The sequence below is a fragment of the Microtus pennsylvanicus genome, chromosome 3 (genome assembly GCF_037038515.1).
Source record: "Microtus pennsylvanicus isolate mMicPen1 chromosome 3, mMicPen1.hap1, whole genome shotgun sequence".
In the NCBI taxonomy this organism is placed as follows: domain Eukaryota; kingdom Metazoa; phylum Chordata; class Mammalia; order Rodentia; family Cricetidae; genus Microtus; species Microtus pennsylvanicus.
The window spans coordinates 362,244-424,451 of NC_134581.1; the positions used below are offsets into that span (position 1 = coordinate 362,244).

The window sequence follows — 62,208 nt, forward strand, 5'->3', positions numbered from 1 at the left end:
CATAATCTTTTTTTGTTTGTTTTTGTTTTTTTCAAGATAGTGTTTCTGTAGCTTTGGAGCCTCTCCTGAAACTAGCTGAAAGAAGTTGTTCCCAATTTGCCCTTTTATAAACAATACAGCAACAAACATCTCTGTCTGTTTTAAAACTTATTTTCCTAAGCTATATACCCAAGGCACATTTTCAAACTCTAATATTAGTGTCTCCAAAACTCTTGATGCATTTTGTCAAATTGCTTCCAGGAAACATGACAATTATAAATTCATAGCAGTGTAGATGGTGGTTCCAGTTTTTAAAAAGCATCTACTAACATGGAAAAGAACTAAAGTAAATTACTGAGCCAACCAAGTGGATATAGAGTTGTCTTATTGTTGTAATTACCATCTCATTAATTACTGAAGGATTTTTAAACTGTAATTATTAATAACTATATTTCCTTTCCTGTGCATTGACTGTTCTTAGTATATTCTACTGAGTATATTTTCTCCTTTCTCATTGAGTCATAGAGTGCCCACATTTCTTATGCCAGGAGAAATTACTCAGTGGCAGGTTTCAGTGTAACCATTATCATCTTCTGAAAGGGGTAAAATGATCCGCTAGCCCAGTGGTTCTCAACCTTGCTAATGCTGTCACCCTTTAATACAGTCCCTCATGTTGAGACCCGAACCATAGATTATTTTGTTGCTACTTCATAACTGTAATTTTCTACTGTTATGAATATAAATATCTTTAAATATCTACAAATACTATTGTAATATAAATATCTGATATGCAGGATGTCTGATACACAATTCCCAAAGGGGTTGCGACCCACAGGTTGAGAATCACTACTCTAGTCCCGATCTACTTACTGAAAGTCATTACCTTCTCTCAAAGCACCCACCAAAGCCATTTAACTTCTAACCTCAGCCAAATTAGGGTTTTTCAGAAGATTAAATGAGGTTGTTTTTGTCTCTACCCTCTTACAAAGATCTACAAACAACAGCCAGCCAACCTGATCCACACAGCAAGAAGACATTGAGGCAATCATCAACCAATCCATCTAGCAGCCTGACTTAGAGTGAATTTTCAATGAAAACTTTAACTATGAATTTAAATACAAAATTACTTTCTATACACACAAATACATGAATATATTACATGCTAATACACATGCATGCACACAATAGATTACATTTTTATGATGATCTTACAAGTCAGTATCGATAAACACTAACTACTAGGTGTAACAGTTTGGGAATGAGGCTATTCTCCATGGTTTATAATTTATAAGAAGTACAGGCTGGTAACAAATAATGTAGCATGAGTGGTCATAAAGTTCATGTTCAGATGAACACAACGGATAAGGGTGTCATATATAGGTGGGAGGTTGAAGGATAGGAAAGGGAGAAGCAAGAAGAAAATGGAAATATATTACAAAATCTTTTTTCACTCTACCTCACGTTACCTTTAAATCACTTTACACCACTCTCTTGGAAGCAAGAGGGCTTCTGGAATCCATTTCTTTCACCTACCTGGACTAATATATCCGTTTTTCCTTCTAGAGCTCTGACAACCTACATGAAAACATCTTCTAATAAAATGGTTATCGAATTTCAGTATTTCTCGTCCAGAAGAGAACAAAGAGCAGAAACGATACCTGATGATTTTCTGCTAAGCCTTTTATGAGTCCAGTAGTAGCTTAGGTCTCACTGATGGTAAGACGGAGATAACGTTCCATCACATACACGAGTCAGGTAGTAAATAACACAGCTTCCTGTTTTAAACAGGCTAGCTTCTCAGGTTTTGCAAGTTTTCAGAAAGATATCAACTTGTTACAGTTCTTCCTTTTTGTTATTTACTGAGCATACTCAGTTCTCAGTTGAGTTATCTGGGGATGGATATTGCTGACATTCAGCAGCTATCTTGCAGGCTCTTTACCCATTTGGCATTGCTCATTTTTGATGTGAGGTGGGGGTGACAACTTCTCATTAATTATTGCGTTGACCCATGGTCAGGCTGGCAGAAAAATGATATGGGAATTTCCCCTTAAGGAAAAGATGAGAACAGCAAATTTGCCCAACTGAAGATGATGAGGACAAAAACAGCAAAGGTTTTCACAATTCATGAAGACATGAGCTTACATTTCAGCTGTGGTTGCTTAGTTGCATGACCTCAGGACAATCACTGAGTCAGCCTTGCTGGACCCTAGTTTTCTCCTCTATAATTGCAACAGATATTTCTTTCCTAAAACTGCCATGAAGTCAATTAAGAAAAACTTAGTAGTTTCTATGTAAAGTGCAGAGTTCAAGCAATGTAAAGTTTAGGTTGAATTCCACTCTGACATAGCTTCCCAGGGCTGGGAATATATCTTCCCTATGTTTTGACATCCCCAGGGACCTAGTGAGATGCTGGACACCAGACACACTCATCTAATATTGATGGAAATAGTTCCAACTGTATGTTACAATCTCTGATACTTACTAATTGGACAGGTCAATGATTCACCAAGGGATTATTAGATATGCATAAGGGGAGGGGAAAGAAAGAGGAACAAAGAGGAAGAAAGAGACTAGAAATAAGAGAACTTAATTTTTACTATAAGGTACCTAGTGAGCTGTTGGATGTTTTAGACTTTTCTTATCTATGTGATAGAATACCTGACAGAAACCTCTTAAGAAATGAAGGATTTCTTCTGTCTCATAGTGGAGAAGTCACGGCAGAATTTACATTACCAATCAGGAGACAAAGCTGCAGCTGGAGCTAGAGGGAGATATGACCTTCCAGATCTACCTCTAGCCATCCACAGGTGCCACCTAGTCCCCAAAGTTCCACAACCTCCTAAAGCAGCATCACTAGCTAAAGACCGAGTGCTCAGAGAAATAAGCCTGTGAGTGACATTTTAGTGTTGCGGCGTAAACGAATGCAGACAGTTTGTAAAAATATATATGGTTTTAATGTAGAAATAGACTTACAGAACCACCGTTCCCGCGGAGACCAGGAAGTAGAAGAGACAGCTCGGAGCATGCTCGCCAAATTTATAGGCAGACATTAGCCCAAGGCGAATACGCCCCCTAAGGGGTGGGACTTATCCCTACATTTTAGATTCAAACTATAACTCAGGGACCAACATCTAATAAAATACCAAGAGATACAAGTAGTATTAAATAATAGCTAGACAGATATTTAACTATCTGTGATAGTTTCTTTTAACATAAACTTTTCAGAAACTAGAATCACTGAGTACGGTACATCAGTTGAAAAAAGTGTTCTTATTTCCTTAATTGATGTGGGAAGACCAACCCGAAGTGTGCTGAAACCTCCTGGTAGCAGCTCAGATATGTTAAAAGACCATGGAAGAAGCCATACTATTTGCCTTTGTTTTTTTGTTTTGTTTTGTTTTGTTTTTGTTTTTGTTTTTTTGGCTTTCCTTTCTTTCTGCTGAAGTAATTTACCCTGTTGCTGCTGCCCATATCAGGACCAGTTTTCCCAGGCTTCCCTCATGGACTAAGAGCCAATGGCTCTCCAGGACCCTTCCAGGTTTTGGTGCCAGAGTGAGACCTGTGGACTGAGCAGCTAACAGGTTGATGACGTCTCCAGCATTGAGACAGCACCGTTGAACTACTCTAACAGCTGCGGATTCTTTCACTGATATTAGAATCAGCATACATAGGCTTCCATTCTTGACTAAGGACCGGCAGCTCTCCAGGACCTGCTTATAGCCTCACGGACTGAGAAACTACAAGGTTCAAAGCACTCACAGTTGAGACAACTGATACTATTTTAACATAAACTGATTCAATCCTAAGGGTTTGCATCTCTAGAGAACCCTGACTAATAATACACTGTTTTCATCTGTAGTGTATTTGATTCAGCTTATTCACACTGGCTAAATGACTTTCCCTTTGTGCCTACTTCAATGTAAAACACAATTCTTATCTCTAAGGGACTTGTCTATAATTTATTCTGCAGACAAATATGAGTGACCGTGGCCCAAGTTCATGGGTTCATGTCTTCATAAATAACGTGTTTCAGAGAGCAAATGATTTAATGAGGCTTTTATAGTTAGAGAAAAAAATTAAGTCACAAGTGGAGGCTCTTTTGAAATATTTTGGTGGGAATGTCACAGAGACAGCTTAGAGTAAAGTAGGAAAAACTCTGCTATAAGGTCTCAGGTGCTTACAGGCTGGTGGATCTAGTGATCTGTGAATAAAGTCCAAAATGTTTCTCACCCGATAGTCACAAGAATATTATGTCAGACACAGAGATGGGCAATTAATTAATATTAAGGGGACTAAAGATGAGTCAAGGTGATATGACTCTAGATCTGAAACATTCTAACTCTCTACAAATATGAAATTCTAACCAATCAGTCTTGTAGATAAAACCTTTAATGTAAGTATGGCTTCTTTTCTGGGAACTTCAGTTTATAGCAATAAGAGCTTATACTTACTACTGGATGACTGGATTCAGAACCCATCGTGTGTGTGTGTGTGTGTGTGTGTGTGTGTGTGTGTGTACGCACACATGATGTAGGGGGTGATTATGCACATGCTTGTGTATGTGTATGAAGGGCAGAGACTGATGCCTTGTGTCTTCTTTAATTGATCTCCACTTTACTTTTTCTGACAGGGATTTTTTCTGGACCTGGAGTTCACATGTTTGACTAGACTGACTGTCCAGTGAGCTCAAGGGATCTGTCTATTTCTAGCTTCTCGATGCTGGGGTTATAGGTTTATGCCACCACACTTAGCTTTTTATGTTGGTGACGAAGATCCAAACTCAGGTCTTTACATTTACATGACAAACACTTTCCCAGCTGAGCCATCTCATCAGCTGCTGTGGGAACTCCTACATTCAATAGCCTTTAAGATACTGGCCCACTTTGGGTGTGGTCTCATGTACTATCATGTCTTATCATCATGTACTATATGTCTTATCATCATGCAGATGCTAAGTGTGCATGGACCTCTTGGCTGCTGGATTCAGTTCCAGGTCCCAGACATGGAGAGGACTATGGGTTGCTACTCTTTTGTGAGTTTATCCCCCAAGTAAATAAAACTCTGTTGTACTCCATTCTGGGATATTGTGGAACTCTTTTGTATGTCAATATCCAGCCTCTCAATCTCTCACTCCACCACTCAATGGCATGAACTCAGAACTATGAAACCTCTTTGTTAGAATGAAATGTATGTTTTGTACCTATGATTCATATTTCTCATTATTCATGAGAAATAAATGAGTTGGGACTATATGCTAACCTGTGTGTATCAAGTGACTCATGCTATATGTTAAATACTAGTATAGTGTACTTTGTTCCAAATGAACATATGGAACACCAAATGCAAGTTCTGAGGAATTCAGAAAACATGCCCATCTGGGCCAATAGAATGGAAAGTTTTCCCAACAAAGCAAGGGCCTCTAACATACATAGAACTTCATGTGGTAGAAGGAGGGAAAGTTTCCAAAAGAGGGTTAATTGATTTCCCAGTCAGGAGCTAATAGGGTTTATCCTTGTATGAGGTAGTCATGCAAATTACATTAGGGAGCAGATAAACATGGGTCCTGGTACAGGTACTCAAAAGTCAAACACAAATGTATTCATATATCTGTCTGTCTATGCATCATTAATCCAACCACTCATTTGTAAGATGTATATTCAGAAGCTCTATCTATCCAACAAATTCAGAACCACCAGAAGGTCTGTTCCATGGCAGATGGAATTATGTGTTCCAACAGTTACTACTTCACTCCTCATACTTCAGGGGAGTTTTTATCTCTAGATTCAGTGAGACATAAACACATGGTTGATGATATCTCAAGATAGCCCTGCTAGAAGTAGAAGGCCTTGAGATGGAGTACAGAGAGATAAAATTGAACATCGACCTTAACTGGATTATAAAGAGCTAAAGCAAGTGCAATACTTTTTATAGTGACTGAAAAGCTACTTGTTTGGTTATATCACCCCAGTCCCAGGCATCCATCTACCCAAAGAGTCTGGAATGTTTGAGTGGAAGTTCCATCACAAGCCCCCTCCCCTGTGAGTTGCCTCAGTCCAGACTCCACCTCTGAGAAAACCCACCAGAGGATGACCGCTCCCCAGAGATGCTCAAGACCACTCCCATAGGGTATTTAAATTATATCCCAGAGAACAAACACGTGGTTTTCCAGTCTTTCTTTCCCGGCTCCTCTCTTGGGGGCTGAAGGGCCACCCAGAAGCATTGGTATCCAGTAAACCTGTTTTTTTTTCTAATTTGGTTTGATTTGGTCTGATTTGGATTAATGTATCAGTGGAGAGGCTTATCGGGTTGCAGAAACTTTTTACTACTACAGGTTTTGAGTAACATAATTTTCATGTTACCTTAGTCACTTGATACACACATGTTGGACTATAGTCCCAACTCATTTATTTCTCATGAATAGTGAGAAATATGAATTATGGCTGCAAAGCACACAGGTATCATTCTAACAAAGAGAGCTGAGGCACAAAGAGGTTTCATAGTTCTGAGCTCATGCCATTCTTGAGTGGTAAACTTGCTGGGGAGATGACTCAGCTGGCATCTTATCTAGATCTGCGTAGAGAATTTTCAAAGCATTTCTACAGATGTTTTATGACTACAAAACCATACCAACTTTTGTCATACTGGGGTTATTATCTGCCCATGGGTGCCTCCATGGACCACACTATAGTGCACACAAACATTTCTTCCTAGAACTACACAGAACATCAAAAGGAGAAGCAAGGTCTGGTAATCTAACTGCAAGTAAAGGAACCCACTATCATACATGGCTAAATAGTGAGGACAAAACTCAGACTGCTTTCTCACCGTTGATATGACAAGATGCTACAGGCTTAAGACTAGTCAAACTAGACATGTGTGTTCACCGAAGCCTCACCAAAGCCACCAGCATGAGATACTCAGTGCAGTGGAAATTGGAGTTAAAACAAAGCACAGGGCAGAGACTTAACAAGAAACTCCAGCTACCAAATGACCACTCTGTGGAGAAGAAACTAAGAAAGTGAAATTATCAAACTGTAGTATCTCCTAGGAAGTTGTGGAGATTTTAGAAATATTGGGAGATTTTGGTAGAAACACTACTGAACAAGATTTTTGAAAGGTAATTTTAAAAACTGTTTTAAAAAGTGCCTTCACTTAGATTTCTAGACCCTGTAGAAAAACAAAGGGAGAAAAGAAGCATTTTCTGGCCCTTGAAAACAAAGTTGTTTGTTTTTAATACCCCTAGTTCCCAACAATTCTTCAGTTAGCCATGTTTCAATGTTTCTGTTTTTTTATTTGTACCCATTTTGGTGTATAATTCAATAAGTGTGATGACAGCTGCATACTCCCTTCAATACTGCCATAATTAAATATAGCACACTCTCAGCCCTTTGTACTCTAGGATCCCGCCATCCTCACTGGAACTCTCATGCTAGGCTAGCAAGAATGCAAAGTGTTGGAACTGATTTAAAAATAAGGCAGGTCCCTTCCTTCCCAGCCCATGAACACTTTTTTTAAAAGTTTAAATGGTCTTTTTTGTTTGTTTGTTTTTTAATTGATTCTGATTATAGTTTCTTCTCCTCAACTCTTCCCAGACTTTTACCACCTTCCCCTTTCCAAACAGGCAAACAAAACAGAATTGTTTTAAAATTAAAAACACAAGAAACACACATGGACAACAAAACCCAAAAAACATGAGATTGGAAGAAATAATACATAGACAAAAGACCAATAAAACTAAAAATGCCCAAACAAAGCAATATGAAATTTTTTTAAAAAAATCTCCAAAAATACCATTGAATTCATTTTATGTTGGCCATCTTCTGCTGAATTCTGACTCTGCCCTGAACTGTGACTATTATACCCAGTGAAACTCCTTTGGATAACACTAGGTTTTCCTTTGAAAACAGGTGTCAACTGCACATAACTTTTTAGTTAGGGGTGGGAGACTGTGTCCACTTTCCCTTCTCAGTGGTAGAACCCCATCTGGCTTGAACCTGTGAAGTCCTGTGGATACTACCACAGACTATAAGGTAATAGCTGCATCAATCCTGTTGTGTGAAAGAAATCGTTTCCTTGGAGTCATCTACCCCCTCTGGCTCTTAAAATCTTTCCCTTTCCTCTCCCAAATAGCTCCCTGGGCCCTGAGGAAAGGGGTTTGGTGAAGTTCCATTTAAGGCTGAATATTTTAAGATCTTTTTGTGCGTTGTCTAGTTGTGAGTCTTTTCCTTAGTTCTTATCTGCTGTAAGAAGCAGAGTCTCTGATGGCTGAGTGAGGCACTGATCTATGGGTACAGAAGAATGTCATTAGTTGTTTTATTGCTATGTTCCTTAAGGAGAACAATACTTTATTTTACCTTATGTCTATGGCATATCCAGTCCAAGGTTCATCGCCACCCGAACAATATCAGGTATGGGTTCCATCTCATGAAATGAGCCTTAAATCCAATCAGAGAGTGGTTAGTGACTCACATAATGTCTATGCCACCGTTGCACCAGTATAACAAATGATTTTTTTTTAACAAATGATTTTTAAATGTAATATCTTGAGGCAGGAAAATAGTTCAGTAAGTAAAGCGCTTTCTGCACAAACACAAGGACCTGTACTTAATCCCTTGAACCCACATAAAAAGTAACACATGACAGCATACACTTACAATCCAAGTGCTAGAGATGTAGAGAAATAAGGATTCCTGAGGCTTAGTGAGTCAGCCAGCATAGCCAAATTAGTAAGCTTCAGGTCAATGAGACATGCCATAAAAAATAATAAACATAGCAGGAGTGAAAACAATAAAAATACATTACATAAGTGTGTGAAAATGTTAAAATGAAACTCATTATGTGTAATTAATACATATGTCTTAGTTACTGCTCTAATGCTGTGAAGAGACACCATAACCAAAGCAGTTTATAAAAGAAAACATTTGATTGGGAACTTGCTAATCCTTCTCAAGTAGTGCTATCCCTGATGGCTAAGCATTCAAATATATAGGGGCCTTTCTTATGCAGATCTTTCTCTCTCTTCTGTCCTTTCTTTGCTTCCTTTCATCCTTCTTTGAATTTTTTTGTGATTTCTTTCAAACTGGGTCTCATTACAAATGCTAGGCTATCCTTGAGCTCCTGATCTTCTTTTATTTTTATTTAAAATTTTTGTTTTATAAATAAAAATAAAGAAAGAATGGCATCAGTAGTAACCCAGGAGTAGACCTACTGCCCACACATCAATATAAACAAGGAAAATTCAAATAAAACTCGGTCATTAAGCACAGTAAAGGCAATGGTTGACCATCAGCTGAAAGATTAAGTCTCTGAAAAAGTGGAAGTTGGGTTAGTTTGTATGAGGATAAGCATCCACACATGGTTCTTGATGAAAATGTGTCAAAGCTGGAGCCAGAATGTAATTCTGAGTAGTAGGTCATAGCCCTGGGAGATCTTGCATCAGTCTCACAAATGACAAGAAGTCTCTGCAGCTTTGAGAATGTAGCTTCTCCAATGATTAAGCCAAGAATCCATTCTCATGTTTACTCATTTAAGAAACAAGCATTACCTTAAAAGCCGGCACCAAGTCAAATAGTTTGTCCTCCATCCAAGAACCACAATATTGTCTAAGATGGTCTTTCTTAAAGTGTATACCATAGACCCATAAAATTTAGAGGAGATTTGTTTATATACTGTTGAGGGGGATTAAGCTTGTGGAGATACATGATGCACTAAAGTTCCTAAGGAGGCTTTTAGTAATAAACCTGTTTAAAAGTTGGAGGGAAAATACATTCACCTCAAATAGCTTCTAACACCCCTCAAGGCCAGGCTCCCTAGGAGCCCCCAAGAGGTAATGCTTTGATAATTAGTTGGATGGTTCCCATAGCCCATACAAAGTGCTTTGGTCTTATAACTTCACTTGGTTAGAAATCTCCCTAGAAGTTCCTGGGTTAATAGCAATGATCTTGCTGACTCTATAAAGATGAGGAAAATATCATGGAAAAAAAAAGAGCTGGCTCTTTTTCTGTGTTGTTTTATTATAGTCAGGTGGTGTCTGCCATCCTTCAGCTAAAGATAGCCTCAAACCCAAAGGGAAGTAGAACCCAACATTTTTCGAAACTGAGAGTGGTTTGTACTCTCTATGCTCTTTCTAAACTGGGCAAAGTATTTGGGGACACTTACTCTGGAGTTGTATGTTTAAGCTTAGATCACAGGGAAAACTGAGGCAACTGGGAAGTCCTGAACAAAATCTTTATACTCTCCAACCTCCCAATTGTCTGTGTTACTTTACACTGGAGAATAAAAATATCCCAAATCACAACACCATAAAAGGTAGATTACCTTAATAGGAGAATATAAAAAGAAAGCAAACCTTTACTGTGGCTCTAGTGGTGTATACATGTAACTCCAGCATTCACGATGGCTTTGCGGCTAACCTAGGCTATATTGAGACCCTTTCTCTAAACACCCTTCAGAACTCTGAAAAAGCCAGAACTTTCTTGCAGGAGAACCCAGTTCAAGCTGTAAACTTGAGCATTTGAAAGGTAAGGTAGCAGAAAGAGAAATAGAGAAGAGAGAAGTACAGTGTTTCTTTTGCTTACATCTGTTTTCTGTCACACAACCCCACAGTGGAGTGTCTTGTTCTACTTGAGACAGAAATGTTAAACTCCAGTCAAGATTTCTGCTTATTATCATATCCCCAAGAAAAACAGTGAAAACTTTATGCAGATACTCTTATGCTTCCCCAAGTGATAGAATATATTTCTGTGTTACCCCATGCAAAACTCTTCAGACTCTATGAAGCCTGAACAACAGCAACAAGTCTAAACAAAAAAACAAAAAACACAAACTTTCCCACAGTAGACCACTCTGTAAGAAAGACTAAGAATGCGGAAGTTATGTTATTATTTAGGGAAGCTGTGAACTGCTTATGAGCTTATGCGTTATGATAGCCCCATGCCTGTGCTTCCCAGTACCATAGCACGGAGGGGATACACAGTAGTATTGTTTGGACAGACAGTATTCATCAAACAAGTTACATATTAAAAACTGGATCTACAAAACAATGTTTAGAGGTAGGACTTTATAAGGAGGTAGAGAGGTGATTAGATCATGGGGGCACTGACATAATCAATGGTTTAATGTATTAATAGAAGGACCACAGGGTAGGGAGTTCGGGGAGTTCACTTTATGTTATGCACCCACCCCCAAGACTAGACTAGGAGCTTCAGAAACACATCAAAGCTTCTGCTCTGAGCAAATCGTGCCTGGATTTTAAAAGGTATGAAGGTGATTTCTCTGAAAAGACAAAGGAAAAGAGTCAGCGTGAAAGCTGATGGAAAGGGGTATCAGTTTTGAACCCCAGGGGTGTGAATGGTTTCAAGCTAAGGAACTACACAGCGACCAGAATAGATGAGGGCCTGAAGAAGGGACAAGTTTACTACCATCCTATAGCATATGCTACCCAGTAAGCCTGCACGGTAAGTGCTTTTGTTTTTTACAACTTATCAGAAGAGGAACTGAGGCAAGCTATTAAGTAAGAAGTCAGCAATTACACACCAAGAAAGGACTGGGGGGCTCAACTTGAAACAGTTCTATTTATCAGCTTTTAACTGCCATATCTGCCCCCTCAATGCAGCATGTGCCTACTATGCTATTTTTTTAAGTTATTAAAATACAATGAGTGCATACTAAATCATATCATTTAATCTTTATGATTCAAAAAAAACTTGACAGCTTCTCTTAGTTTGAGTTTCCACTGCTCTAAAAAAACACTTTGATCAAAAGCAACTTGGGGACAAAAAGTTTTATTTCATCAGGGCAAAAATGCAAGGCAGGATCTAATTCAAAGGTCATGGAAGAGTGGTGCTTGCTACTGGCTTGTTCTTTATCACTTGCTCAGCCTGTTTTTTGTCTTTTGTTTTCTGATTTGGTTTTGTTTTGTGTTTGTCTGTTTGCTCATTTTGTTTTTAAGACATGATCTTTTTGTATGGAGCTGGCTGTCCTGAAACTCATTAGGTAGACCAGGCTGACCTTGAACTCACGAGATCCACCTGCCTCTGGCTCCTAAATGCTAAGATTGAAGAAGATGTGTGCTACCATGCCAAGCTCAGCTTGCTTTCTTATAACATCTAGAACCACTCACTGCTGCCATGAGGAGCAGCCTTCAGCAGTCAGGGACTGGCAAGGATCCACGGATCTGGTGAAGTAAACACTCAACTTGGCTTTTTTATCTGAGGCTGATGGTATAAAAAAGAAACACACACACACAGAGAACCTCCAATATGTCAGGAATTTTCCTAAGATGCTGATAAATGGCAAGCCTCACTAGGTCAGAGAAACTGAAGAGGAGATGTAGAGCAGGCGAACTACTGGACAGACAAACAGACACGTGAGGAATTTCTGAGGGCCAAAGCTTAGTTCTTTATTTTATAATTTTTTCGGTTGCTTATTCTGCTCTCCTACCCTGATGTTTCCCTTCTGTTTATTCTTAATTTTTCCTTCTAATTAACTTTATTTATTTTTTAATTATTTATTATGTATACAGTGTTCTGCCTGCATGTGTCCTTGAAGGCCAGAGAGGGCGCCAGATCTTATTATTATAGGTGGTTGTGAGCCACCATGTGGTTGCTGGGAATTCAACTCAGGACCTTTGGAAGATCATTCAGTGCTCTTAAACTGTTGAGCCATCTCTCCAGCCCTAATAAACTTTATTTTTTTTCCCTTACAACTTATATACCCTGGAACAATCTTCCAATTAGTATAAAAATTACAGTGTGGTTACATTCTATTTTTAAGTGAATACAAGAAAAAAGCAACATGTTTTTCATATCTCTTACATGCTTAAACATTTTATATAATATAGGTGAAAAACAGATTTTCCCAAGAATCCACATATGTTCATGTTCAAGTAACTTCTTACAGATTAACAGAGAGTAAACAAGCAAGCAAGGTATTTTTCTCAGCAAGTTCTTTTACTGAAAGGCTGCATTTTGCTGTTACAAAGAAAGGACCAATTATTTTATCGTCTTAAAGAAATCACAAATTTAAAGTTTTATATATGAAGAACAATCAGTTCACTCTACTTTAAATTCTCAGGGTACATATCCACTCATAAACAGTTTTTATATCAGGAAGCCGGGGACAGAAATGGGTATAAGGATTTAATCATCACCCTTGATCACCAACCCACCCTAGCAAGAAAGGTACATCACTCAGCAATAGCCAGGCTACCATGGTCCTGCTCTCTGACTTCAAGAAGTCCTTCACTCAACTATTAAAAGTATGTCCTCCTAACTTTTAAATTTTCCAAAATTTTTCTACCTCAAAGCCATTAACAAAAACACCTTAACCTAATCTTAAGTCATTGTTTAAAGCTTTGTTTTAGCTATGATTCACACCAAAACCTGGGAATGTACCTCCCAACATTAAGATTAAAAGTACTTGAGCGAGTTGGGCTTCTGGGACTCAATTGTTTTTCCTTATCATTAACATAAGCCACATTCTACATAGCTCCTCAAGTGAAACTAGCTCTGTGACATGCCCTTGTTCTTATTTTTTATTTTTCTGCAGCCCCTGCTTTACCAAGGGAGGAAGCAACGCTCTATCCCCTTTTTCCTGTATTAATGTTCTCACTAAACTAACCTCTATTAATAATCCTTTACTATATTTGTTAGAAACCCTTAATCATTGAAATTCTATTTAAACTAACACTATTATTATACAAAATCATTGCTTCAATTAAACAGTACAGCTTAAGAAGAACTCATCTTCATACTATTCCACAGGCAAAAATGGCCAATAGAAAGAGATATTTCCATGAGATAATCATACCACATTAAAGGCAGTGGAGATTTCCCGCACACCTATTCACACCATGCCAGATACCAGAGGAAAAACAGCAGTGGCGCAGCAATAGCAAGGGACATTCTGGAGTCAAAGCCCTTGGGGCCTTGTCTATCCAAGATTGCTTCTTGGTGTGCTGACCTCCTGAACTTCAGTTACCAGCTGCTGCTCTTCCGACATGGCCACTGGCAGCCCACCTAGTGGCAGGATTGCCACCTGCGGGATTGGGCCCACCCACATTAATTATCAATCAAGAAAATGTTTCACAAATGATGTGGGATGTCCTTGTAAGCTGCCAATATATGTTACTTTTATTAGTTGATGAATAAAACTGCTTTGGCCTTTGGCAGGTCAGAATATAGTTAGGTGGGAAAGCCAAACTAAATGCAGGGAGAAAGAAGAAAGAGTTGAGAGAGATACCAGCAGCCTGTATACCACAGGCCATGTGGTGATACACAGATTAACAGAAATGGGTTAATTTATATATATGTAAGAGCTAGCCTGAGCCATCATCCAAACAATTATAGTTAATATTAAGCTTCTGAGTGTTTTTTTTTTAAAGCAACTATGTTCCTTCTACCCCTTGCCCCAATGTTTGCAATTTTGTCAGGTGATCTTGTCTGTTTCCAATTTCTAGGTGGGTCTATATATGTTTTTCTTTGGGTTCACCTTATTACTTATCTTCTCTAGGATCATGAACTATAGGCTCAATGTCCTTTGTTTATGGCTAGTATACACTTATGAGTGAGTACATACCATATTCATATTTTTGGGTCTGGGTTACCTCACTCAGGATAGTGTTTTCTAATTCCATTTATTTGCATGCAAAATTCATGCCATTGTTTTTTACTGCTGAGTAGTACTCTAATGCGTAAATGTGCCACACTTTCTTTATCCATTCTTCAGTTGAGGGACATCTAGGTTGTTTCCAGGTTCTGGCTATTACAAATAATGCTGCTATGAACATAGTTGAACAAATGCTTTTGTAGTATGATTGAGCATCCTTTGGGTATATTCCCAAGAGTGGTATTGCTAGGTCCTGAAGTAGGTTGATTCCCAATTTTCTGAGAAACCACCATACTGATTTCCAAAGTGGTTGCACAAGTTTGCATTCCCACCAGCAATGGATGAGCGCTCCCCTTACTCCACAGCCTCTCCAGCATAAGCTATCATTAGTGTTTTTGATCTTAGCCATTTTGACAGGTGTAAGATGGTGTCTCAGAGTTGTTTTGATTTGCATTTCCCTGATAGTTAAGGAAGTTGAGCATGTCCTTAATTATCTTTTGGCCATTTGGAGGGTTGAGGAAAACTTGAGGGAATGGGATAGTTGAGATGGAGGAAGGACAGGTATAAGAGCAAGAAAAGATATATCTTGATTGAGGGAGAGATTATGGAGTTAGCAAGAAATCTGGCTCTAGAAAATTTCCTAGGAATCCACAAGAATGACCCCATCTAATACCCTAAGCAATAGAGGAGAGGGTGCCTAAACTGGCCTTGCTCTGTAGTCAGATTGATGATTATCTTAAATATCACCATAGAACCTTTGTTCAACAGCAGATGGAAACAGAGGCAAAGACCCTCATTGGAGCTCTGGACTGAGCTCCCAAGATCCAGTTGAAGAGTGGAAGGAGTGAGAGTATGAGCAAGGAAGTCAAGACCATGAGGAGTTCACCCACTGAGACAGCTTGCCTGAGCTAATGGGAGCTCACCAACTCCAGCTCTCCAACTAGACTGGGAATGAATGAGTATGGGATCAAACTGGCCCCTCTGAATGTGGTTGACAGTTGGGGCAGACTGGGGGGCCACTGATATTGGCACTAGGATTTGTCTCTACTGCATATACTGGCTTTTTGGGATCCTATTCTCTTTGGATGTATACCTTGCTCAACCTAGATGTAGTAGGGAGGGCCTTGAACTTTTCACAGGGCAGGGTGCCTTGCCCTCTCTTAGAATTGGATGGGGTGGGGTACCAGGGTTTGTGGAAGGAGTGGAAGGAGGAGAGGGAGTGGGATTTTGGATTGGTATTTTCTTATAGCAATAAAATAAGATAATATAAATAAATAAATAAATGCAACTATGTGACTGGGCATGATGGAAAGCCTCTGTTTACATAAACGTTTGCCCACAGGCCAGTCTAATGGGGGCATTTCCTCAATTGTGGCTCCATTTCCCCAAATGACTCTATCTTGTATCAAGTTGACATAAAAACTAATAAGTACACAGATATTTACAACTGTAATGATCCCTACTATAAACAAATAATCTGTTTATCACACTAGGGTATCTCTTATGTTTCTTCATAGAATATTCTCTTTTCCACCTCAAACTCTAGATTAAATAACAGCTTCCGGTCCTGAATATAAGATTCCTTAACATCTAGTGAATGCTGCTTGTTTCAGTTTTACATGGCACCCTCCATCTCCAAAGTTCTAATTTTTGTATTAGTCAAGAAAATTCTAGGTACTATAGCAAATAAATTCCAAAATGTAAAATGGATTAAATGCATGAGTTTATTTATTGCTCATGTAACACTAATGAGGGTTTCTAATTGGTCAGCAACCTCCTCTAAACATTAATTCAGAGATCAAAACACCTTTCATGCTGCAATTCTGTTATCATATAAGTCAGCATGCAAGACCATGTTTTATATAGCTACCCTAAGAGAAAAGGAAGATGTAAAAGAATGTTAATGATAATGTTAATCAAGGAACTAATAAAATATATATTTAAAAATAATGTTCATAGAAGTGTTTTACAGACCATTCTATGTTATGGAATAATTCTTCTGTACACTGTGAAAATGTGTTGTTCTCATTGTTAATAACAAGCTGATTGGCCAATAGCTAGGCAGGACTTTGGGGGCAGAGAGAATGCTGGGAAAAATGATGGTGGAGTCTTGGGAGTTTCAAGCAGACACAAAGGGAAGCAAGATGAGCATGCTGTGCTGAATAAAGGTACTACCATGTGGTCAAGCATAGATAAGACATATGGATTAACTTAAGTTGTAAGAGCTAGTTCGTAACAAACCCAAGCTATTGGCCAAGCATTTATAATTAATAATAGGATTCTGTGTGATTATTTGTGAGTGACTGCCAGGACACAGAGAAACTCTACCTACAATGCTAGAAATTGCTCTTTCATTTTTTTATGTGTTCCATTGGCTCATTCAGTGAAACAGTCACATACCGAAGTTAGACAACCTAGAAATGTACCCACCTACAAGCCTAGACACCATGTACACATGCTCTCACTTAGCATATAGCTATATGGCCAACAAAGAAAAAGCTAGAAAAGAAAATAAGAAAGATTCTAACTTCACCATCATGGATAACACATCACAACAAGAAAACAATCAGATGCAGATAACAATAACTATCTTCAGTGCAAGTGTGGTGGCACACACTTGTAATCCTAGCGCCCAGCAGCCAAAGACAGGGATGTGAGTTAGATTCCACTTTGAGCTACATAGCCAGACCCTGTCATAAAACAGCAATAATAAAAGCAAACAAAAAGAAGAAATACTGTCTGTTGAACAATTATGTGTCAAATTTTTTATCATGCAATAATCACATTTATGCCTCAAACTCTATGACTTTCCTACTTGCAGATGAGGATTGAACCAGGATGGAATCATAAGGCTGCGATCTGCCATGTGTATAAAGCTATCAGCTGGGCAAGAATAGGTTTGTGCCTTGGTCTTTACTCCTTCCTCATTCTGTGATGATAACATCAAGCAAAACAAGTCCGTTGCAGAGAGATACAAAACACCAAAAACAGAGGTCACCAGAATATCAAGATTATGTCATGTTGTTCAAAAACTCTAGAAAGACTAGAGAAAATACTTCCATGACTTAATCCTCAGAACAGATGGCCAAGTAGACATCCATACCACAGATAAAAGAGAGGGTTTTCACGTGTCACAAATAAAGTCTTTTTTAAATGGTAGATGTAAATGCAAATTTTAAAATCAGAAAAAATCTATATGGAAAACAGGAATAGAGAGGTGGGATTAGGGTATGAACATTGTGTAAGACCTGAGGACAAAGACAAGACTGAAGCCAGCGATACTTGAAAAGCTGGGGTGGGGGGACTAAAAGAAGAAAGAGACTCAGAAACTGGGCAGCAAGTGAGAAAACATTTGGCCATCATCTTACAAACTAAAACTCTTTCAAAAAAATTGTTTTTGCTTTGTAATAAACTTTACTTAAAGCAGATAAAAATAGTGGTAGACCCAGAGAAAATACTTGAAAATAGTATATCTAAGAAAATGTTAGGACATAAAGCACTTTTAAGCCTTAAAAACTGAAGCAATAAAATCCATTTTTAAATGAGTTATAAAGATGCTATGTTAGAGACCTGAATTTGATCCCCAGGACCCAGATGGTAAAAGGAGAAACCAGACTCCCACAGGTTGTCCTCTGACCTCCGTGAGTACACCATGACACCATGGCTTATGTATGCAGAGATATTCACTATCATTAGCCATTTTAAAAATATCAATTAAAGCTACCAAGACATAGTACCACACCATCAAAGCTATTAAAATGACCGACCTAAAAAACAGGAAAAATAATATTCTGGCAAAGATGCCATGAAACTAATTTGTACAGAACCAAGAACATGCTTGCAGTGTGCACTGATTAGCTTTCATTGTCACCTTGACACAACTGACAATCACCTGAGAAGAAGAAACCTCAGTTGAAGAACTGCACAGATCAGATTGACCTATGACCAATGAGGAATTGTCTTGACTGTCAGTTGATTTGGGGGAGCACACTGAGGGCTATGCCATTGCTGAGCAGGTGGCTGCAAGTTGTATAAGGAAGCAGGCAGAGCGTGAGCCGGTGAGTGAGCCAGTAAGCAGTGTTTCTCTGTTATTTTTGCTTCAGACATTTGCCTTAGCACCTGCTCTTCCTTCAGTGATAGAGTGTAACCTGGAAGTATAAGCTGAAATAAACCTTTTCTTCCCTAGGTTGCTTTGGGTCATGGTTTTATCACAACAGAATGAAAACTAGGATACAATGTAGCCCAGAAATTTCATTCCTGGGAAATTGATTTTTTTATGTGTGTGTATGCTTGTGCCATAGGTAGATGGCATTTGACAGTCAGAGGTAGATATCAGATAGCTTCCTTGATAGCTCTCCATCTGTTAGTTTTGTTTCGCTTTGTTTGTTTGTTTGTTTTATTTTTAACATAATTCTTTGATTCTTTGGGGATTCCACATCATGCACCCTAATTATACTCACTTCCAAGTCCCTCCTCACCCTTGCAGGATCCCTCCGAAATTAATTAAAAACAAAATAAAACAAATAAACAAATAAAAAACCCACCACATTCCTCCATCTTTCCAGCACCTTTTTTTTTCATCCTAGTGGCTTTGGGAGGTACAGTGTGTCAAGCAGTATACCCTTTTGTCCAGTCAGTCCCACCTGCAAATATTCATTGCACTGAGTCATTGGTCTGGTTCAAAGGCGTCTGTCACATCGTCATCGTGGGGCCTTCATCCAAACTCCTCTTAGATATTCAGTTGTTGCCCTGAGTCATGGAGATCCTGCAGTTATTGTTCAGTAGAACCAGTTCCTTTTTGCACACTCCAGTAGGTCACAGATGGGCACACATTAGGGTGAGTCAACCCAAGGCCCAGGATGTGGGTCTAGGTGGTAGCTGAAGTGGTCAGTCTGGGCCACTGGGACCACCCCCTCAGGCAAGGGGCAGAGCCAGCTCTCCTAGACCCATCCCCTCCGTGGGCAAGCTCTCCCAGGCCTGTGTGGAGCAATGGGACCGTAGCTCCTGAGTCTCCGGGAGAGGTCAGCTCTCCCATGGGGGTGGGGGCAGGACCAGCTCTCCTGCTGCCGTGTCAGGGCCAGCTATCCCAGGGACAGTTAGAGCAGGGCTGGCTCAGCATGGCCCTTGGGTTTCAACACACACAGTTCCTATGCCCCCCTGTAGTAACATGAGCCATGTGCATCATCCCATACTCTGTCTGCTGTTGAACCACAGACATAAACATTACTCATGGCAGCAGCTCAGGCCTGCCTTCGTGTGGCTATGCAGGTCACTCATATTGGCAAGGACCTTGTAGCAGCAAGGTCCTCAGACACCAACACGGCCCGAGATGGCATCCCAGACCCCTAGTATCGGCATTGCCTTCAATGGTACCAAGAGCCAAGGACGTCAACAAAGACCCTGAGTTAGGGCCACGGACCTAGACATGGCTCTTGGCAGCAGCCCTGACCCAGACAACACTTGCTTTGTTTTTTGAAACAGCATCTCTAATGAACCTGGAGCTCACCAACTGAGCTAGGCCAGTGAGCTCCTGTCTCAAACTCCCCAACACTGGGACTACAGACATATGTTACTATGCCCCCCCCAAATTTTTATGTGGGTGATAGGGATCTGAACTCAGATAATCATGCTTGCTTGGCAAGTACTTACCCAAATGAACCATCTCCCCAGTCCTAAGATTTTTACATTGTAATGTAGCATTCCTATAGTAAAAGAACTAACATGCACTTTACTAATTTTAAAATTTTACATATGTTTATACCCATATAACCACTAGTCAGGATATTGCCAGAACCTCATAACATCCCTTAGTGTTTCTTCTCTGTCAGCACATATAGTACACTGCTATTCTATTTCTATCACCATACATAAGCTTTGGAAAATATAAGTAAGTTCATAGACTGTATGTGATGGCAGTGTTTTTTCCTACACAGTATTCCATCACATAAATAAAGCACAATCTATTTTATTATTAACAATCTTTTCGTGCTCAGGGAGTGCAAAGATGGTACAAGGCCTCACATTGCAAGAAGTTGAGAGCACTTTGGCATCTTTGTCTCTTCTGGACTCTCTTCCTCTTCCTAAGCTACCAGGATTCAATTATTAGGTCTTCTTAATTTTTTTAAACTATTCTTAATAACCACTCAATGACCCCACTACCATAAGACTGACTTGTAGACAAGTCTGTGGGGCATGGTCATGATTAATGATTGATGTGGGAAGGCCCATCTCACTGCGGGCTCTCACACTTCTGGGCAGATTATCTTGTGTTATATAAGAAAACAGATTGAGTGAGGCATGGGGAATAAACTAGTTAGCAGAATTCCCCCTTGACTTCTACCTCAGTTTCTGCCCTCTTCTCTCTCTCTCTCTCTCTCTCTCTCTCTCTCTCTCTCTCTCTCTCTCTCTCTCTCTCCCTCTCCCTCTTTCTATCTCTCTTGCCCTCTCTCTACCCCTCTCTCCTGCTTTATCTTCCTTTCTCTCTCTCTCTCATACATGCTAGGAATTACAGAAAACATTTTTATGTGATATTTTGTTTGAGTTCTGACAAATAAAGCTTGCCTGGAAATTAGAGGGTGGAGCTAACCACTAGTTAACCATAGAAGCAGGGTGGTGCTGGCTCACGCCTTTAATCCAAGCACTCAGGAGGTGGAGACAGGAAACGATAAGGTGGGGTGGAGACAGGATCTTGGCCGTTTTGGACAGAGGAAGGAAACAGGTAGGAAGCAACTGGTGGCTGCGCCCAGTTCTCTGATCTTCTGGCTTTTTACCCTGATATCTGACTTCAGGTTTTTATTGATTAAGATTAATTAGATTAACGCTTCACATATAAAGAATTAGAAACAAACCCAGCTGGAAAGAAGTTTACAATATATTGGGAAAGAAAGACATAATACATAAGACATGATATAATAAAACATGTCATATTGGCTAATATAAGTGAAGTGTGGAATCAAGAGTTTTAAAGTTTGACATGCAGCACTGATAAGTGTTAAATTGAGCTGAACCAAGAGGAGAAGTTTCTGGAACACTTCCTTGAGATACTGTCCTTCCTCTTTTCAGCATGGGGGTTTCTTGGCAGCTTTCTTGAACATAGAAGGCGTTTGACAGACACCTACAGGTTTGACTGAGACTTGTGGTGAGGAAACAAACAGATGCATAGTTCCCATTCAATGAGCACCTTTTAACTGTAAGACATACATATTAAACCACGTTTAACTTCTGCAACAACTCTGAGGAGGAACTATTGGGGCCCTGAGGCTCAAAAAAAAAAGTGGTAAAGGAGACTGCCCACAGTCATATGACTGGTAGCTGGGGAAACCATGTGTTAGCCACAGACTTGTACTCTGAGTGCATGCAGACTGCTGCAAGATACCACCTTTGCTCTTTGCTTTCACAAAGGGCCATGGAAGAGGCATGGATACTCACGATATAAGGTGATAGACAGCTAGTGCAAGACCCAAAAGGAGTAGGGGTCATGAAGATTTTTTTCCTGAACTTCCTGGAAGCTTCATGACACTTGTCAAGAGTCAATCTAAACCTGCCTGGTTTGCTTCAAAAGTCAAAGTGGCAATAATAGGGAGGCAAATCTAAGGAGATGGAGTGATATAACCAGGTTTTTGGTCAGCCCCAAGGTATAATACAGAATTTATCATATGCCCAGTGTAGCTGAATATTCATCTATTTCAGAAAATTCTCATCTGTCTATTTCCACAGTGCCCCCAGAAATGCTCTCAACAAGCCTAACTTTGAGCCCTGGCAGAGATGAGGTTATATGTTTATGTAAACTAGTGGTATTAGCATGGCCCCTTGTCCTTCTTCTGCTTCACTTACCTTTCAACTTAGAGAGTTCTAATCTCCATTATTCTATGGAGTCTACAGACTGGGAAGTCTGCTAGTGTGACCAAGAAGTCAAAGGGAATTTTCGATATTACACTATGTGTAGAAAGCCATTACTTTCTCTGGGTTGAGGAGAAGGGTTGTCATGATTGACACTGGTAATCATAGTCTTTTTAATAATCCTCTCATCTTTGTATCACAAGAGGACTGTCCACTGACTCTATCTCTCCTACAATATATGGTCATTATTTCAGTGATCAGAATCTCAGTGAGCTATTCTATCAGCTCTCCCACCTTAGGCCCCTGAATGAAAGACTTGTTCTCTTTGTCCCTTTTTCACTGCTCAAGAAGGAAGTACCCAGAGCAAGAATGTCCCAGCAATCTCAGAACTACCTAACTTGGGTTGAGGAGAAGGGTTGTCATGATTGACACTGGTAATCATAGTCTTTTTAATAATCCTCTCATCTTTGTATCACAAGAGGACTGTCCACTGACTCTATCTCTCCTACAATATATGGTCATTATTTCAGTGATCAGAATCTCAGTGAGCTGTTCTATCAGCTCTCCCACCTTAGGCCCCTGAATGAAAGACTTGTTCTCTTTGTCCCTTTTCCACTGCTCAAGAAGGAAGTACCCAGAGCAAGAATGTCCCAGCAATCTCAGAACTACCTAACTTGAGAAACACTTCTGCAACCAAAACCTCTGTAAAGACTCTGGGACCCTGTACAGAACACACAAAAGACATGTTCCTGAAAGCTCCTGGATGCAGGAAGGAAAAATCATGGGAATTAGTATAATAAAAAGAGGGGCATGAAAGAGATGGTTTGTTGCAGAATATTTGTTTACACTGTGTGAAGATGAGTCACTGTGATTAGTTTAATAAAAAGCTGAAGGGCAATAGCTAGGCAGGAGAGAATAGGTGGGACTTCCAAGAAAAGAGAGGAACTTGGGATGAATCTAGGCACACAAGAGACACCAGTGAGTCACTGAAGGAGTTGGACATATGACCTCTGTAGAGGAGAGGTAACTGAGCCATGTGACAAAACAGAGATTTTAAAATATGGGTTAATTTAAGTTATAAGAGCTAATTGAGAAAAAGTCTAAGCTCAGGCCAAGCTTTCATAATTAATAATAAGTCTCTGTGTTGTTTTATGTGAGCTGGTAGAACAAAGGAAAGTCGGACCATGAATGGTGTCCAATGTGGTGCATGTAAATCCACATAGGACTTGAAAAAGCTCTGGTGGGGGGGAGTTCTGAACACAGAGGATACAGCCTCCTGGTGCCATGGTCTCTTAAACAGGCTCCATGATGGCCACATGCAGAGGTACTGTGGGATGATGGTCTGTACCCTGTCACTTGTAATCTAAATAAATGCTGATTGGTCCATAGCCAGGCAGGAAGTATAGGTGGGGTTACTAGGCAGGAAGTAGAGGCGGGGCAAGGAGAACAGGAGAATTCTGAGAAGAGAAAAAAGCTCAGTCTTCAGTCATCACCCAGACACAGAGGAAGCCAGACACAGAGCATGTAGACACACAAGCCATGCAGCTAACATTGTCAAGAATAATGGGCTAATATAAGATGTAGGAAAGAATTAATAAGAAGCCTGGGCTAATAGGTCATTCAGTTTATAATTAATGTAGACCTTTGTGTGGTTCTTTGGGACTTAATGGCTTCAGCACTGGGCAGGACAGAAATTTCTGTCAACACAGAGGCACAGCTACTTTCTGGAACCAAAAGGGGCAGAGCCTGATGCCCATGCCTTATGCTAAGCAGAGTCGTGTGTTGGATAACCTAGCTGCCTCCTAGCAGTTTAAAGTTTGGCTCACACAGTCAGAGAAGGCTGCAGACATGCAAAAATTTAGGTCCAGACCTAGAAAATCTCTAAACAGGTGCAATATGTTTGAAAATATGCTTAGGTACTGAAAAAATAAAAGAAAATGAGTATAGATGATCCTAGAAAAATAGTTTAAAATAATAACGTGAACTCTTTAAAGAAAAATCAAAGTAATATAAAAAGAATAAGCCACAGAAGGATGTGAAATCCACAGGGCATCTGGATCCTGTATGATTCTTTGTTGACTTTAACTTTTTTGAATACTGATGAGCAAAGGGAAAATGCTGCTGAGAGACACTGAATTATAGAAAAATCTGCTAAATTAAACCAACTTATACATTTTACCTGCTCAAACATAGAGCAGAGACATTGTTAGCTTATTTATGTATACCACACATTCATACAGATATGCAGATAGATATGTTACCTTTAAAAGAAAAAAAGGACCAGACACCAATAAACACAGGTAGTCCGGGCTATCCAGCCTCATAGAATGTCTCTGTTGCTGTTTCCACAAAAACTGCATCCAGAACAACTTCAAAGTTGCTAGTTGAGATAAGCCAGCCTTGCGGGCTATTCCAGCCAGGACTTCATATAAGCCCTGCACTTTCCTATTACACAGAGACTGGACAATAAATGATAGAGATACTTCTCCCAGGACTTGATCATTATCTCAATTTTCCTAGGGTCTCCTAAAGATGCCATTGCCCCCAGACAACAGGAGGTAATTTTAAGAACATGATGTCCACATTTCCAAGAGATGAGGTGAATGGTTTTTAGTCATATGGTGGGTTATGGATGTTTGTCGTTGTTTAGAGTGGTTGGTTTCCAATTACTACTTAGGAAACTAAATAAGGGAGAATGGATTCAGGGATCTCTTTATGAAAAAAGAAAAGAGAGACACAGGAATGATAAGATAAAGGGTAGATTATTGAATCTACTTTTGAACAAAAAGTCTGGGGAGCCCACAGAGACTGCTGACCTGAGCTCATGGGAACTCATGGACTGAGGACCAAGAGTTAGGGAGTCTCCATCGGACTGGCCTAGGCCATCTTCATGTGGTGTTACAGTCTTTTAGCCTGATCTCTTTGTAGGACTCCTAGCAGTGAGATTAGGATCTGTCCCTGGAATTTAGCTGTCTTTTGGGAATCTGTTCTGCATGCTGGATTACCTTACCTTGCCTTGTCACAAGATGAAGAGTTCGGTCCTGCCTCAATCTGATGTGCCATGGTTGGCTCAAGCCCATGGAAAGTCTGTCCCTTTCTCAGTGCAGACAGAAGTGGAAGGGAGGGGTGTAGATGAGAAATGGGGTAGGAGTAGGGACTAGGAGGAAAGGAGGGAGGGGAAACTGCAGTCAGTATGCAAAATAAATTTTTAAATGTTATTTAAATAAAAGAAAATTCAAAAGAAAATTAAAATGTGGCAATAATTATATTTTCCAAAATGAACATAATGGCATTGTTCTCCATTTTTGCAAAGTACCCACTGCCTGGCATAGTAGAAGTCACGTGACTTCTCGCTGCTCTTCTTCAGATCTGGTCAAAGTTTATGAAGAAAAGCCAACTTTATACAGATAAATAATTGGAGCAGTAAGATAATTGGGACCCCTTGCATTGATTTTTGAGAACCCACAGAGCTCTTTTGAACACATTTTGAGAACAGTAGTTTAATAATAGTTATACCTGATTCCAAAGTCAAATAGTACAAAATAATGAATAAGTCTTTATCTCTCTCTTTCCCAGGTTCCACGAGTGTTAGCACTTTATTGGGTTTTCTTCCAGAGATACCAGAGACATCTCAAAATGGAAACCTGAACAGGAACCACTGAATAATCACAGTATACTTGCTCATTTTTCTGGTCTTCTATCTTCTTTTAAGTCTGAATATAAGGTTGTATAGGGTTACAAGTATAACTAGTCAACACTTACAACCCCCAGTAAATCCTTTCCTATTAACCTGTAATTTGTAAGATAAATTCCTAAAAATGCAATTTTTGGAACAAAATATATACCCACTGCATCATAGTTATAACCAAACAATTCCTATGGCAGGAAACTTGATTTCCACTTTCACCAGCAAAAGGAAGACATGCCATTTCCTGTACACATGTGCATACTCCACACTCATGCACACACACACACACACATACACACACACACACACACACACACACACACACACACACCACTGCAAAGTCAAAGTCAGAACTGACTCCAGAACTCCAGTGGCCCTCAATAAACCTCAGAATCAGAATAGGACCTAGATGTAGTTTTCTATCTATACAGCTTAGTGGATCTGTCCTTAGGTCCCGCACCCAATAATAAATTATTAATAAAAATCCACATCTGGCTATACCTGACTCTCTATTCAGATTCTGTGGCCATCTCCTAGCCCAGGTCATCTGGCTCACCCCAATGTGTCTTACTAGACCCTGAGCCAGTGCTTCTTCACAATGTGCTTTTTCACTCCAACCATCTCTCTTCTAGGTGTCTCTTGAACTCTGTGCAGACTTATATCTCACTAGACATGATACAGTCACATAGCAACGTGTAAACAGTTCCCCCAAGGGATCAGGTGGAAGTTCAGGCTTCCATTCAGTAGTCTGTGGAACAGTCTGTGTTTCTGATTGGCCCTCAAGCCTTGCCATCACTGAACAGCAAAGGTCTGAGAAGGATTCTCAAAGTCTAGCATAAATAAGAAGCACTCAGTGAGCTTATTAAGACAGCTCCTCCCCCTGAGAGGGGCTGGACCCAGAAGCTTGGTGTCCAGCTAGATCCTAATGATACTGTTGCACCACGTCACCTGGAGTGACACTGGTTCCTGGCTTTGTCTGATTCAGACTCCCGAGGACTCCAGGGAAGACACATGAACTTTAGAAACATGATGTGCTTGTCATAAAGGGGAGCAGACATCAGGTACAGCGGGATCCGGCTAAATCGCAGCTTTCAGGTATGTACACTAGATTGTCTGAGGCTTGAGCTTGGGGTACAAAAGACTTTTTATCATTTTTCAGGCTCTTCTTTCCTGACTACCCCCTCCCTAGGCTCAGAACACAATGTGCTGCTGTTCTGGGAAGCATCCTGCTTGCAGCTTTGTGGTCCTACTCTGTGGCCGTTATCAGCAGAAACAGTGACCCTCAGTAAGCTTCAGAATCAGAATAGGACCTAGAAGTAGGTATCTACACAAAACATGTAGGACATAGAAAGGATAGAAGCAGGAAGCCAGTTCTTCCTGTATTCATAAGCTCTCAAATTCTGCCCCCCTGTGTCTGATTTGTGCATCTTGCTGTGACTGAAGGCTTGAAAGGAGGAATTGTCTCATACTTCACACTGCCATGCAGTGGGTGTGACCAGAGCAGATGCAGCTTAACATATGTCTACATTGGAGGGGGGTCTACTAGATGAGAGAGAAACCTGTAATGAGCAATGCTTGCTCGCCTATTTTCTTTGTTAGGGAGCAATTGTAGAGCTCAGGCTTCACCCTGGCCTAAGTTATTCTGAGGGGCTAAAAGCCAGAAAAATCATTGACAGGTAAACACTAAGGAAAAGACTCACAGAGAGATAACAAACATGGCAAAGTCCCAGGTTCTTCCTAACCCTCTTATTCCAATCTAATTCCCTTCTTTCATTTTGTGCAGGTCCCCAGACTATTTCATCCACTCAACACCACAGTCTAACTGTTTTTTCTATCTTGGCTATTCTTTAAAATGCTCTAATGCAGTGGTTCTCAACCTTCCTAATGCTGCAACCCTTTAATACAGTTCCTCGTGATTTAGTGATTCCCCAAGCATAAAATTACTTTTGTTGCTACTTTGTAACTGTAATTTTGCTACTGTTGTGATGTAAATATCTGATATGCAAGATATTTAATATGCAAAATGATCATTCGACCCTCAAAGGAGTCACAACCCACAGATTGAGAACTGCTGTTCTAACGGATTATTCCTGTGAGCATTCACACATATACTTCTGTCTTACTTACATCCTAGGAAATTCCCTTCAAAGTGACTGTTTTTGCACAGTGTCTGTCCATGATTCCTCGCCTCTGCCCACTAATAATAGAAATCCTTTCTCTGATGAGTTTCATCACACTTGGGTGTGAATGACACCAACAGTCATATGGTTACCCCAAGTGAAGCTGCTCTGAACAGGACAAGGCAGAAAGACTGTATAGGGCGAATATGAGTCTCAGGAGGAGCTGCACAGCTGCTCAGTTAATCAGCCACCTTGTAGCCAAACCTCCAACTTGGGGTTTTCAATCATTTAAATGTGTTTATTAAACACATATCATCTGAGTTATAGCTATGAACACAAGAGACCATTCCAGCTTCTCACAGTAAGAATGTAACTTATTGAAGAACAGTAAGCAAGTAACTAAATTATATTTTTTGTATGTTAGGTGGTGATAAATAAAGCAAGGAAAGGACCACAAATTCTACTTTAAGTGAGATGGTTAAAGACGACCTTACTGAGACAATGACATAGAAATAAAGGAAGTAAAAGAGTGTAGGCTCAAGGACTGTGCCTGGAGCACACAAAGCCTCAAGGTAAGACATTAAACAGGAACCAGTAGCAGAAACTCAGTTCCAGAAAGAAAGGAAATGAACAAAATTAAAGACAACCCTTTCAAGTAACTATTGTAACGAAGAGGGAAGGAATGGAGTACCTGAGATGGAAGTAGCATCAAGAATTTCTTTCTTTGATGCTTGCTTGCTTGCTTGCTTGTTTGCTTTCTTGCTTAATACAGAAATGTGTGTGTGTGTGTGTGTGTGTGTGTGTGTTTTCAGAGAAATAATACATTAGGGCATTGTGAAAAACTAACAAGACAAAAAACTGTTAGGTTGTGGTCATGAATAGGGGAAATAGGCTGGGATCCTGCACAAAATTAGAGTGAGTTAGATAAATTAGAATTTATCTATGAATCAGGACTGAAGGCAGAGTTGAAGGATACAATAAAGAGGAACAAATAGAGAAGAAGCTGAAACTTTAGATTCTATTTCCTCAGTGAAATAGAAAGCAAGGCTGTCAGAGAGGATGTTGAGGAATTAAAAAAAAGACAGAATCTAAATATTGACCTGTGGATAGAAACACAGCTGACAGATGTTAAATATAATTTTTAATAGAGCCTTTTAATATACTCATCCATAGAGTGATACCAGTCCTTATGGTTGTGTGATTTTTTTCCCCAGTAATATCCAATTCCATTGGTGTGGAAAGTTGGATCTAATGAAGTCTGAGATTTTGCTAACTGAACACGACAAGATCATAAAAAGGTAAAGAAGTTGAAAATGTATGTGGGACATTGGTCTTATTGTCTGCTCGTGGGTTTTAGAATGATGGGTTAGAAAGACAAGGGAAGGCTGAAAAATCTGGGGAAATTTTGAGCATCAGTGGCATTCAGGTCCCTGGACAGTGAAGGGAGTGGTCAGGGGCTAGGATGTCAGCAACGGAGATTGTAAAATGCTGCAGATATTGGAAATAGAAAGATCCAGGAGCTGATCATGAGGATAATTGAGTTCAAGGAATTCCTTGACTAGGGACCTAAAATAAACTTGATCATTGGGATAAAAAGTAAACAATGGTCTTGAATACTCTCATTCTGTACAGCCTTTTACATGGTAATTCTATGGCTCTTCTTTGAGTGTCGATTGGCTATGTGAGTTTCTCTGGTATTAAAATGCAGAAGAAGTGATAGTGACAAGTAAGATTGTTCCTTAGGAGACTCATACTAGCCTAAGGCCACCATGTAACAAAATCCTAAATGGATTAATTGAGCATCCACTAAGAGTTAAGTTGAGGAACCCTACACACAACAGAGCAGAAAGGAGGACATCTCAAAAAGTGGGGAAAAAAAAGATCTGGAGCCAAAAAAATCTGTTTCCCCACTGGAGGAATGGGGGTTACAAGCATTTTGGGTGGCTTGGGATGGCCACCCATGTTGGATTAGTCAACTTAAGCAAAACAGGGGAACTGATAGGCTGTTCATGAACAGCTTTATCAAATCTGACCAGTGTGGACCAGTCAGCCAGAAAAAATAGTCCTTGCTAGCATTTGTCTCAGATCAGAAGGGTGAGGAAGAAGCCAGAAATTCACCATATTTATTATTTGTCTTTGAGTGTGGATTTTGTAGTCAGGAAACATTCATTAAGGACCCTAGAAGGGAGAGAAGTAGATGCGTAGGAAGATCGCAGGACTGATGGAGATGGTGCAGCATGCTTTACTGATGGGTATTTGAGTCAAATCTAGAACTCTGGCCAGTAACAACATACTGAAATTTTCACTTATTTTCCAATTTTTTTGGTTATTCCACATGTGCCACTTCTGTTTTTTAAAGGATGCAGGGGACAATTCAATACATGCACAGTATGTAATGGTCAGCCAGACTAATGGAATGTTGCTGAATACCTGAATACCTCGACAATCTTCTTTAGCTGTTTGGAAATATTCAAGTATGCGTTATCAACCATAGTCACCTGACTGTGCTATAGAGCATGAGAGTAGTCCCGCTGTCTGGCTTCAGCCCTGTCCTGTTAACTGTCTGTCCTCTCTCCACCTTTCTCCAAAACTCTCCTCAAGCTCCATAACCTCATCTTGGCTTTCTAATTCTGTGAGACCAGCTTTCTAGAGATTTCGTAGCATGATACACATGGAAGAACTTTCATTAACAATCTAGAAAAATCACTTTCTGTGTTACCATGCAGAAACCTAGTAGGGAGAGAAGGAATACAGACATAAATGATCAGAATGTCTGGTAATGACAGACTTTAGAGCAAGACCACTGCTTGACAGCCAGGTCCCTGATATTCACTGTCTGGGGATGAAAGGACATTTTCCCCATGGTTGCATAGCATCATTAAACTCCCCTATTCCAAATTAGGAATTTAAACTCAAAGAAACTGGTTAATTCATTCAAGGTCACACAACAATTATGTTACAACAAAGCCCATACTCCCTGTTATGGAGGATTCCTCTAAAAACTGACAGGAAAGAATTCAGAAGGTATACACTCATACGTGATGTGGAAGAAGTTCTATAGCAGCAAGCTATCTATTGGGTCTTTTGTTTATCTCAAGGCTGAAGAAGGACTCTTAAAAGAAATCCCACACTAGCTCAGAATTGAGAATAATAGATGGTTATTTATTTAGGGGTAGACTAACAAATCAGAATCCTCTGCTGGAACAGAGAACAGCAACTGAATCCCGCAGCAGGAAAAGAGGTCAGACACAGGCTTTATATTGGCATAAATAGTATAAGAGGTCACTCCCCAGTGGGCGGGTAACTTAAGGGCTACTGGCTTTAGGATATCCTATAGCACCCAGGCAATCCTGGTATAACAATAATGATAATAAATAACTCAGAGCTCATTTCATCAGAATCCCATCTTCCATCTAACGCCTATGAGGTCTCACCTTTTGGATCCAGGCATATCTTCCTATCTGAGTTCATTTTTCATTTCTGTCTCCAGGTCATATCTTCCTTTTAGCCTTCTCATGGTGCTCACAGAGGGCTACTGAGTTAACTGTAAAGCTAGGTATACCAAAAAAGGTCATGTGATATGGATCATCCTAAGCCAAACAACCTGTTACCTTGAGTATCAACTTATAAAGTGATAGGTTGCCCTACTAAGAATTCACTGTCTCAACTATAATAGTATAAGAGAGGAAGGATTTCTTGTTCTTTTTTTTTATTTTCCATTCAATTATTTACACTTCCTTCCCTCCTCCCAATCACCTCCTGCTCCCTCATGCCCCCTCCTCCCTCTCCCACCCTGCTTGAGAGAGGGCAGGGAACTCTGCCCTGTGGGAAGTCCAAGGCCCTCCCCCCTACATCCAGGCCTTAGGGAGCTGTGCATCCATATAGACTAAAGTCCCAAAAAGCCAGAACATGCCGTAAAAACAAGTCCCAGTGCCTTTATCAATGGCTTCTCAGTCAGCCCCCATTGTCAGCCACAGAGAGTCTGGTTTGATCACATGCTTCTTCAGACCCGGTCCAGCAGGATTTGGTGAGCTCCCATTAGAACAAGCACACTGCCTCAGTTGGTGGACCAACCCCTCACAGTCCTGACTTCTTTGCTTGTCTTCTCCCTCCTGCCTTTCAACTGGACCTTGGGAGCTCAGTCCATTCCTCTGATGAGGGTCTCTGTCTCTATCTCCATCCATCGCTGGACAAAGATTCTATGGTGATATTCGAGATATCAGCATGATAGTGGGGCAAGGACCGTTCAGGTACCCTCTCCTCTGCTGTCCAAGGACCTAGCTGGGGCCATCCCCGTGGACACCTGGGATCCCCTCTAGAGCCAAGTCTCTTGCCAACCCTAAAATGGATCCCTTAATGTAGGTATCTTCTTCCCTGCTCCTATGTCTGCCCTTCCTCCATCTCCACCCTCCCACTCCCCCAAGCTGTTGCCAACCCTTCATTTCTCCCTTCCCTCTCCCCCTCTCTCCTTTTCCCCAACCTTACTCTCACCCCTGCCCCCACCCCATGCTCACAACTTTTGCCCTGCAATCTTGTTTGCTTCCAATTTCCAGGAGAATCTATATATGTTTTTCTTTGGGTTCACCTTGGTATTTGGCTTCTCTGGGCTTGTGAACTATAGGCTTAATGACCTTGGTTTATGGCTAGAATCCACAAATGAGTGAGTACATACCATATACATCTTTTGAGGTATGGGTTATCTCACTCGGGATAGTGTTTTCTATTTCCATCCATTTGCATGCAAAATTCAAGATGTCATTGTTTTTTACCAATGAGAAGTACTCTAATGTGTATATATTCCACACTTTCTTTATCCATTCTTCCATTGAGGGGCTCTAGGTTGTTTCCAGGTTCTTGCTATTACAAATAATGCTGCTATGAACATAGTTGAACAAATGCTTTGTAGTATGATTGGGCATCTCTTGGGTATACCCCCAAGAGTGGTATTGCTGGATCCGGAGGTAGGTTGATCCCGAATTTCCTGAGAAACTGCCACACTGATTTCCAAAGTGGTTGCACAAGTTTGCACTTCCACCAGCAATGGATGAGTGTTTCCCTTACTCCATATCCTCTCCAACAAAGGCTATCATTGGTGTTTTCAGTTTTAGCCATTCTGACAGGTGTAAGATGGTATCTCAAAGTTGTTTTGATTTGCATTGAGAGGATTTCTTCATTACACAACGTTCATGGCCCTGTCTACCAAATGTCAGTTGTAACCCCAGATTTTTGGCAACAATAATGGCAGGAAGGAGGAAGGAAGCAAGAAAGGACAGAAGGAAGGGGGAAAAAACCAAGGGAAGGAAAACCTTTCTAAGTACTGACAAGGCCATCACCCCCTTCACTGAGTACCTTTATAGGACAAAATCCATGAACTTGTTAGGTTTCTCTCTCTTTTCCAAGACTGTCCCTCCTCCCAGAACCTTTGTAGAGACCCCAGGAGCACAGCCAGAACTTTAATTAGAGGCAGGAAACTCCAACAGTTGCAGGGCTGCATCTGAACACCTTGGGTTTCAGCCCAGCTCTCATTCTCACCATTCTCTGTCCTGTGGCACAGTTCTAAACTCTGCATCTCTGAGTCATCACCTCTAAAATGAGAATAAATTAGAGCCTCAAGAAGTTTTGAATACTAAATCCGGTATCTAAGCCCGTGGCCAGGAAGTCACTTAGGAATCCTTAGTTTGCACAGCGTTTGAAAATGTTCCCCTTTGGGTTCTTCCTACATACAGCTGAAATCATTGAGTAAATTATTTACACACTTATTTGTTTGTTCTGTGACTCTCTTAAATTACCGGGTTAATGTGGGCAGAAAGGATGTGGGTACCCCTTTTCACCATTTTAACTTCAGGTTTTGATAGACTCTAGGTATTAATAAACAGTTCACTCAGTTGAAAAATGTAACCATTTCCTTGTGTTTGTTTTCCAGAGACCTAAGCATTTGAGAGCAAAGCAAACATAGAGGCCATTTTCCCTGACCTGCAGAAGAGTTCACAATGGAAACTTCAGCTACTACAGAGCCCTTCTACAACACAGACACCAAGAATGACTTCTTTACTGGACTCGTATGTGTGAGCATGGACGTGCGGGCATTTGGAATCACAGTGCTGACCCCCCTGTACTCCCTGGTGTTCATCATTGGTGTGATAGGCAATGCCCTAGTGGTTCTGGTGCTGATACAGCACAGGAGGCTTCGAAGTATGACCAGCATCTACCTATTCAACCTGGCTATCTCTGATCTAGTCTTCCTCTTCGCATTACCTTTCTGGATTGACTATATAATAAAAGGAGACTGGATTTTTGGTGATGCCATGTGTAAGTTCCTCTCTGCATTTTATTACCTGGGCTTGTACAGTGACATGTTTTTCATCACCCTGCTTACCATTGATAGGTATCTAGCCATTGTCCATGCTGTGTTTGCCCTGCGGGCCCGAACCGTCACTTTTGGCATCATTACCAGCGTCATCACCTGGGTCCTAGCCATCTTGGCTTCCATTCCTTGTCTGTGTTTTTTCAAGGCCCAGTTGGAATTCACTTACAATACCTGCAGAGCAGATTTGCCCAAGGAAAGCCTAAAATATTTTTTGAGGTTTCAGGCTGTAACAATGAACCTCCTTGGACTAATTTTACCTCTCTTGGCCATGATTATCTGCTATACAAGGATCATCAACGTTCTGCATAGAAGACCCAATAAGAAGAAGGCCAAAGCCATGCGTCTGATTTTTGTTATCACGCTTCTCTTCTTCCTCCTCTGGACCCCCTACTATCTGGCTGCATTTGCTTCTGCTTTTGAAGACTTCCTTTTCACCAGTGAGTGCGAGAGAAACCAACAGTTGGACCTGGCCTTGATGGTAACTGAGGCTATTGCCTACACCCACTGCTGTGTCAACCCATTCATTTATGTCTTTGTGGGTAAGCGGTTCCGGAAGTACCTCCGGCAGCTGTTTCAGAGGCGTACAGCTATTTCCCTGGCAAAATGGCTGCCCTTCCTCTCTGTGGACCGAACTCAGAGTGCCAATTCCGTGTCTCCATCCACAGGGGAGAATGAGCTCTCTGCTGGTATCTAATTTGGATCCCTGGATGCCAGCCAAGATCCAGAAGAGAGTGAAAACATAGTGACTCTCCAACATAGATACTCATTGTCTTGTAGACCAGCAGGACCTTGCAGGTAGCTGAGATAGAAGTCAACTCTTTAACGTTTGCCATTATCTTCTTCCTGTCAGAGAGGAGATGTATGAACAAATTGTGACATTCCAAAGACCAGGTCAATAGGTTTCAGGGAAGAGCTTAGATACAATAAGAGGTAGTGTTTGTGGTCATTAGGACTGTCAAATAAAGTGAACCCTACAATGATTGTGGAACCAGTTAAGTCTACGATAGTGTGTACTCTGAACCTAGAAGTCAAAGGCAGATCACAGATGCCATTTCTGCTGTACTCCCACTGCAGGGCCTGAACTCTTGAAAACCCTTAAATTTAAGATCTATTGAGGCACTGCTTTATCATTTGGGTAGTAAAGTCATTAGAGAGAGATTTATATTTGTTAAAACCAAAGACTATGACAAGTCAATAGGCAAGGACATTCACTTTGCCTATTTATATTCTTCTCCTTAAGGGAAGTGGCCTCTTAGTATATAATATAACATAATATTATTACTATAATATATGTAGTGTATGTTAACCTCAGAGATGTTATCCTGCTGGTTCTATATAACTAGTCTAGAAAAATAATTCCTAGTGCATTGTCTTTCGTTAACAGCATGACAAATATGTACAGAGTGTGAGCACGCTGAAATAATTTTACCATGCTTGACCATGGAACTCAGTTTAACTAGTGGTTCCATTTTCAGCGGCTGCCACTTGCTTCACCTAGGAGAACTTAATTGGTTTGATAACTCCATTTACTACTCTTATCTCATGATAGAAAAAAGATGGACTTTTGTTTTGTAATGCTTTATTCATCACAAATGACTTCTGTCAACTTATTACTTCATTGATCTTATACCTTTTTAAATAGAAATCCCTAATTTTTGGGGTTTTGTTTTATTGGTTGGTTTTTGGGTTTTGGAGGAGGGTGTTTTCTGTTTGGTTGACTTGTTGGTTAGTTTGGGTTTTCAAGACAGGGTTTCTTTAGGTAACCTTGGCTGTCCTTAAATATGTTCAGTAGAATATGAGTTCGCTGGCCTCGAACTCATAGAGATCCACTTGCCTCTGCCTCTCAATCGTTGGGATTTAAGGAGTGCACCACTATTGCCTGGCTTGAAGTCTCTAATTTTGATGTAATAAATTTTATCTTTTTTCAAAATTTTGCTTCTGATATTTAAATATTGTTTAAAGTTTTCACGGGCCCTTCTTTTCTAATTTGTTCTATATTTTCTTCTGTTACTGCAATATTTCATTTCTTTTTAGATCTTTAATCTGACATGTAACTGTGACATGTTGCCCAACTTTTCAGAGATTAATTCTTCCAATCTTTGAGGTATAGATGATAGAGGAATCTATGGGTTGTCATGAAGAATAACTGACAACGTACACAAAATGCCAATGTGAGTGTCTGCTACATAGTATCATATATAAATAACTGTACAGTTAAAATAAATGTATTTAGTTATAATATTTCTGAGTCATAGAGTATCTGAAGACATAGCAAAAACATAAAGATGGTTTTAATAAAGTTTCAGAAATACCAACCAATAAAAAATAAATTTTTACTTTTTTCTTAATCAGAAGGTAGTGTCAGCAAAGGGCATTAAAAAGCCCTGATGTAGGCTGATTTTGTTTCTTCTCTGTAGAGTTTCATGGGGTGCATGGATTTGGTCCTTGCAGCTCTGCATCCTCTAAAATTGCCAAATATTTGTTTTTAGTCTTTTCAATTCCCATTCTCACTTTCTAGAGTAAGAACTAACTGTCTTAAAAGAGCTGGTAGACTATTGTTCTGTGCCACATCTGGATACCATCTTCCTAACAGCTTTGTTTAGAATATTTCCTGTCCCCTGCCATACCACCATAAGTGGGAAACCCATCAAGACCACCTTAGTTAGAGTGACTACCGTTGTCTTGCCCACCTAGAGCAGCTTGGTGAAAACTGAGTTTTCAAAAGTTGCATAGTTTCGTGTGCAATGACTTCTTAAGGCCTCCTTTCAGGAAATCTGGTCCTTATACATATTACCTAGCCTTACAAACCTATATTCTCTCTGGAAAATGATCCACCAATCAGTTCCCAGAATTATAAGGCGCCAGACACACATACAAACCCTGTTTGATTTTTTGGGGCATGAACTGAGTGGTAATTAGTCAGCATCTTGCCACATATCAACCTTGGGGTGTTCCTTCTTTTATTGTATAAGGTAAGGGGATTCCATCCACTGTGGTTGATAAGTTCATGTGTCTGGTGTTTTTGATATGATATAGTATAATCACAAGAGTCCTTATTTATTGGTACAAATAAATACAAAGTTTGTGTCTCTTGGTATGCTGGCAAGCAGTGATTACTTACTTATATAAACATGATGTGTAGTCATTCTTTCTTGGTATTTTTTCTCAAAGCAGAGTAACTTCAGTCAAGGCTGTGCTGTATAAAATAATATCATTCAAGGCTAAACACTCTGAAAGTTGGTATAACATAGCGAAACTAGAGCAGACTCAGCCATTCTCACTACATGAAAGGTTTTTTCTTAAACTCAAACTCTGCTTCAAACAGCCCATTCTGAAATCTTTTTCTCTAAGTTATTTAAGATCTAGGTTTCATCTGAATAGAAGTCTCTGATAAAACTCCTCAGCCTGCATAACCTACAGCGTGTAATTATAAATTCGAGGACCAGCATATAGTTTCAAAGCACATTGTTATTTATACTCTCTAAAATGTTGCTTAGTAGTCAGGAAAGTTAGGAGAATCCCCACTTTATAGATACAGAAACACAATGAGAAAAGTGATGGTTGCTGTGCAGATATGGGAAGCACTCACTATTAGTCAGATTTTATTATTTGTTAATTGAAAATAGATTTTTTCATATAATGTATTCTTTTTGAAGTTTCTCCCACACAAACTCCTCCTAACCTCCTCTCCTATGCAGATCCACACTCTTTCTTTCTCTCATTAGTAAACAAATAAGCATCTAAGTAATAATAATAAAAGAAAGTAATATAAAACAAAACCAAACAAGTCAGAATAGGACAAAACAAATGAATAGAGGAAAAAGGGCCAAAGAAAATGCACAAGAAGCATATAGATAAAGAAACACACATGTTACACACAGGAATCCCATAAAAACACAGAACCAGGAGCAATAGTGTCCATCCAAAGCAACTACAAGGCAAATAAATGATTAAATAAATAAATACCCTGGCGTTATATTATGAGACACAGAACTGCCAAAGATGCCACTGAGTCCATTTTGAGTTTGAGCATGGGAGGCTACCTTTAAGAGTTTGTTTTCCCTATAAAACTCCTTTGGAGAAAACTTTTTTTTTCCGTTTCCAAGGGGTTATCAGTTGGAGATAGCTTCTGGGTTAGGGATGGGGCCATGTATCCACTTCTCCTTTCACCTCTAAAACCCCATCGGCTGAAGATCTGTGCAAGCTCTCTACATGTTACCATAGTCTCTGGAAGTCCATATGCGCATTAGTCATTCTGTAATTAGAAAACCTTGTTTACTTGGGCTCTCCCATACCCTCTGGCTCTTACACTCTTTCTGCTTCCTCTCTCAACTGAGCCCCTAGGAGAGGTAGTTGTTGAAAATATTTACTGATGAGTGTTCCAAGATCTCTCACTCTCTGCACATTATCTGGCTGTGGGTCTCTGTATTTGTTCCCAGCTAATGCAGGATGAAGTTTCTGATGATGGATGAGCAAAGCACTGACCTATGAGTATAGCAAAATACCATTAGAAGTCATTTGTTGCATGTTCCTTCAGCACAGTGGTTCTCAACCTCCCTAATGCTGTGACCCTTTTATACAGTTCCTCATGTGGTGACTCCCGACCATGAAATTACTTCTACTTCATAACTGTAATTTTGTTACTGTTATGAATCACAATGCAAATATCTGATATGGAGAATATCAGATATGCACCCCCTGTAAAAGGGTCATTCGACCCCAGAGGGATTGCAACCTACATCCCGAGAACCACTGTTTTGGCAAAACAGTAGTATTTGGTTTTCCCCTACATCCCTGGCCTATCTAGTATCAAGTTCTTGGCTACCAGTGCAGTGCTGGGTATGGATTACATCTCATGGAGTAGACCTTAAATCACATCAGATCTTGGTTGGTTACTCCACAAACTTTGTGCCACTATTGCACCAGCGTATCTTGTAGGCAGGTCACTATTGCAGATCAAAGGGTGTGTAGCAGTGCTGGTTTTTACCTCTCTCCTTTGGTAGTATGCAGAGTACCTTCCAGTACTATGAACATTATTAGTTCATAGGGGTGAAGGCTCTAGGTAGACACCAGCCATGCTCAATGAGTTATGTAGGAGTTGTCTTCAGCAATAGGGCCTTACTAGCAGTTTATGGGGAGCAGACAATAGCATTGACAATTGCTTGGGTTGCTTGGGAGTTCTACTGTGACCCCTTTGATCAATAACTCACTTATATATAAACCTTTCCAGGTACCAGAAACTTCATTTGTGAGCAAGAGATGGTTCAGCTAGGCTTCTGTCTTCCCTTTATTTGGAGATTTCATTTATATCAGATTCATGTGTATATATTTTAGGAAGTTCTACTGTAGTAGGTTTCGATATGACTTCTCAAATTGCTCTTAGTTTTTGATGTGCCACCTTCTAGTCACCCCTCAATTCTATCTTCCCTCCCTCTTCACATTTGATCCTCCCATTCCAGGCCAGTCATTATTCATTCACAACTATCGATTCTACTTCCCCTTCCTAGGGAGATCCATCTCTTCTCCTAGTCCTTTACTCTATACATAACCACTGTGGTTATATTGAATGTAACTTGTTGATATGCCAGTGGGTATGTCAGAGGAACAGTAGGTGGCAGTTGAGGCTCAGGAAGTCAGCCCACCAGGAAGCAAGGCCCCAGTGGGTGAGTCTTGGGAAGACAAGGCCCGAAGAGCCTCAGCCCCAGAATGTCTCATGCTATTGCTGAGTCTTTTCATGCTTGCTGCTGCTCATTTTCCTCTGGTCTCTGACATGTTGTAAATGGTGTGGGAACACCCCCACTACCTTTAATGTGATATGATTAGCTCATGAAAATATCCTGTTCTAGTGGGCATTTTTACTTGTGGATTATTATGAAGATGATTTCCTCCTAAGGTGTACTGTTTAACTGAAGCAATGATTTTATTCAATAGTAGTTTAAATAGGACGTTAGTAATTGAGGGTCTTTAATAAACAGAGGTTAGCTTATTGGGAAGAATAATATAGGTAAAAAGCAAGACATGGTGTTGCCTCCCACCCCTGATAAAGCAGGGGTTGCAGAGGATAGAAAATAAGAACAACGAAATGTCACACAGCTAGTTTCTCATGAGGAGCCATATAGACTGTGACATAGGTTAATGATTAAGAAAATAATTGAATGCCGGGCGGTGGTGATGCACGCCTTTAATCCCAGCACTCAGAAGGCAGAGGCAGGCGGATCTCTGGGAGTTCGAGGCCAGCCTGGTCTACAAGAGCTAGTTCCGGGACAGGCACCAAAGCTACAGAGAAACCCTGTCTCTAAAAACCAAAAAAAAAAAAAAATAATAATAATAATTGAGTTCCAGAAGCCCAGCTATCTCAAGTTCTTTTAATCTTAATGTTCCCAGGCTTCAGTGTGAATCATAGCTAAAACAAAACTTTGAGATAATACAAATCAAGGTTAGATTAAAATGCTTTTGTTAATAGCTTTGAAGCTTAAAAAAAACCAAAGAAACAATTTAAAGTTTAGAAAGGCACACAGTTGAGTAAGAGACTCCTTGAGGTCAAATAACAAGAACAAAGCTGCCCAATTATTAATAGTTGCCACGCCTCTCTTACTAGGATTGGTTGGTGATCAAGGATGATGATTAAATCCTTCTACCCATTTCTGCCATTGGTTTCCTGATGATATAAAAAATAAAATTGTTGATGAGTGGGTATGTACCCTGGGGATTTAAAGTAGAGATGACATTTTTTTCCATATATAAAAGTTTAGGGTTGTGATTCTTTTAAGATTCCTTATAAGATTACCTTTTGAGATAAGTAATAAAGTGATGGATCTTTTCTTTGTAACCACAAAATCAGCCTGCCAGTAAAAGAACTGGCTGAGAGAAATACCTTGCTTGCTTACACTCTGCTAATCTATGACAAATGACTTGTACATGAATGTATGGGTTCTTGGAAAAACTTGTTTTATACTTATAATACATAAAATGTTTAATCATATAAAGGATATAAAAAATGTTTTTTACCTATATTCATTATAATCATTCACTTGAAAAATATAAAGTAACCACAATGTAATTTTTACATCACCTGAAAGATTTTGCTGGAATATATAAACTATAAGGTAAAAAATAAAGTTAGTTACAAGGAAGACATTAAGAGAAAGACAGAAGGGAATACATCTGGATAGAGGTAAGAAAAGAAATAAAGAACAGGAGAGAGAACAGAGAAAGACCCTAAGAGTGTGTGGGTTCCCCTTTTTCACCAGGCTCAAGAGTTAAGTTTAGGCCCCCTCATTGCCCCAGAGAATTTTTGCTTCCTCAGATAGTCAAGTTGGGTGACAGTCCACTGACTCTGTTGGTGTTGGCTCTTCCTCACACCCTGAGCTGCTGGAGACTAGTCCTCAGGGCAGTGGTACTTATCAGTGACCTAACAGCTAATTTCACGTATAAACAAAAACATACCAATATTTGTCCTTCTGAACCTGAGCTACCTCACTCAGGATAATTTTTTTCTAGCTCCATCCATTTACCTGCAATTTTTATTTTTCTAATGGCTGAGTAATACTCAATTATGTGAATGTATCACATGTCATTTGCTCATTCATCTGTTGATGAACATCTTGATTGCTTCCAATTTCTAGCTGTTATAAATATAGCAGCAGTGAACACGGTTGAGAAGGTATCTCTGTAGTATAATGTGTAGTGCTTTAGGTATAGTCCCAAGAGTGGTGTAGCTGTATATTAAGGTATATTGTTTCCCAGCTTCCTGAGAAATCACCATACTTATTTCCATAGTGGATGTACAAGTTTGCACTTCCACCAGCAATAGATGAGTGCTCCCTTTACTCAACATCCTCACCAGCATTGAGTTGTTAATTGTTTTATTGATCTTAACCATTCTGACTGGTATAAGATGAAATCTTAAAGTAGTTTTGATTTAGCTTTCCCTGATGGTGAAGGAAGTTGAATATTCCTTTAAGTGCTTTTAGGCCATTTGAGTTTCCCCTTTTAAGAATTCTCTGTTTAGACCTGTATCCCATTTTCAAACTGGGTTATTTGTTTCTTTGATGCCCCGTTTCTCTAGTTCTTTATATATTTTGGATATCAGCTCTCTGTAGGATGTGTAGTTAGTAAAAAAATCTTTTTCCATTCTGTAGCCTGCCACTTTGCACAAATTTCTTTCATGAGGTCCATTCACTAACTGTTGTTCTTCGTGTCTGCGTGTAAGTGCCTGTGCTTAATTTCTGGGATAAGGTCACCTGATATGGCATCCAGGAATGAAATCAGGCTTGGGTTGGAGGTGCCACAACATAACTGAGGCTGTGACAATTTTATTAACAGCAATCACATTTTTACACCTTTATCAGATACAGACTATAGTGGCAATTGCCAAGATCAATACAGTTGTATTTTCCAGGATACAATGAAATTTGCAAGCTATACAGAGTACACAAGATTAATGTCTAAAACGAATTGTCCTGTCAAGTTTCCATGCTTTCTTGATTACTACAGGATCATACAGAGAATCACAAGGTAGCCAGAATGCTTCATTGACTTTGGGCTGCATTCTCAGAAATGGAAGGCAAATTGTGCCCCCAGGAGCCATGGACTCTAACCTGAAAAAATGTGATGAATGCCTCTCAAGGCAGCTAGGCCAGGCCAAATTCATGGTTCCCTGCCCCTGGGCTAAGTGTTGAGTTCAGAAAGCTTTTTTCCTGTGCCAATGAATTCAACCTATATCCTACTTTTCTTTTCTCCTAGAGTCAGCTTATCTGGTCTTATGTTTAAGTCTTTGATGTATTTGGAGTTGAGTTTTGTACACAGTGATAAGTATGTATCTATTTTAATTCTTCTACATGCAGCCATCCAGTTTGAACAATACTATTTGTTCATGGTGATATCTATTTTTCGGTGTGTATTTCTGGCTTCTTTATCATTGTGCCAAACCCTCTGATGCTCTTCATGTACTCTTTTATCTCATACTCCTGCTATGAGCCTAAGTGTTCATTGTTCTCATTTGAAAGAATGAGACCTTAGGCTCAGAGAGGTGTAGGGACCTGCTGGGCTTGGCACTTGGACCATGTTTTCCCAGTGCATGCATGAATCAAGAGTATCAAGAAGGGAAGAGTCAACAGCTGTAGTAAAAGGAGAACACAGGCCCTTGTTCCATCCCATCCAGCTAGCTTATGCCCAAAATAATCACACGTAGATCTGGATTAATTAAATTGCTGCCTGGCCAATTATTTCTAGTCTCATATTGGCTAACTCTCACATATCAATCTAACCCATTTCTAATAATCTGTATTGCCACTTGACTGTGGCTTACTGGCATGAGTCTCACAAGCATCCATCTCAGAGATGAGAGCCATGGTGTCTGCCACACTGCCTTCTTCCTCCCTGAATTTTGTTCTGTCTACTTCACCCACCTAAGGGCTGGCCTATCAAAAGGCCAAGGCAGCTTCTTTATTTAATCAATGAATGTAACACATAGACAGAAGACCCTCCTACACCATACAACCATGCCACTCTGAACATATCCAATGTATTAATGTGTGGTTTGTTTGTTTGCCTGCTTGCTTGTTAAGACAGGGTCTCTCTGTGTAGCCCTGGCGGTTGCTATGTAGACCAAGCTGGCCTGGAACTCACAGAAATCATCCTACCTCTGCCTCCTGAGTGCTGAGAATTAAAGACATGTATCATCACACCTGTCAGAAAAGGAAGGGTAAACAGCATGCACTCTCCTGCCAGATATCGTTGAGGGGAAACCATCCTTTGAAGTTTGGTTGGGAAGAGATTTGGGAGCAGAGGAGAGGTAAAGGAAGCAGTTAGAGTACAAATAGAAATAACATCAGTGTAGAACCCAAAAGAAAAGGGCAGGTCTCTCTAGGTCCTCATTCATCAGTCAGATGATTTTGAGGAACAAGACATGGGGTTCTGCTTTAGACCTTTCTATTTGCAATCTTTTTTTTCAAAGGCTTCTCACTGACCACAAGAACTCTGTGACCAGCCCCCACATTTACACGCCCACACGTATGCATTCAGTTGCTCCATGAGTTCTGGGGAACAACTCATTGTCACTCACATGGTCCAACTCAACTCCACCCAACCACACCCTACGCAATCCTTGTAGGGTAGAGCTCCTTCTGAGAAGACTAGAACTTTCCTGGAACTATAGCAGAGAGGACAGAGAAAACACATGTATCAAATTTGGACCCCAGGAATTGGCCACTGGTGGGCATTGTGGTGTTTCATAGGCAGCCAACCATACAAAAAGAAGAACTTTACATCCTTCTTGTCATTTTGAAAGACTGTAAAACCAGAGTCCAATCTCCATCATCTCACAAGACACCAAGAACTTCTTACTTGTTCAAGACCTTGCACCATGAATTCATAAAGACTCTTAAAAGCCAAGAAACAAAGCCTGTGTGGACAAAATCCTCTGGAAACAGAGTAAGTTGTACTTGTCTTTTCTATGATGCTAGTTAGTGTGAAGGAAAATCACAAAGGCACAGGGATCCTGAACAGTGGGTATACTTTGAGAATCAGATGGTTCCTATGTAACCTATTGCTATATTTGTAAAGCAATTAATACTCAAGAATACTGAAGATCTTGTGTGTATTCCTAAAGCTGGATGTTCAGGTATAAAACATTTTCTAGAAAGTGATCTTGACAGTTTGTTGTTGATGATTAAGAAAGTACTGAGCTCTTAAGATCCAAATGAGGAGCAGAAGGAGGGAGAACATGAGCAAGGAAGTCAGGACCACGAGGGGTGCACCCACCCACTGTGACAGTGGAACTGATCTATTGGGAGCTCACCAAGGCCAGCGGGAGTGGGACTGAATAAGTATGGGATGAAACCGGACTTTCTGAATGTGGAGGACAATGAAGGCTGATGAGAAGCCAAGGACAATGGGACTAGGTTTCGATCCTAATACATGAACTGGCTTTGTGGGAGCCTAGCCTGTTTGGATGCTCACCTTCCTGGTCCTGGATAGAAGTGGGAGGACCTTGGACTTCCCGCAGGGCAGGGAATCTGGACTGCTCTTCATTCTCTAGAGGGAGGGGGAATGGAGTGGGGGGAGGGGCGATGTGTGCGAGGAGGGGGAGGGAAATGGGAAACGGGGAGGAGGCGAAAAATTTTTTTTTTGCAACAACTAAAAAAAAATAAACAAAAAAAAGAAAAAAAGAAAGTAAACCAGCATAAAAAGACAAGAAATGCCTTTCAGGGAAATCTATTTTAAAAGATATCCTTATTCATATAAAGGCCAACATAATATAGTATATGAAGAAATGGCAGAAATAAAATATATATTAGTGAAAAAAATCATTGCAAGTAAAAAATTATAAAAATCCTGAACCAATTTCTTAAAATTAAAATCACAAAACTGGGACTACTGTCTTGGAGAAGGTAGAAAGTCACCACCTAGAGGTAGCAGGTGCAAAGATAGAGTCTTGGGATACATCTGTTGTATTCTAACATGATGCGGGTTTGTTTTATGCAGAAGAAAGCTGGGTATGACTGATTGAAGCAAATTCCTATTTTGCCTTTCCTTCCATGGGTTAGGAAAAGGTAGGACAGCTACAAATTTTCAATAAACAAGAAACCTTTAGATTTTCATAGCCATTCTTTTCTGATCTTGAAATTCTCTACACACCACACAGCAAGACGCTCTGGGATTCCTAAACCAGTGAAACCATGAATTACTAGCAAATAAGTAACAATACCTGACATAAACATGCATGACAGTTATGGGTTATCTAAGCAAGAAGACCTGGGTAGCAAGTTGCTATAAAATACACAAAACTTGCCTCTACCTAAAATGGTTAATAATGTTTGTTAACTTCTGAGATGGCCACTTACAAGTTGTCCCATGCTGTGTAGAGATGGAGCAGACGTACACACTGACACTTATGAGCCACAACAAACATCTGGCATCACTCTGGGCCTGAGTACTTCTTGTCATCTTTTCCCAGACACTTCACAAATGAGCAAGCTACAGGAAACTACTTAACTGGAAGATTCCAGGCTCTAGGGATATACATGAGCACTGGAAAGGGCCTCTGGGGAAGACTTCTACAAGCAGATATTCACAGGCCTGGAAGAGTCAATGACAACATGGGCCTTCTGTTCCTCCTCCAAACACAGTCAGGGTCATGTCTACAGGTCATGTCCTCCTTCTAGCCTTCTCAAGATGCTCACAGAGGGCTACTGAGTTAACTGTAAAACTACCTATACCATATAAAGGCCATGTGACATGGATCAGCCTAAGCCAAACAACCAGCCTGGTATCTTGAGTCTCATCCTATAAAGTGATAAGATTGTTCTAGTAGGAATTTGCTATATCAGATCTACTGATTTTGGAGTATAATGATTTTTTTTCATTAAAGAGCATGCATTGTCCCACTACCAACTGAAACTAGTCTAGTCTCTTGGACAATAAGATAAACAATAATAACTTTTGGACATTTGTTGCTTCCCAGAGGTTTTGTAGAGACTCCAATAACAAAGCCAGCAGGTGATGAGAGGCAACAGAGTCAAATAATTTCAGTGCTGGAGTTGAACAAAACACTCATGGCTTTCTTCTTTAGCTCTTGTTTTGTGTCCTGTGCCACATTTCAGTAGCTTGGGGCAAACTCTGTGTCATCACTTCTGAGGTACTGAGCCACACTGTAGTATCAAGTAAGAATGTGCACCCCATTTCATCACCTCTGAATGGAATCAACTTGCCTCCTTAACAGGTGTTGAACACTAAGTTCAAATTCAGCCACTTGGGGTCATTTAGAAATCATTAATTAGAACAGTGATTAGTTAGAACATTAGTTAGATCAAAAACTCTTTTGTGTTTGATCCATTGAACTTCTTACATAGTCACTCTTAGAATAATTGAATGAATTATTCACACACTCATTTATTTGTTCTGTGGCCCTCTTAGACTATAATGTCCATGTAAGAAGGAAATGCAAGAGCTCCTGGCCCTCTGTTTCATTCCTAGGATTTTATAATCACTAAGATTAAATCAGCAGTTTATTAGCTGAAAAAAATGTAACCATTGTCTTGTCTTTGTTGCCTAGAACCCTCTGTCTTTAATAGAAAAATAAATATAGAAGCCATTGCTCCTGACCAGTCCCTCATGGAGATTCCAGCTACCACAGAAGACTACTATACAACCACAGAATTTGACTATGAGCAGTTCACCCCTTGCCAAAAGGATTCTGTAAGAGCCTTTGGGGCTGGATTTCTACTCCCTCTGTATTCCCTGGTGTTCATCATTGGCATGATAGGCAATATCTTGGTGATTCTGGTTCTCACGCAGTACAGGAGACTTCGAAGCATGACCAGCATCTACCTATTCAACCTGGCCATCTCTGATCTGATCTTCCTTTCCACTTTGCCTTTCTGGATTGACTACAAGTTAAAAGACAACTGGGGTTTTGGTGATGCCATGTGTAAACTCCTCTCTGGGTTTTATTACCTGGGCCTATACAGTGAGATCTTCTTTATCATCCTGCTGACGATTGACAGGTACCTGGCCATTGTCCATGCAGTGTTCGCTCTGCGAGCCCGGACTGTCGCTTTTGGCATTACCACCAGTATCATTACCTGGGCCCTAGCCACCTTGGCCTCCATTCCTGGCTTATATTTTTTCAAAGCCCAGTGGGAGTTCACTCACCATACCTGTAGCCCTCATTACCCCTTCGAGAGCCTGAAACAGTGGAAGCGATTTCAGGCTCTGAAGCTGAACCTCCTTGGATTAATTTTGCCTCTGTTAGTCATGATCATCTGCTACACAGGAATCATCAGAATTCTGCTCAGACGACCCAGTGAGAAGAAGGTCAAAGCCGTGCGTCTGATATTTGCCATCACACTTCTCTTCTTCCTCCTCTGGACGCCCTATAATCTGACTGTCTTTGTTTCTGCTTTCCAAGATGTTCTATTCACCAATCAGTGTGAGCAGAGCAAACAGCTGGACCTGGCCATACAGGTGACAGAGGTGATTGCCTACACCCACTGCTGCATCAACCCAGTCATTTATGTCTTTGTGGGTGAACGGTTCCGGAAGTACCTCCGGCAGCTGTTTCAAAGGCTTGTGGTTGTACCCCTGGCAAAATGGCTGCCCTCCCGTTTTGTGGACCAACCAGAAAGGGCCAGTTCTATGTCTCCATCCACAGGGGAGCATGAGCTCTCTGCTGGCTTATGATTCCGACTCCTGGGTGTCAACCAAAGTCTAGGAGAGAGTGAGGAGATAGTACATGACTTCCCACGACAGAAACTGGCAGCTGTCACAATGAGGATTCACAATTTTATGGGGTCAGGGGGAACTTATAGGTGGTTCCGGTATAAATCATTTCTTTAATTCTTTCCTTGTCTGTCTCTCTGTTGAAAAATAAATGAATGAACAAAGTGTGGTGGGTGCTCCAGAGACTGGGAAAATGGTTGGCAATGAAGGGCTTGGGCCCAACAAGAGTTAGGGCCTGTGGTCATTAACAAACAAAGCTGAACTGAACTTTTACTGAACTCCACTCCTAATGATGTGATATTTTGAGAAAATTTCAAGAAAAATATTGTAGTAGAAAAGAGTTTTGGATACTTAATATTGACATACATTATAAAGTATAAAATGCTATATCAAAAATTTAAACTATAACAAACTGAAGTTAATTTATTCATTTATTTTAAATAATTAACAAGAATACAAATAGATCAAAGAATAAATGCAATAACATCAGTATAAGAATACTGATCACAAGGAAATAACAATAAAAATACATAGTTCTTTTGGTTGCTAAAAGTGGTAGAGAAATATTATTTTATTTTATTAATGAAAATGCACAGTACGGGTCCAGATAAGGCAAAAACAGACACAGACATGTGATTTGAAACAAATGTATATTAGTGACACATTTCTGAAGAGCAATTTAAAAAGTTTAAGATTACTAAAATGCTAAGTAGTCCATTTTAGGGTAATATTAGCACATACTAGTAAAATGGCAGATAGTTAAATAATTTTAAAAATACTAAGTGTTGGTCAATATGACATATGATACAAATAAATATTTTAAAGAATTTGCATCCATCTGGAAATATGTTTATAATATTATTAAATTAAAATGGAAAATAAAAATCTGGCAAGATGGCTCAGCTGGTAAAGGTACTTACCCCAAGCTTGGCAACCTGAGTTCAATTTTAAGAGCCCACATGGTGAAAGGAGAGAACTGACCTAATAATCCTCTGACCTCCCTATGTGCACACATACATAGACACACACACAAATAAATTAATGTTAAAAAACAAAAATATAGGATTCTTTTGGTCCACATTTTACATACAAAAATAACAAATGTAAAAGGATACATCAATCCATTTTGCTCTGGTATAATAGAATCCCTAAGGCCAATACTTTATAAATAACAAAGGTTTACTTAGCTCAAAGCTTTGGAGATTCAACATGACACCCACCTCAACTCAGCTCCCTTGAAGACTACATCACTACATCACTGCACAGCAAAGACTTCATAACCAACCGGAGCACTGGGGAGAAGGAAAAAGTCACATAGAATGGCAGGAAGTTGAAGAGCTAGAAAGGCCTGTCTCTTGTGGGGCCCACTCGGGGTCCTCTGAGAATTCCCTTCCAAGAGCAATATCCCTGATAACATAATCACCTCCCACTTGGCTCAGTGATGTTACAGGTCTTACTACCCATATATTGAGAATCAGGCCACCAACATGAGTCCTTGGCATTAACTCTGGATCATATCAGAGAGAAAACATCCAGTAGTTATAGGTGTGGCCAGATTTAATACAACAGATAGACAATTGTGTATGTAAGCCATCACAGGACTTGAGACATGGTTTCCATCTTTTCAATGTAGCACAGCAGCCTTGTCTCCACTTTCGTCTAAATCTCACAATAAATAGCTATTTGGGGGGCTGGAGAGATGGCTCAGCAGTTAAAAGTTCTTGCTGTTCTGCAAAGGATCAAAATTCTGTTCTCAACTCCCACATCAGGTGGCTCACAACCACCTGTAGCTCCAGTTCCAGGGAGTTGAACACCTTCTGGCCTCTCTACTACCTTTATGCACATGGTTCTCAGACAGACAAGCAAACACACACACACACACACACACACACACACACACACACACACATTTTCATATAAATAGTATCCTTGTCTGGAATCCCACAAGAAAGGAACTCCAATTAATGTAGTTCTAATTGAGTTAGATTGGTATACAAAGCCTCCACAATGAATGATGTTTATTTTCTATCCATTTTTCAACACTGTCCAACTTTCAATATCATAAGGAAGACCACTCTTCATGAACAGAAAGAAATAGAGTGAAAGGAAAGAAAGATGAAAGGAGAAAGGAAGAAAGTTGAGAAAGAAAGAAGAGATGAAATGACAAACAGATGTTTCTTAGAATAAAACACAGCATGTCATTCTAAGATGAAGGTTTGTTATGAACAAACCCGGAGAAGCATAGCACTCTTGGATTATGGCTCAAAGTCTGGTATAATACCCACAGTGTATAGAGGAGCCAGGATGCTAGCGAATGGACCACTGGCGTCCCAGGAGGTCATGATAGACAGAGTCTGAGTTTCCTGGTTGACTCACAACACACATTGAACACAAGCCTTCAAAGGACAGATGTTTACAAGTCAAAGGCCTCGAGTTGGCATTTTGACATCTCTGAGCCTTGCTTTCCAATTGGGTAGTTAAAATAATGGCAGTTATAAAGACATTAAATAGAAATCTTGTCAAGTAGTGCCAGGAACTCAAGTCAGATTGTCCCTCCAGATTCCTCACACTGCTCACAGTTCCAGTTCCCCTGCCAATGTATTTAAAGCTATACCTGTCATACTTAGCTACACATACTTACTAATAGCTATTTCTTAAACACATCTGCCCCAGGCCTGAAAAGGAAACTTAGGTTCATTTCTCTGAGTTAGTTACAGTCTGCGACTTCAATCCCCTGCATTGCTCTGATGCCTTCAGAAAGCAGCTCTTGATGCCATCTGAATGCTTGTGGAGATGAATATTTTGCTCTTTGGCATTTTCTTAATTTCATATTTGATTCCTGAGAAGAAAAAAATAAGGGAAGGTGAGTCACCTTTGTAATTTAAACTTTGAATCAGTCTACATGAAATTACAAAATGTTGACCAATTTTTACACTTTGTTTTTTATCATAGTAAATAAAATTTTTTTAGTTTAAATTTCTTAATCATTTTACATACCAACCTCAGTTCTCCCTCTCACTCCTCCTTCTTCTCCCTCCTGAACCTTCTCCAACCAACCCCCCCCCATTCATTCCTCTGAAAGGGTAAGGCCTCCCATGGGTAGTCAACAAAGCCCAGCACACTAAATTGAGGCAGGACCATGCCTTTCCCTGCTGCATCAAGGCTAAGCAGGCATCCCACCATAGGGAATGGGCTCCAAAAAGCCAGCTCATGCACCAGGTTCCACTGCTAGAGGCCCCTCAAACAGCCCAAGTTACACAACTGCTACCCACATGCAGAGGGCCGAGTTCCAGTCCATGCAGGCTTCCCAGCTGTCAGTCCATAATCTGTGAGCTCCTACTAGCTCGGGTCAGCTGTCTCTGTGAATTTCCCCATCATGATCTTGAACCCCTTTGCTCATATAATCCCACATTCCTCTCTTTGACTGGACTCCCAGAGCTGGGCCTGTAGGTTGGCTATGGATCTCTGCATCTCTTCCAATAGTTACTGGATGAAGGTTCTATAATATTAGCTAGGGTACTTAGCAATCTGATGACAGGGGAAGGCCAGTTCAGTCATCCTCTCCACTGGGGTCATCTTTGTGAATTCCTGGGAGTTTCCCTAGCACCAGGTTTCTCTCTATCAAGAGTCTCTTTCATTGCTCTTGCACTCCGTCCCTCCCCCAACTTGACCAACCATTCCCTCATGTTCTCATCCCTCATTCCCTCCCCTTACCACTTCCACCCTCAGTTTACCCAGGAGATCTCATCTATTTTCCCTTCCCAGGGCAATCCATGCATCCCTCTTAGGGTCCTTCTTTATCAAATGTTTTTATCTCTACCAGAAAACAAAGCTGAGAGTTGTCCTAAAAGTAAATGTGATAGATGAAACCAAACATACCCACAGGAAAGCTGCAGAGTCCACAGCTATTTCAATACTTAGGGGGGTGTGGAACACCCCACCACCACCACCAAGAGCTCCAGCTTTCTTTGTGACAGGGATGGATAGATTGCTTCTTCTTTCTGTGCATGTTCTGTTCATTAAGAGTAAAAAGGGGACAACACTAAGGATATTAACTAAACAGATTCAATATCCTGTTAGAGCTAGGATGAAGCAATTAAAAACCAATAATGTGGCCTTTCCCACTTCAGTGAGTTGACTTTCAGTGATAGTTTGAAGTATTTATACCAAAGAAACTAATAAATGCTACAAATCAGGACATTCTTTGGAAAGACGGTGTCTTACTAGTGTCACATTATTTATATCCTCATTTAATGAAGTATTAACCTTCTCTCAGTAATAACACCAAAAATCATTACAGAATCATTAAGTGTATGCAAAAAGATGAGCTTGGACCCTCGCTTATATCATACACAAGAAGTAACCAGAGCCCAGCTATTATACAACAGCAAGAGCTGAATATCCCAATGCAGCCAAAGTACAAGAAAATGACCTTAGAAACAACTTTATGAACATGATAGAGGTCCTTAAAGAGAAAACAAAAAACTCCCTTATAGAAATAGAGGAAAAGACAAGAAAAAAAATGAAAGAAATCAATAAATCCCTCAAAGAATGTCAAGAAAGTCAATAAAAATAAACAGGTAAAGGAAACTATTCAAGACCTGAAAATCTGAAAATCAAAACAGAAACAATAAAGAAAATACAAACTGAGGGAATTCTGGAAATGGAAAGTCTGGGCCAGCACATAAGAACCACAGATGCAAGCATTATCAACAGAATACAAGAGATGGAAAATAAAATATCAGGCACTGAAAATTTGATAGAGAAAATAGATTCATTGGTCAAAAAAATACTAAATCTAAAATACTCCTAACAAACATCCAGGAGATCTGGGATGGTATAAAAAGAAAGTAACCTAAGAATAATAGGAATAGAAAAGGATCCCAGATCAAAAATCCAGAAAACTTATTTGACAAAATCATAGGAGAAAATTTTCCTGATCTAAAGAAGGACATGCCTATAAAAATAGAAGAATCTTACAGAACACCAAATAAATTGAATCAGAAAGTTCCCATGCCACATAATAATCAAAACACTAACCAATAGAGTAAAATAAGACTATTAAAAGCTACAAGGGAAAAAGGTCAAGTAACATACAATAATAGACCTATTGTAATTAAACCCAACTTCTCTGTGGAGACTGTGGAAAGCCAGAAGTGACTGGACAGGTATTTTGGAGACTCTAAGAGACTATAGATGCCAGCCCAGACTACTATACACAGCAGAACTCTCAATCACCATAGATAGAGAAAATAAGATATTTCATGACAACGTCAAGTTTAAAAAATATTTAGCCACACATCCACTCCTTCAGAAAGGACCAGAAGGAAAACCCCAGCCCAATGAAGTTAACTACACCCATGAAAATACAGACAATAAATAATCTCAGACCAACAAAACCCAAAAAAGACACACACACACACACACACACACACTACCAACAACAACAAAATAACAGAAATTAACAATCATGAGTCATTAATATCTCTCAATATCAATGGACTCAATTCCCCAATAAAAAGACACAGGCAAAAACAATGGATATAAAAAGAGGATCCTTCCTTCTGCTGCATACAAGAAACACACCTCAACATCAAAGCCAGATATTACCTCAGATTAAAGGGTTGGAAAAAGATTTTCCAAGAAAATAGACCTAAGAAGCAAGCTGGTATAGCTATCCTAATATCTAACAAAATAGACTTCAAATAAAAATTAGTCAAAAGAGATGGAGAAGGACATTTCAAACTTATCAAAGGAAAAATTCACCAAGAGGACATTTCAATTCTTAACATCTATGTCCCAAACACAAGAGCCCCCACGTTTGTAAAAGAAGCATTACTAAAACTTAAATCACACATTAAAACTTACAGAAGGGAATTTGCAGCTAAGATTAAGTCAAGACTCTGGAGATGGAAATGCTATCCTAGTAGATTTTAAATATGTAGCAAAAGCATCAAAGAGAAAGGCAAAGAAGATTGAATTACTGAAAAGGAGAAGGCAAAATCCACAGCTAAGGAATCCTCCCAGCTAAGAATAACTCAAAGAAACAAAGAATTTCCTATGGAGGCACTAGAAGAAGCCAGGTCTTTTCACCCCAGTAAAAGTCATTTGAGACCTCTGATACCTACACTGTAGGAGATTACATATGTGCTATTTTAAGACCCCACATTTAAGCCTAGCGGTGGTGGTGCACGCCTTTAAACCGAGCACTCAGGGAGGCAAAGGGAGGCAGATCTTTGTGAGTTCAAGACCAGCCTGCTCTACAGAGTGAGTTCCAGGACAGCCAGAGATATAAAACAACCCTATTTTTAATAATAATAATAATAAGGCCCCACATCTATGTAAAATATTATAGTGGTTACAGTAATTTCATATAAACACCATGGTCACCTTTTTTATACTCAGTTTTACCTTTCTTATAGCCAGTCATCCTGTCAAATGGGAGATGACACCTGTCCTTCGCTCTTTTCCCTTCTGGACACCTGATCCTCAAATGCCTTTGTGGTGTTTATTTTGTTCTTGTTAATGTTGTTTTGTGTGTGAGACAAGTTTTTACAACATAGATCAAGCTAGCCTCAGGTTTTTAATGTAGTCTACTCTGGCCTCAAACTCATAATGCTTTCAAGTGCAGGGATTATAGACATTGACCCTAAAGTTTGTCTATATTTTTCATATTTCAAAAACCATCTCAAGAATATCTTTATAACCATTAAGATAGATGTTGCAAGACTAGGGTCACTTGCAGTTTTTCAGTTCCACATTTCATCTCTCACAAAAGTTTAAAAAGTCTACAGGAGGTTATTTCCAGGTCAGAAATCCTCCTCTGATAGGCCAAAAGAAGGTCATCACCCCTCTGTTCCACTAGCAGCTTTCTTTCCTCTAGGAACTTGCTTTCTTCCAATAATTCTCCAAGTAATCTTCACTAATTCTGGGCCAGCCAACCTTGGACCAACTTACAACCTAAGAACTGGGCGGCAGACAGTGAGCACAAAGAGCAGGTGGGGAAGATCAAGATCTACCCTGATATCCATAAGCAATGAGGAGCTACTAAGTGAAATGAGGTTACCAGATTCTATGTGTAGTTGTCATTGTATATGTCCCATAACTGGTGGTTGGTCTCACTGAGATGTAACTTAACCATAGGGTTGCTTTGATTCTTAAATAGTGGGTACCCAAGTCACTTGTTTTCCAAGTGTCTCATAATTGGTCTTGATTGACCTAATTTACCATAGGTTTTCCCCATTTACAACCTAGTCAAAAATAGTTTCTTTTGAACTGCTTTCCATCATAGTTCTTATTTTCTGGTTCTTGTATGACTAATTCATGAACAGAAGTATTAATTTACTTCCTTTCCTCTTAAATTTCATCAGTTAATCTTGGTTCCATAGCATGGTTTGTGAAGGTCATTCTGAACCTTCCCTCGCCTTTGCCGTTTATCTCTGCATTAGTGTTCCCACCTGTTCCTTCTCAAATTGCTAGGATGTGATACATGGTACCCTATTTTTAAAAGGACTATACAATAATTACTGTAAGAGAATTACAAGTGTAGCAAGCACTGTTAATCTTTATATTTTTGCTAAAGCCGAGGGTCAGTACTCTAGAGATAAAAGTAGCACAAAACTCACTAGAAACCATTACTCAGGAGTGGTTGAGCACAGAAGTGTGTCCCAGGTTATGAAGTTTGGAATGTGCTCACATGAGAACACAGCTGTGTAAAATGGAAAAAGAAAACAGAACTCTGCATGGATCATTAAGAAAGAATAGAAGAAAAAGTGCCTAGAGAACAGAACCATCAACATTTAAAGAAAGCAGGAATGAAAGGGTGTTTGGGATGTTAGGATGCATTGTAACTACTTGCACAAAGTTGATCTTGTTATCTGAGCCACATTCCTTTATGTTTGAATATTCCTTGGAAAGGAGCCAGTATTTTATATTCTGTTGTGTGAAGGAGAGAAATGGCCCTTCAAAGAGGAAGCAGCATTAGTAAAGCTTGATGTTAAAGAAATCCAAACAGTGGAGGGAAGGAAGTGGGACTTAAGACACAGCTTGGGCACATAGGCAGGGCTTCTTGCATCTGACAGGAGTCAGAAGGATAGCCTAAGCAGAACAGCAGAATTATTGCACTATGTACATGACTCTTTTAGAAGGTTAGGGTATGTGTTGGTAGAGGGGTCAACAGATGCAAAGATGTGGAAGTGAAAAATAACTGGTTTCACTGAAGGAACCGAAAGCAGTCCACAAAGACAGGAATACAGCAGGGGTTGAATGAGCAGGAAGAGGGAAGAGACTAGAGTCAGTAAACAACAGACCACAACTTACTTTGTAAGCCACACTTAGGTCTGCACCAAACTCAATCAGCAAATGTGTAAAGTTCAGGAGTGATATAATCTGATTTCAAGTTTAGACAAATCATTCTGGATGTAAAACAAAAAGTATTAAGAGGGTGTAAAGCAGGAGAGAATTTTCAGAAGGTTGTGGACTCCAAGAAGTGAAGTGATAACAACTCAACCTGGCAATGAGGAAGAGGCAAACTGGAAGGTACTCAGAAGGGTTACAAAACTGTTTGATTAGAAAGGCATGGACAGAAATACCAGCAATCTGCTCTTGGTACTTTACCAGAGGGCATTGTCATGGGCTGAAACCATGAGTCTATGAGGCAGAACATTGTACTGAACTGGGTTCTGGAAGCACCATACTTGTTCATCCATTCCTAGACATGATCTTCCAAATGCTCTTCTAAATGCCAGAATTTGGTAACCAGATGATTTCAAATAAATTTAAGTTTCTTGCTCTTGGAGAACCAGAACACTGAGCCACCTTAAGTTTGTAATTATCTCTCAGAGGCCAATAGGTGTCCAGCTTCTCAATGGAGACTCTGGTTCTTGGATACTGTAAGAGATCATAGATGCCAGCCCAAACTACTGTACACAGCAAAACTCTCAATCACCATAGATAGAGAAAACAAGATATTTCATGACAAAGTCAAATATTAACATCTTGCCACACAACCACCCCTAGAAGGAAAATTCCAACCCAAGAAAGTTAACTATATCCATGAAAACACAGGCAATAAACAATCTTACACTGAGAAAACCCAAAGAAGGAAAACACACACACATACTACCAACAACTACAAAATAACAGAAATTAACAATCATTAGTCATTATCTCTCAATATCAATGAACTCAATTCCCCAATAAAAAGACACAGGATAAAACAATGAATATGAAAACAGGATCCATCCTTCTGCTGCATACTAGAAACATACCTTAACATCAAAGACTGACATTACCTCAGATTAATATAAATAATAACTATATTATTTAAATCACTGCTTGGCCATTAGCTTAAGCATATTGCTAGCTAGCTCATATATCTTTGGTAACCCATTTCTATTTATCTGTGTATCGCCATTTGGTTGTGGTTTACCAGCATGGTTCCAGAATGATGTCTGTCTCTGGTGGGGCTACATGGCATATATATATATATATATATATATATATATATATATATATATATATATTCCAGCCTGGCCATATTCTGTCAAACCATTCACTAAAAGTAGCTTCTTTATTAACAAATAAAAGCAACACATAGACAGAAGGACTTCCCGCACCCATGAACTTGATACAACTTGAGCACAAGAGACCAGGCTACACAGTTAGTTCTAGGCCAGCCTGGTATACGACCTTATCTAAACAAAACAAACAACAAAGCAGAAACAAGAGCCCTTTCATCAAATCTCATCTTTTAACTAATATTTTTTAGCAGGTATGCTATACAACATACTTCATGGTTTTTGTTTTTTCTTGGTTTTTAAAGTGTCTTGCTATGACTCTCCCAGGCTGTCAGGAAACTGATGAGTCTCCTCCCTCAACCTCCCAAGTACTAGAATTTTCACCCTAGCACAGGTATTTCTGATGCAGCTAGCTGTACCTTGAGTTTTTTTTTTATAAGAGTGTTCAGGTTAACTGACCATTGTGGATTGTTTAGCAAGTTTTCTCATTTCATCTCAAACAGCCAATCAGCTGACTCAAAAGTATACCATGAAGGTCAAACTCAATTCAGAATCCTGAACTCACCCTGCGAGGTGAAGCAAAGAAGAGAATGGTACCCTTGATGCTGGATGCCTGTTTCACTAATCTTGCAGATTCCATGGTCTCTATGTGACCTTGGGCACCCGCTTCACCTTCTGTCAGCCCTGTAGTTCTCTGACAGTAGGTTAGTTTTAGAGGAGACTCAGCTGTAGGGAGGTTCAGAAAGAAATGGTTTGGGGCATCCAGCAAGACTGGTTGTTTTTCCCAAAAAGGGGGGGGGGAGTAGGGAAAAGGGAGCCTTAATTCAATCCGTGGTCCTCAGCCTAGTTTTACAACCAGCTTTGTGACTCAAGCAGATAGTTTTCCCTTTCTGGGTTTCGATTTCCATATATGACATGAAACCATTGGAGTTAATGATCTCTTAAACTTTTTCCAGCCCTGACATCTCTGAGGCCCAGGCCAGAAAGTTGTAGATCAGGCAATAGTAATCATAGATAGGTACTTTTTGGTAGAATCATTTCTTCACTTCTATGATTGTTTCCCTATCGATACTTCAGTGCACATTTACTAAGTACAAAGACATTCTCATACACAGTCACAGAATAATGATCAAAACCATGAAACCCAGCTTCCATTAGATGCTCTGTTCCAAAGTCTATGTCCAACACTCTTGACAGTACCCTGAAACCGTCCTCCATGAGCTCTGTCTTTCCATGTCTAACCTGAGTGAGGACTTTGAATCCAACTGTTCCATCCCTCTACTAAGCTCTTCTGGGTTGTGGGAACACAATGCACAATAAGACAGATTCAGACATAAAAGACCTCTGAATGGGTCACAGTGTTGGATAAATGTACAATGGGCTTATGAGAGAGAAGAAAGAATATAGAAAGGCATAGATTAAAGGAGTAAAGATAATTAAATGTTAAAAAGTAATAGAGTTTTTTAAAGCCACATAAAGATAGAATACACACAGAGAGTCTGGATTATATATATTACTGTGTTTTCTTTGAACTTTTGACTGTGAATGACTGAATTTTTGTCTGGATTATGTATATTATTGTGGTTTTTAAAAATTTTTTTACTGTGAATGAGCTAAGTACAGAGAGACACTTCATTGTACGGGCTGCTAAGCTAACCCAACATAAAGGTATCCTGATTTCAAAATTTGAATCTAAGTATATGTTACTTCAGAAAAGAGGTTCTGCTTTTGTTTCCACAGAAGATGAGAACCTGTGGATTCCTTCCAGGCTAATGTAGTTTGATGGAACAAGATCCCCTGGAAGGTCTCTGTGAACCCTAAAAATACTTTACTCAAGAAACAGCAGGATGTAATTTGGAGAAAACTAGGCCCACATTCCCAAAATGACTGACCTCGAAGAAAGTGACTGACAAACTGTCAATAGAGGCGAAACAGTCTTTCAAATTTCCTGCTTCATGGAAAAGTCTACCAGATACTATGGGCCTATAGGCTGAAGTTGGTTGCCCCAATGTTGCAAATGAGACTTTGGGTATTGCCCAGGAAGCCAGTTGTCTCTGTCATTTCTTTCACCATTTGGAAGTTGCCTGATTGCACTTCCTGTTTACTCAGGTAATATTTCTCTCATCAGGTCTTTGATGGGGTTGAAGACTAGATAGTCATAGTTACTTTCCTCTCATGACTTAGCCACACCATTTTTAATATAAGACTTAGACTCCTTAGGATAGGATAATTATTGAAACATATGTTTCATGATTGATGTTGTTCATGCTGGTCATAATTCTAATTTTTATGTATGTTTTCGCCTCTTCTTTTCCCTGGACAATACTTGATATTTGTTCTTATTGTATATAGTTTTGTATTAGGCTTAGAACTCTCTTATTTAGAGGAAGTGTTGTGGGAACTCCTTCAGCCAATAGCCTTTAAGATACCCATCCACTTTGGGCATGGTTTATGAACTATAAATGCAGATCAGCCCTCTTGGCTGCTGGATTCTCTTCCAGGTCCCAGCACACACAGAGAACTGCGAATTGCTACCTTTATTCTGTGTTTATCCCCAAATAAATTAACCTTTGTTATACATCATTCCAGACTATTGTGGAACTCTTTGGTACAACTACACTTCTGTCCCTCCATCAAGTTACATAGGGTCTTCATTCAACTGTCTCTATATCAAGCTCTCTCATCCCTCTGCCAGCCTCTATTGGCTCTCTGTCAAGTCCCACCTCCATCAAGTTCTGCTTTCCTTCCCAAGCTTTCTTACTTCTCCAACGCACCTTCCCCTGGAGAAACTCTTGCTTGTCCTGTTTCATGGTAGAGACAGGGGTACTCAGAGCCCTTCACCTTCATAATGACACCTGATTCTTCCCCAGTTCATTTTCTGGCTTTCTCTTTAGTCCTCCCTGAAGCATACATTTACCACTCTAGCAAGAAGCTGCTGAGCAATCAGAGAGAGTATTCTCTGGTGTTTCTTATGACTTCTTTACAGCCAGAAAAATGTGGTTCCGGTAACTCCATGCTTGTTCCCTTTATAGTAACCACATTTTACCATAAAACATCACACCAGTCATGATCAAAGAAACTTCCTGAAAAAGGAAGAGAGCATAATATGAACCTGCCTTTTTTCCATACATAGGTCCAAAGATACATTTTTACATGGTGAAAGCCTTTGTACTTTGTTAACATGCTCTTTCTCCCCCCCTCCTCCCTCTCCTCTTTTCCCCCTCATTTTTTCCTCCCTCCCTCTCCCTCTTTCTCATTTTATTTGTTTTGTTTTTATGAGTTAAGGTCTCTCATTATAGCTCAGTCTAGCCTATATTCTCCAAGTAACCCAAACTGAGCTAGAGCTTGTAGCAATCCCCTTACCTTGACCTCCCAAGGGCTGGAATTACAGGCATAAGCCACCACATATGGTCTTTTCACAGTCCCTAAAATACAGACTGTCTCTTATCACTCACTCTCTTTCACAGATAATCCTCAGGCTAAAATGCTCTTGCAACAGTGCACCATCTGCCCTCATCTCCTGGTACACAACTTCTGCTGAATGCAGAAGTTTACTCCTTGCTATGGCAACCATCTGATGAGTCTTCCCTGAGTACTTAATGTCTACATCCTTTATGACCCTGACCTCACCACCAAGCAGGTCACCCCCTCATGGCTCCAACAGCTGTTCCCACTCTGTAGTGAAGAATAACTTCTGGGTCTGCCTTCCCCACTAGTCTGAGCATTTACTGAAAACAGAACCTGTGTTTCATTTCTTTGTCCCCAGTACCAGACACAGTGCAAAGAGATGCCCAAACATCTGGAGGTTAATAACACAGCTGTAAAGTCGAATCCCACTTTTACCTTCTTTGCAAGACTTATTTATAA

At 40.0% G+C, this 62,208-nt stretch overlaps 3 protein-coding genes across 6 annotated transcripts in view; 2 read left to right on the forward strand and 1 right to left on the reverse strand.

Moving 5' to 3' along the window:
* The window catches only part of Ccr3 (C-C motif chemokine receptor 3), a 14,901-nt gene extending 11,920 nt beyond the window's left edge, over window positions 1-2,981 (reverse strand). The window contains exon 1 of one of the 3 annotated variants that reach the window (XM_075964010.1): window positions 2,953-2,981. The gene's annotated coding sequence lies outside the window, so the exon portion shown is untranslated. Of the gene's footprint in view, window positions 1-1,512; window positions 1,613-1,637; window positions 1,907-2,952 lie in introns of those variants that run through there. The other 2 variants (XM_075964009.1, XM_075964011.1) reach the window with 2 other exon arrangements.
* Window positions 2,982-27,097: 24,116 nt separating this feature from the next.
* Window positions 27,098-35,585, forward strand: LOC142846909 (C-C chemokine receptor 1-like protein 1). Of its 2 annotated transcripts, none has more exons than XM_075967671.1 (3): window positions 27,098-27,208; window positions 29,448-29,531; window positions 34,157-35,585. In XM_075967671.1, the coding sequence occupies exon 3, from the start codon at window positions 34,224-34,226 to the stop codon at window positions 35,292-35,294; it is 1,071 nt and encodes a 356-aa protein (XP_075823786.1). In that variant the 5' UTR covers window positions 27,098-27,208; window positions 29,448-29,531; window positions 34,157-34,223; the 3' UTR covers window positions 35,295-35,585. The 2 variants fall into 2 exon arrangements, with proteins under 2 accessions (XP_075823786.1, XP_075823788.1); XM_075967673.1 differs by lacking the exon at window positions 27,098-27,208 and adding an exon at window positions 28,715-28,805.
* A 9,187-nt stretch (window positions 35,586-44,772) lies between these two features.
* LOC142846910 (C-C chemokine receptor type 1) lies at window positions 44,773-48,939 on the forward strand. The gene is made up of 2 exons (XM_075967674.1): window positions 44,773-45,034; window positions 47,658-48,939. Exon 2 carries the CDS (start codon window positions 47,717-47,719, stop codon window positions 48,782-48,784), a length of 1,068 nt encoding a protein of 355 aa, XP_075823789.1. The 5' UTR covers window positions 44,773-45,034; window positions 47,658-47,716; the 3' UTR covers window positions 48,785-48,939.
* The last annotated feature ends 13,269 nt before the right edge of the window (window positions 48,940-62,208 follow it).

What these genes read in the sequence shown, in the direction of transcription:
- LOC142846910 (XM_075967674.1), top strand. Translation starts at nt 47,717, where the DNA reads ATGGAGATTCCAGCTACCACAGAAGACTACTATACAACCACAGAATTT.
- LOC142846909 (XM_075967671.1), top strand. Translation starts at nt 34,224, where the DNA reads ATGGAAACTTCAGCTACTACAGAGCCCTTCTACAACACAGACACCAAG.